The sequence below is a fragment of the Pelmatolapia mariae genome, linkage group LG4 (assembly GCF_036321145.2).
Source record: "Pelmatolapia mariae isolate MD_Pm_ZW linkage group LG4, Pm_UMD_F_2, whole genome shotgun sequence".
Taxonomy (NCBI): domain Eukaryota; kingdom Metazoa; phylum Chordata; class Actinopteri; order Cichliformes; family Cichlidae; genus Pelmatolapia; species Pelmatolapia mariae.
Genome location: NC_086230.1, coordinates 4963026 through 5035114, shown reverse-complemented (window position 1 = coordinate 5035114; position 72089 = coordinate 4963026). Strand labels below are relative to the sequence as shown.

The following is a 72089-nucleotide window of genomic DNA, read 5'->3' as shown; positions in this document are numbered from 1 at the left end:
AAGGTGTTCGAGAGGCTGCTGAAGAACTTCATCTCCTCCTCCATCCCAAGCATCACAGACCTGCTTCAGTTTGTGTCCCAACCCAGCAGATTCACAGAGGATGTGGGATCCATCTCCCACGTCCTGCACACCACTCTCAGCCACGTGGACAAGAAAAAGGGTAACTATGTGAGATTGATGTTTGCAGATTACACTTCAGCGTTCAACACAATAGTTCAACACTGCAGACTGTTCACAAAGCTGAGGGATCTAGGACTCAACAGCCAACTCTGTGCATGGGTGTTGAACTTCCTCACTGGCAGGTTTTAGGTGGTGAGGGTGGGCAGGTGTGTCTCTGACAGCATCACCACCAACACGGGAGCACCACAGGGGTGGTGTACTCTCGCCACTGCTCTACTCCCTCTATACCTCAGACTGTGTGGCCACCCATGGCTCCAACACTATCGTAAGGTTTGCTGATGACACAGTGGTGTTCGACCTCATCTCCAACAATGATGAGACGGCCTACAAGGATGAGGTGAAGAACCTGGCATCATGGTGTCAGGACAACCACCTCCAGCTGAACGTGTGAAAGACCAAGAAGCTGGTGGTGGACTTCAGAAGGCACAGAGTCTACAAGCCCATTATCATCAACGGAGCTCCAAAGAAGAGGGTGCTGTCCTTCAAGTATCTACAGTATCTGTATCTCATTATACCTGACATGGTCTTGTCACATTCATTTCCAGTCCAAAAAGGCTAGGCAGCGCCTGTACCATTGCCGACAACTGAGGAAGTTCAGGGTCTCTCCAGTGATCCTCAGGACTTTCTATTGAAGCACTGTGGAGAGCATCCTCACACAGAACATCAAATCCTGGTATGGGAAAAGGTGTGTTCAGGATCAAAAAGCTCTTTAGAGAGTCATCCGTGCAGCTGCTGCAGGTCTGTTCTCCCTTCCCTACAGGACATTTACACCAGGAGATGTTGATCCAGAGCAGCTCAGATATTAAAGGACTTGTCCCATCCCAGTAACAAAATGTTCCAACTTCTGCAATAGGCTGAAGGTTCAGCACCATTGAGGCAAAAAGAGAGAGACTCAAGAGGAACCTCTATCCTCTTTAGGATAGAACCGTTTACACTACTCTGGTCAGTCTGTTGAATTACTCTGTTTATATTACTCTGGTCACCTGTTTACTCTACTGCACTGCTCTGGCAATACATTACTGTGCCAAAATGGCACAAGACACTTTAACATTCCATTTGCACAATGTACATTTTCAGATTTTTAATTTAAAGATTTCCAGATTTTTTTTAATTTAACTTTCTTACTGCATATATTGTCTCTTTTTGCACAGTAAAAGGAGGAGTTCAGGACACACTTCATTGTGTGTTGCACTCGTATGACTATACATGTGACAAATAAACAATCTTGAATGTACTCATTTAAAATTGGGCTGCTGTTACCACAGCTGAAGCTTTGAGATTTTACAGCGTTTTTATGCTTACTAAAAGAAAACACTCTTAAATCTCTTAGTTTTTATTTTCACTTGACTCCATTACCCACAATATACATTATCTGCATTCTACTTTCATTTTTAAATGCGTTGTGGTTGGTTATATACACAGCCCTCATTATTACTTATTTTAGTAAGTTGTGATGGGTCGCTTTATTACCCAGTCTTATGGTTCTGTATTAGGTCTGCTGCCAAATTATTAAATCATTACTTGCAGATATTATGCTGAAACAAATAACAAAAATAAAATTTCAGATCTGTTAAAAATCCAGACCTATCTGTATCTACCATACACCATAAACTAGAAAATGACAAGAATGAAAATAACACAGCCTACAGCTGCTTTGAGCTAAGTTTTACAGGAGTTTTAATAGAAGAGCACCAGTGTCAGTAATGTTAATAGCAGCATAGTAAACCGGTACCTAAAGACACACGTTATCTCTTCTCTCCTCACTGTACCACTGAATGAAAAGCTTAGAGGCTTTTTAAAAACTCTTCACACCTGCATCGCCAAACTGTGGACAAAAGGGAGTTATAGTTGCTGACAGACAGCTGACAGACAGCTAGATTTATTTCTCAGTGAAAGCCTGAAGGATTATTGCCTTTTAAGATAAAAGTGTATTTTAACATAACGCCTGCTGTCAGAAAAAAGAAAGAAAGAAAGAAAAGACAAGTGGTCATTCAGTCCACACACGTAGGCAAATAAGACTTTTCAAGTTCTCTCAGTCGAAGGACCATTAGTTCCCAACATACGCGCATAAATATACACACACGCAGTCTCTAATTTGATGTGTATTTATAGTAGTCTGAGTGGCCTGGACACCACAATGAATGGAGGAAAATGTAGAGGCGTGATTACACACTACTATTCCCAGCCCTCCCCCTCCCTTCCTTTAAGTAGCACACCAAGTCTTTACTGTTCACTGCAGTTTTCATGCTGAAAGGTCAAGAAGAAAGAATCCTACTTGATCTCAACATAATTAAATTCAAATATGCAGAATAACAATAACAAGTAATGCTAGTTCTACAAGGGTAAAGTGGTGGAACAGCATAGAGATTACATGAAAATGAGGACTATCATTTTCTTTAACCATTGTATATTTGCACCACTTCTAGTTTTAGATGATTTAGGAGCTCTCCAAGAAACTTGAGCACAATTTATCATTCCAGCATGGAGTACAAACAAGGACCATAATAAAAATACCAAGCACAAAAAAGATTCAATTTACTGGCATAAACTTCTGGACAAAAGTATTAGACCACACCTTTTTTATGTAGCTGTTTTCAGTCCCTTTGCCTTGAACTTGAAGACATGGGATTCCATTGCTGATCTGCTCCTGACTCAGTACTTTGATTCATATGGTTTAGATACAGTCCTGTGAAAATGTTCAGTCTCAAAGGACTATGAACTATGAAAGTTCCCCCTATTACTGCGTCTAGGAATTAAGAGGGTAAGTAGCAGCTAAGTGTTGCTAATCAAATTCCCTTGATTAACTGGTCATCACCAACTGCGACTATTTCTATAAAGAAGGAGCTTTGGCAGTTTGAAGGTCTGGAGCGTTCAGGTGTGTATTAACACAATGCTGTCAGTGCAATATTTTCAGGAAGTCTCAGCCAGTCAGGCCGCGCAATACTCAAATATAGGCAGCAAAACACAAGAGCTACATTTCAGGCTCTACAGTCCTTCCATGTTAAATGTTAAAGGTAATGACAGTTCAGTTATAAAAACACTGAACAATTAAAGCATGTGTTTCACAGGTTACCAGAAAAAAAACGTTTACTCTCTAAACAGAAAATGATACTTATATGTGAACAAATAAAATCTTTCTAAACAATTTTCTTTTGCCAGAAGAGACAAAAACAGAGATGGTTGGCACTGCTCTATATTTAATGAAAACCAAACACAGCGTATCAGCACGGAGGTGAAGGAGTGAGGACGTCGGCTTATTTTGGAGCCATAGTATTGCACTTGACCGCAAACACCTTTGTTTATCAGAGTACCTTTTTAACAGCTAAAGCTTGGTTAAAATTGGGTCATGCAACAGAACAATGATCCCAAGCATGACATGACGAAAACAGACAATCAGCAAACAGTCACTCAATCTACTAACGTAATGACTCGACTGTTTCCATTTCAGAGACATCTCGGTTAATGTGAAACTTTGAAAGAAATGAAGCAGTGGAGAGTTTTGAGAGTTTAAAGGATATATTTGTGTTTCCATGTAGCTTTAATTTTTTTAATTTGCTTTCCACAAAGTCCCGCACTCTGTTTGGATTGAAACAGATACCGATATGAAAGATTATGCAAGGCAATATTAATCAAATTAAAAACACTAGAAGCACACCTCATAGCCTTTTTAATAGAAATAATCTACTTACTGTGTGTGTGTGTGTGTATGTGTGTGTGTGTGTGTGTGTGTGTGCGTGTGTGTGTGTGTGTGTGTGTGTGTGTGTGTGTGTGTGTGTGTGTGTGTGTGTGTGTGCAATTTGCACTCAAACACCTGCCAGGTTCTAGAAGGACACAAGGGAAGGAAGAGAAAGGGCCTTAAATTTCCAGTGGTTACGTTTACTGTGCCTGCAAAAATATCATTTCTGACAAATTCCTTTCATGTGTTCAAGTCATCACACACACACACACACACACACACATTTTAAGGTATGATCTTCAGTGAAAATGAACCAACGCCAGGTATTTTTGGCTCATTTGGAACCATTTTTCCACTTGCTGCTCCAGCACAATGTGTGTTCATGGACACTGGGACACCGGTGACAGAGAGAATTTCTGGAAAACAGCCCTCTATCATCTCCTCTTGCCAAAAGACTGAAGAGCAGATATTTTTCTCTATATTTCGTTTTTATTCTGTCACCAAAATTGAGCTTAACACAAGCTGTGCATAAATTTAGAAGTTCATCAATTTCCTGTTGCACCCTCCATTGCTGTTACTTAACCTGGCTGCAACTTGCACACCAAGCAATTTTTTTAAGATTTACTAGAACGGAAAATTAAAATATTGATGGCTGCAAAGCTTAAGTGGAGAATTAAAAACCAAGGGTCCATGTTTTATATATTTAGTATCAGGTTAAATCTACTGGAGTTGGATGGTTGAATTTATTTACTCATTTCAAATGCTGCAAACTCCCAAGTAGTGACTTTTAAAAAATGTTTCATTTTCCCCCACATTTTCACACACACATGCTCCAGGACACTGATCAGTGCGCATGCCCTCACATCAGCTCCTTTGTCCACGTGGAGAAAGTAAAAGTAGCAGGTTTTTCAATCAGGCAGTGATACACACAGACAAGCACACACTTTAAATGCATATATACTTTCTTTGTGCTACGGCACTGTATCAATTAATGCAGGAAGATCATTGCAACTGACCAATCAGGATGTTGTGATGTCAATATTATGTCAAGGAAAATTTGCAAAGGAAGGGTACCACAACAAAGTAAATATGGAAATATTATTTGCATACCATGATTAAGTTTAGAAATCTGTACACTAAAACTACCTGGTTATGTTTAAAAACGGGGTCATTAAAATAAACTCTATTAAAAAGCCCTTCTGGATTGGTGTTCTGGTAGAAGGCACTGAAGGCAAACACTGCCCACGTGAAGTCTTCTCCCCCAAGCTGTAAAGTTGAGATATCAGTAAACTGTAAGTGGTCCGATACACTGATGATCCTGATAACTGTTAATAAGGTGTAAGAAGAAAACCAAACAACAATATCACTGTGTGCTTTTGTGTTGTTTGCTCCAACACCTTTGTCATACTGTAGTTCTTTTTAGCCTTTTCATTGAGTATGATGAAAAGTGACTTACTAATATCTTCTCTTAATCTTTTAAAGTGTAAACAGTTTTATGAAGTCCCAACTGAAAAAAAGGAGAAAGAAAAACAAACTCTAGCCTGAGTTTTCATTTAGGGTGTTATCAGAGCTCTGTATCCCTCTCTCTCTTTGTCTCATTCTAAATGTTCCTTCTTAATTGTCCTTCAATAAAGGCACCACATGATAATGAGGCATGACTACTCAGCACTTTTTTGGTCACCGTTCTTGTGACCTCTTTGCATCTGTGATCTCAGACATCTCGCAGATGGACTAAACAAAAACATTTTCCCCATTCCACACGTTTAATGCTGATCTGAGATTCCTCTCCTCATCCTCACACACACACACACACACACACACACACACACATCTCTTTCATTATAGCTAAACCGCTAATCATAGGAAAATAACAGGAGTAAGAGCATGATCATAAAACCACATATTTCTCCCTCCTGCTTCCATAATGTCACATATTACAGGCATGTGAAACACCTGCTTCAGGTAGCACGATGAGAGTGTGAGATAAGAGATAAGGAGAGCGGGGTTTAGCAGGGAAAGGGGGGATCTTTAGGGGATGTGGACAAGCATGAAATTTGAAGGGTTTAAACAGGACAGAGAAGCACTAATAGAGGAATGTGTTTAAAGGTGTATAATTATTCAGCAATACAATTTCCAGCACATTGCGTTAGCTATTAACACTCAGGAGTCTTGTGAAATAAAACAGATTGTTTCTACTGCTTCAGCATATTCTCTGTTGACCTGTGGCTCTGTTCCTAAGCTCATTCACATGAGTGGCCATCTTTCAAGCCATCTTTCTGAGTAAATACACCTATTTGAAAATCCTACATGACCTCCTTCTCAAGCTATTGCATTACAAGATTTTCAGCAAACTTGACCTCTGAACTCATCAAGGTTATCAAAATTTGAACCTGTACTGAGTTTTTAGTAGATGCACCGATGTTATTACTCTGTTACTGCATTCTCAAATTATCAGATTAGTGTCCATGCTGCCCGATGCCAGCCCACACCCAGGCATTCACCATCAGTGAACAACAACTGGTAAGTAATAATATTCAGACATTTGTGTTCAGGAGCACAACAAAAATAGAAAATTTTTGTCGAGCAAACAATCAAACAGTAATGTTGTATTAGCTATTATTGTATTAGTCCACTTCAGTTGTTTCTTGCACATTCCTGCTCTGTTCGTATATAAATTTGAATGCTTGGAAGTTATTTGTAAGACATTTTCCTAACCTTGAAATTTGCTTTCCGTGCCTCTGGAATAAAACTTAAAGGTGTTTTAAATCTCTAACGTCTTGTGCTGTTGAAGAGGTTAAATCTACATCTGAACCTCAGCTATCTTGAGGATCATAGGAACCCTTCCTTTTAGTGATCAGAAGCTGCAGTGTGTAAATCCACAGATGCTAAAAGTCACTGAGTAACAGTGCAATAAATCAGTAGTCACGTAAAACTAATGCATTTTAACTGGAATAATTTAAAAAAAAAAACAAGCAGGTTATTAGGTTTTATTTCCTAAACCTAATAAAGAGGTTTTACTGCCTAAATCTTCTGCCTTTAAGGGCTGAAAAAATTCTGTTTATGTTAATGCACATGAAGCATTAGCTGTGAGACTGATGTGATAAGGAATCATGTTCGTGTAAAAATGCCCAGGAACACGGAAAAAGGGAAAGATTCATATCCAAATATTCATTTTGTGATGATTTCATGATCTGCTCCGAGTCTCATTTTTATAGGTATTTGTTTTGTTTTGTTTGTCTTTCCATAACGGACAGGTCATCAGTAAATATTTTCAATCTGAGATAAAAGACTGTAGGAAAGAGAGAAAAAGGACAAAGTGAACCTGCAGTAACAGAAGGCAAAAGGAAGAAACTAATAAAAATACAGTGAACTGCACAAAACTATGCATGTGTGTTTAATTATTTAATTGTGATTATACATAAAATACAGAAAATGATTGACTTTCAAGTAACACACACATTTTTGAATTATCTCTGAGTATCAGTTGTGTCAGAAGAGTATTTAAAGGGAACCCCGGCTATTAAGACATGTTTGCGCAAAAATATGTACTGTGCTTTCAATAACACATATGTGGTATTAAAATACGCCAAATGTTTTCCTTTTAAGCACATTCTATATAAAACCGATTTACCAGTAGGCCGCCATTGTTATTTACTTCTCAATGCACTCTGGGTAGTGACGTCACACGGTTGCACCGCATCCAGTTCATAGTTAGCAGCGCACTGGAAATGGCTTCTGTTCAACCTTTCCAGTTTGAACCAGAGCAAACCGAGAGAGAGAATGAAAATAGTCAACCAGCACTTAGTTTAGATGAAGATGAAAACAATCCGTCACACGAGGACGAGAGAGTGAGGGAAAATTACTGGTGGCTATGCGGCTACTGCTTGACAATGGCAACGGCGACTGAGAGCGTTTGTTGTAAAGAACCAAAACTTTTTGAAGCCGTATGTCTTAATCCAGATGTTCTTTGGGCAGGACTTGTTAGCCTCCATGACCGGTGTCCGGTCTTTAGATGATAACATGATGAATCCTGCTTCCAGGCCCAAAGTAGTCTGCATTTAATAAGGCTGTTGTGTTTTTAACATGTTTTAATGCTTTGTATCTTGTTCGATTTAATCTCAACAAGCCCCTAAAAACAGTCAGTGATCACTGTCGGCTTCTCACGGTTTTTATTACCGCTAATCATTTTAAAGCTCAGTTTTTAAACCTATACTATGTAACTAGCCCAGCCCATGCTGCAGTATATTAATGACTAACCTCGTATTGTGGATGGATTATCTCGGTGGTTCTCCTGACTGACGTTTGGTCCGTTTACAGCATCCTGCCATGTGATTGCTTTTTTATCGAGTGGAAAAAAAAGTCCGCCGTTCGTTAGCGTTCGTCCTCCAGCTTTACTGTTTATGTTATGCTAACATAGCTTTGTCGTGCTAGCGATCACGTAGCACATCGTTATATACCAGCTAGCCCAACTTCAGTAACCCTACAAACGTCGCTGCTGTTTACTTTCCTGTCGTCATTTATGTCAGAAGTGATAGCAGAGCTGTACGTTTTAATTTGATAATAAATCTTTCAGTCAGAACATGGTATATTATATTTAGATGGAAGCTAGCAAGCTAACTCCCTGCTAACTTCTAACTCAGTTAAATGTCATAAATTCCATTTTCATGGATGCCTGGATGTTAAACTTAACTGTTACACCTGGTAGAGCAGCCACACTGATCATTTTATTACAGATGGACAAATTTAGACAGTTTTTCAACTCTCAGTAATGCTGCAGTGATCATTTGACTTTTGCAGCGGAGTTTGGGCTCAGACATGGCTAATGATGTCAGACTCAAAGACCGGATAGTGCTGGTCTACCAAGTCGTAACCAAGTCACTAATAGGCAAGTTAATTAATACGGTTGCTACACTTTGAAAAACAAAACAGGTTAGCTGAACGAAAGCACCTATACTACCGACAACCAATACACGTCATCGTCCCAGAATGTGTGCGAAAAAACATGGCTGCTCCCACGGCTCCAAAATAGTTTTAAACAACAAAGATTTAATGAATAACAAAAAAATTGTAGCTATTATCAAGTATGTTTTTATGTAGTGGAGATAATTTGTAACATATTTAGAGTAACTTGTCATAATAGTTGGGGTTCCCTTTAAGGGTCTGAACTTACTGCTCCGTCTACCTCTGTTAATGAAAATAAACACATGGCAGCTGATTCCAGTCTAAAAAAATCCAGCTAGGAGGAAGGATTGGAGGCTTTTACACACACACACACACACACACACACACACACACACACACACACACACACACACACACATACACACACACACACAATTGCAGTGGACTCAAGTCCTCATGGTAGGGAGTGGTGAAGTGTGAGAGAAACCAGGGCAGAGAGGAGTCGTTTACAGAGAGGTTAACTCTTCATGTTCCACCCAGACTGACCACATGCACATCTATGACATCTGTTATTGTGTTTTTAGTGTAAAAAAGAAATAAAGAGTTAAATTTTGTTGTCAGTGATGTTTACATTACATTTGAACATCATTGTACATTTAAAAAGTAGATGAGGTAGGGGGGTTATATCTCTATCTATATATCTCACTGTCAGGGATAAAGAGAATTACTGAAGCCATAGCTGCATCTTCACATGTGCCTGTTGTGCTGTTGAGTATAGCACTGTTTGTGTTTGATGAGGCTGCACACATGGCTAATGTTAGCTAGCAGGCCTACTTCAGAAACTGTAACATAACTTATAACCTGCACTGACAGGTCACCAGGAGCACAGTGTTGCAACCTGGTATAACTTCTGTAGCATTTTCCTCCACTCACCACCAACTGGTCACTGCTGATGGCTGCCTCTCCCTAAGCCAGTTTCTGCAGGAGGTTTCTTCCTGTTAAAAGGTAGTTTTTCCTTCCCACTGTCACCAAGTGCTTGCTCGTAGTGGGATCATCTAATGTTGAGGTTTTCTCTGTAGGGTCTTTACCTTAAAATATAAAGCATGTTAAGTCGACTTGTTGTGATCGATAAAACTAAACTGAATTCATTTGTGTTTCTCCAGAATGGATGAATTTTAGCTTGGGTCTTCACACATCCACACTCCTCTAATGGTTTCTGTATGGTCGTATTTTTTACTTTAACTTTTGGCTGATATTTCTCATATTATTGTTTGAATTGAAGAGATACCCTAAACTGGTCTGAAACACAAAAGAACAAAGGACAGAGGATGGAGGAAAATTGAAAGTTAAAGTATGACAAAGAAAGAGGAAAGAATGAATAAAAGACACCAGAAGCAGATAGTGAGTGATGGCAAAAAGGGTAGAGAGAGAAAGCAGAGAAACTGATGTCTCTAACGAAGGGGGAAAAAAGCTGAAATCGCAGATAAAGAAGGAAGGAAGAGAGGGAAAAAGTTGGGGAAAGCCAGGGAAAGACACACAAATGTGTGGGTTAAGAGTGGAAGAGGAGTGGAAGAGGAGTAGGTGGAGATACAAGTGCCATAAAAAAATACAATGAAAAAATGAGGCTCTGAATAAAGTGAGACATTTGAGCAGGAGAGAAAAGACAGAGGGAGGAGAGGCTGAAAGGTGGAGGGAGGCAGAGGGAGGAGAAAGAAAAGGAAGGAAGTGTGAAGAGAAAATGAGCAGACTTCACACAAGCATCATTACAGCAGAAATGCTTCTGAAAATAGGAGATATTATTAAGCTGTTGTGTGAATACAAATAATTAATCAAAAATGATCTTAATTGAGAATATGAAGTGAAATTAAAGTTTTTTCTATCACTGGATTGGAATGTATTTCCACAAACTATAAAGATCAAAACACGTGGCTGTGATATCATGTTTAAAGAATGGACCGGAATTATAGGAGTAAAGTCATTGATCAGATTGATTATAGATCAATGTCAGTTTTCAAATTTCTTCAAATGAGTGCCCAGGTTATTTTGAATTGCACATGAACTGCTTTTGTGGTCACCTCACACACACACACACACACACACACACATGCACACACACACACATGCACACACACTCTGCAGGCAGTGGTCAAAGGCTCTGTAAAACACTGACATCAATGGAAAAGAATGCAAACCCTCTCTCTCTCTCTCCCTCTCAGCCTCTCCTCTTCTCTGTCTCCTCCCCCTCATGTGTCAGACACACATATTGGTTAGATTAAACTGCCACGGAGAGAAGGAACGACAGAGAAAATGTTCTTTTTCCCACATTTGATCCAGTCTCTGTTTTTCCTCTCATCTCTCTTTTGACTCTCCCCTCTCTTGCAGCTCAGCTCAGACAGTTGAATCCTTGTAAGAATTGTTTTTGATCTTATCTTTCAGGCATTTTTCTTTAAAAGCAGAGGAAACCAACAGCCCCATAATCTATCAGACCTTGTGTAAGATTTCTCAGATTTGGAGTCCAATTAAAATCCAAAATGGTGGAGAAAAATCACTGGATACTTCTGTTGTAGTTTTTAGTTTCAAACAACAGCCAGGATAAAAGTATAAATGAACTAAATTGAGTTGTACCCTGCCAATGTTCCACGTATCAAACACTGTCCATCTGTCCATCCACTATCAAGAACTGAAACCAGAAAATGATTTAGTTCATGAGCATTACAGTCATTTAGAAAAACGCAGTAATTTTTGCACAATATCTCTAAAATTACAAAAATATCCTGTCTCAGAGTGATGTTGAAAAACTAGTTCATGTATTTGTTACTTCCAGGCTGGACTACTGGAATTCATTACTATCGGGATGTCCTAAAAACTCCCTGAAAAGCCTTCAGTTAACCCAAAATGCTGCAGCAAGAGTCCTGACAGGGACTAGAAAGAGAGAGCAGATTTCTCCTGTATTGGCTTCCCTTCATTGGCTTCCTATTAAATCCAGAATTGAATTCAAAATCCTGCTCCTCACATACAAGGTCTTAAATAATCAGGCCCCATCTTATCTTACTGACCTTGTAGTACCATAGAGTGCCCGCATTAGAGCACTTCAGGATTCAGGAGACAGACGCTACCTCTATTTTTAAGATATGGCTTAAAATTTCCGTTTTGCTAAAGCATATAGTTAGGGCTGGATCAGGTGACCCTGAATCCTCCCTTAGTTTTGCTGAAATAAGTGTAGGATGCTGGAGGATTCCCATGATGCATTGAGTGTTTCCTTTTCAGTCACCTTTCTCACTCACTATGGCTATGTTCACACTGCAGGTCTTAATGCTCAATTCCGATTTTTTGATCAAATCCGATTTTTTTGTCTGCTTGTTCACACTACAAATAAAATGTGACAGCAAACGCTTTCCAGTGTGAACGCTCAAAGCGGCCCGCATGCGCAAAAGAAGATGTCACACACAACGCTCTCTGTTTAGACCCAGAGCAAACAATATTGTTTGACTGATGGCCCTTAATATAAAGACTTCGGACTTTACGTTTCCCAATTTTTGCTTTAAGTTATTTTGTTATTTACATAATAATGTAGATAACCTAATAATTATCCTTTTTGCTATTTTAGAGAGGAGCGGTGCTTCAAAGGATAGTTGCAGATTTCTGTCAGAATCTGCAGATTATACAGTACAAATAAAATGTTCACGTTTCTCCAACGTTGTCTTCCCAACAGTTTCACTAACATCTACACTAGATGATCAGGAAGCGTTCGCGATGTCTTCTCCGGCGCTGATAATTGGCGTCTGTCTTGTGTCAGTGACGTAAAAGACGGATTTAATGCGACATGACCGTTCAAACAGCAGTCGCTCTCTAAAACATCGGATATGTATCACATACGAAAGTGACCCAGGTCGGATTTGAAAATATCGGATTTGTGCCGTTCACACTGTCATACCATGATCGGATATGGGTCACATAGGGTCAAAAAAATCGGATTTGATGCGCTTTCGCCTGCAGTGTGAACGTAGCCTATGTGTTAATAGACCTCTCTGCATTGAATCACACTTGTTATTAATCTCTCTGTCTTTTATCCTGTCTTCCTTCTCTCACCCAACCGGTCGCAGCAGATGAACGCCCATCCCCAAGCCTGGTTCTGCCGGTGGTTTCTTCCTGTTAAAAGGGAGTTTTTCCTTCCCACTGTCGCCAAAGTGCTTGCTCATAGGGGCTCATATCTTCGTATGTATTAACATGGATCTACCTTCAATATAAAGCGCTTCAAGGCGACTGTTGTTGTGATTTGGCGCTGTATAAATAAAACTGAATTGAACTGAACTGTCAAATGCAAATAGGTAACAGTTAAAACCTTTAAGCTACATAACCTAAAGCTTGGGATTTATAAGTTGTATCATTAAACATGCTAGTACAGGGGCTATGGTTATGCTTTTCTTCTACTTAGAGAAATAGAAAATGCTAATGAACTAATAATTTTATCTTTGTCAGCTTCCATATAACTTACAGGTAACGTCAAAACTGAAAAAGAAGATCAGCTATGAATAATAGTCAAAATCTCTAACCCTGGCTAGTAGAGATATTTACAGGGACAACATCTCTGATTAATTAAACTGAGTTGTACAATTTAATTGTAACAACAACCGCTAGTTTTAACCCAGCTTGTTGTTTATTGACTTGCAAGAGACTAAGGCTACATCCACACGTAGAAGGGTGAGAAAAATGATTTTTCTATGCGTTTGCACCTTTCGTCCACACGTAAACGGCGTTTTCGATCACTGAAAACTGAGATTTTAAAAACTCCTGGCAGGGTGGAGATTTTCGAAAACTCTGCTTTTGCGTGTGGACGAGGAAAACGGAGAAAACGCAACGTCAAAGGTGTGCGCCTTTTTTGACGTCACACTGTGCACCATGTTATTGTTTCGGTGAAATGAATTTCTACAATGGTGGACGTAGACAAAATACATTTACTGTCAATTTTACTCTCTGCAGTGTTTAAATGCTTACATATACACACACAGTTACTGTCCCTCCACACATAGGACTCAGTTCTGCTTCTATGCGCCATCTTTGTTTACTCTTTCCTACCCAGGCTTCTAGACTTCTGATTGGCCAACATGTCTACACGATAGGAATATATCGCCATATATTGGCATGTTCCTGGCAGCGTTTTTCTTCATTTTTGGCATTTAGGTGTGGTTGGGATTTTTTTTATAAACGAAAACGGAAAATCTCCGTTTTCAAAAATACCCGTGTACGTGTGGACGTAGCCTAAATTAAGTCATAAGTCGAGTAAATTATTGAGTCTGAACTTTTAGGTAAAGCTTTTAGCTACCAAAGACATTGATGTAGTATCTGCTGTTAAGAAAAAAAGGCTTTAATTCAACTTGACATGATTGCTGATGTTAAGCTAAATAACGCTTTACTGATTTGTGCTAGCATGTTTATATCACACAACTACATGTAATTTTGTAAACTGTTGCTAGCTAGCTAGCTAGCCATTGATTTACTTCGGGTAAAGGTAATTGGTTGATGGAATAAATAACCTGCAGATACTTTTAATAGCAAAACATACAGTACACAGAGTTGCAGACAATTATTACCTTAGTGAATTCCTGTCTTTTCTTCCGTTAGAGTCACAGTAATGGTTAGAAGAGATGTAGTGATGTTAACATCACAGCTAGAGATAGAGAGGGTAACTAATTTTTAAATGGGCTACTAAGAAAAAATGTTATCATTTTCATAAATTGTCAGCTCAGTTTGCCACTATCAAATGCAAAGTCATGATTTGCTGATTTTCACTTAACAATCCAGTTTCCGCGCCTGTGGACAGAGGTGTCAGGACAGTTCACTTGCTTTGTTTCAGCAACATGTCAAATCGCAAACCGGTTTATCTGGAAAAATGAACAAAGGAAACAGGAAGTGATAAGAAGGGCTGCTGTTGAGCACTGTATGTTAGTGGTTTGTTTAAGCGAGGAGATCATTTGGAGCACGTTCTCCACTGAGACTATGATTGTTGAATAGCTTCTCTTTATGGGTTGTGCCAGCTTTGAGTTATTTGCTCCTGGGTTACACTGACTACACTTCCACATGCACTCTGTCGTAGAACTACACACATACAAGAGGTTTCCCATTAACAGGATTCACAATCAAAATGTAGAATAAATGTATGGGAAACAATCTGCCGAACAGCAGCTGATTCTTATTCTGTAGAATCCTTTGGTGGTGATCTCAAAAATACATATATGTACTGTATGTACAACTATTGTCCCAGTACCTGGATATACTAAAGCTGATGGACAGCATGCTTGCTGGATTGACATGTGTACATTATAGTACTTTTGCACAAACTCCCAGTAACTGCAAAAGCTATCCAAGGATGTATGATGTCTTTGTTTGTTTTTTATAGCTCTGTTATGGAATTGGTATTTTTCTGTTTTACCCACACTTCCTCGTATACACATCACTACAGATAAAGAAAACTACACGAACCTTCTTTTTTAAATTCTTATTCTATTATTTATGAAAAAACTTGCACTGATATTGTTAAACGTCCAGAGTCTTTAAATAAACAGTGAAGAAAATAGAAGTGCATTCTCCTGCTTTCTCTGTCTTTTCCTCACTGTATGCTTGTCTCTGATCCAGCCCCTGGATTTGTCTTCAGGTTTTGCAACGTCACCCTGCCACGTCGATGATGGGCTGCCTGCCTCTTGCTTTTTCTAACTGCCTCTCTCTCTCACACGCATGCACACACACACACACAAGGTCATGAGAGGTAATGAAGCAGGGAGGAAATGGATGAAAATGATAAAATATGGTAGACAAAGTACTGTTGGAAAAGCTGCTCTGCACGTTAAATATCATGGAGACGTGGGTAAAACGGCAGACGGCTTTAAAAGTGCATCGCTTTAATTTCTGAGAGGGAACAGAGAGTTTGAGGCACCGAAAAGGGAAGAAACAGAAAAAGTGTAACGCTAGCAGACACAAAGAGAGGGCTCCAAATACACTGAGAGCTGAGTTTACACTATGACCTGTATGGACAGGGCAGTCCTCAGCTCACACAAACTCAGAACACTGCAGGCATCCTGGGAAGAAAAAACATCCAGCAGATTACTTTTCTTAGCACCTTTTGATCAGCGCTAACCAATCTATTTGCTTCTTGACTATAGCTTGTGCCCAACACAGAACAGAAACCATTTTCTGATTAGTAAAATCAGGAAAGATTACACTTGATTCAAACTTATTAGATTATTACAACAGACTAATAAGGAGGACTGTCACTGATCTAGTCATTGCAAAATAAAATTGTATTTTCTTAAAAAAGCAAAAGCACCTGCAGGCACAAACCCTGTAAATCTGGGAAAAGTCACACATGTGGTGCTGCTGCTGCTGGCGATTGTTTGGCCCAGATTTTTACAATGCTAAATGAGAAATAATTTAGATGACTAACTGAATGTATTCTTTAATTAGAAAGCTCAGGTGGATATTCTAAAATACAGTTTAAGGACAATCGGTATCAATATGATTCACTAATATCAAGTGAATCAGCTCAGGCTTATTTTTTAGGATACTGTAACACACCTACACCAGTGGGACACAACAAGGTCAAAGTAACCTCCACATGGATGACAGGACCCGAGGTTCCCCAGGAGATCATTGCTCAAAGCATCACAATGCCTCTGCTGGCTTGCCTTCTTCTCATAGTGCACACTGGTGACAGGTGTAAGTGATGCACACACACCTGGCCACCCAGCTGAGGCAAAAGGAAATGTGATTCATTAGACCGGGCCACCTTCTTCAAATTGGTCCATGGTCCAGTTCTGATGCTCGTGAGCTGTTGGGACTTGCAGTGGTGGACAGAGGTCTAACACATCAACTTTGAGGACAAAATGTTCACCTGCTCCCTAATATAGCCCACCCACTAACAGGTGCCACAATTCAGACATAATCAGTGTTCTTCACCTGTCAGTGCTCATCGGTGTATTTAGAACTTCTGTTTGTTTGAAAGTGTCAGTGTGTTGCTTTACAAATGTCTTTGTTTGTTGCCTGACTTTAGTTTTTAATCTTAGAAGAATTTTAACATGTAGCTTTTTGTACAGTTGGAATCATCTTAGTACTCAAACACGTGTGTGTGCAGCAGAGAAGGGTACTCTGGGTAATGGAGTCCTACACCTATATTTTCCTATGCCATAAATTGAAGGCAGTAGTGAGAATTGTAGCTGTTGAGAGAATAGATACCTTTCCTCTTTAGTGTGTGTTTTTACAAGCTGTCATGTCCACTGACCTTTTTGCCACTGAAGCAGAGGGTTCAGCAGCAGTGAGAGAAAAGCACATGTGATTCCCACAAACTCCAGATGGAACTACAGAGAGCCATTCCACACCTCCACATCAGGATATTTGAGTGTCTCTCTTTTATTATGTCTCTTGGTCACATTTAGGTTCAAACCAAACAGCACAGAATGTTTGTGACAGTAAACCACAGCACTGTGTCAAGAGGTGTGGGAATGCTTGGAGCTCAGACACAATTAAAGAAGCACTAAAGATTGATCAGTCTTAGAAAACTCCTGTAAAGGGGAATGCAGAACACCTGGTGGTTCCTGTATTTACAGCCAACCTATGAACAGCCTTATGGTGCAAAGCCCCACTCACACTGGGCATGTGAGTGGGAATAGGACAAACACCACAAAATTAATTCCTGTGGCAGCTGGTGAAGCTTTTAGTGTGTCAGAGAAACTGCTCCACCCCCACCAACATTTTACCATCCCTGACCTTTGACCTCTAACAGGGGATGAGCTGTGATGTCTCTCAGACCGACCTCTGCTGTCATGTAGACGCTTATAGATGAACACACACACAAACCCCTTCATTAATTAAATGACATCCCTCAGCTGTTTTCGTTTTTCCAACCAGAACTCCCAGCCTGGAGTGCTTTCCCATTATCCTTTCCTCATCCTGAAGACACGCTGAGGTGGATTTACATCGCCGCTGTGTCCATCGTCTGGCCATAACTGCGGCAACACTGTGCTAAATGTTTCCAGATGGGCCACAAAAAACATGTTTGAAGAAAAAAAAATGAACAATAGACGTTTGCTGTGGCTAACAGAGGTCAGCAAATGAAGCACAGAATGCACACAGGAAGGGGAGAGGAAGAGACCACAGATCAGTGTTTCTGTTTCAGTACATTTTACTGTATATATGAAATAATGCACAGGGAGATGGGTCGTTTAGAGAAAGCAGGTATGCTCCCTATCTGATGATTACAACATAGTCTTTAACCAGAAGGATTCAGTACTAGTAACTAGTAGTAAAAACAATCAAAAAAGACACACAACTAGTAGTTTATATCTGAACTATTAATCCATGTTGTTAACTAAACAGGTTATCACATGGGTATGAGTGTGTAAGTTTTATCTGCTGTTTGTTTGGGTCGTTAGAATAGGTGTGTAGCCTCAGAGGTAGGATAGCCAAATGCTTCTCTGCATCTTCCTGTTCCTGGGCTGTGGTTTGGTTAGCGGCCAAGGAAAAACATTAGCTAACAGAGCTGTGGAGCGCTGGAGACTCCACAGACCAGCCTCTGACTCAGGAGGAGTTATTGGATCTGGATGTAGAGGAAGGATTAGCTCCACCCGCTCCCATTAGAGACCCATGTGCTTATTATCATGAATTGTCTCTCTTTTATACTATACAGTGTACAAGTTTTAGAACAAACTCTACATCACTCTTTGGTGTAGAGCCATGTGGTAGAAAGCACAGACTCACCATAATAGTTAGCAGCATAATTTTAGTGAGGAGTGCATAAACCCTTCTGATTATATGAAATGTAAATGATGATTATTCAGGTGTATTAGCCTACTTGAGAGGGGATTCTGCAAATACTATTTAACCCTGTGAAGCCTGAGTCATCAAGCCTGACAACCATAACCCTGACTCTAGCACTCTAAGCCTAGGCGAGGAAGGTCAAGCTCACTGACCTATGGGACATCTAAAACCTACTTAGTATCCAGCAAAACCCCTCTTTTTCTCAGTGAAAAGATCTTTGGGTACACATTTAGTCCTCCTGAATATAAAAAAGGAGTGTAATTTCAACAGTATGTGTCAGTTTTTCTACATGATAATGTGCCAGCATGAATAAATGTGTGAAATTACAGAAAAGTTCTGGTAGCTCACTGCCCAGATGCCCCTTTAATTATAGTTATAGGACGTTAATTCACCTTAATTCTTATCAATTCAAGTGTTTATCTAATATTTAATTACTTTGGTGTAATATGCATGTCTGTGGGGGGGGGGGGGGGGGGGGGGGGCTTTGGTCAGCAGGTAAAGCTGTAACACCTATGAAAATACTGTGATGTTATGTTATGTTATGTTATGTTATGTTATGCCCTTTTTACCATTTTCTAACGCTGTCCAGTGGGTCAGATTGGAGTCTTTGTCCGGTCAATTCAATAGTCAATGCTTCCCTCCTAAAAATAGGGCCAGGTCATCAGCTAGAGGCGGGGTTAGGGTTAGGTGGCATTTTATTTACATTTTAACCTAAAGTTTTTAGGGACTAACTGATATTATTTCAGTTTAAAATCCAGCTGAGCCTAAGTCATCATCCACAAGGACAAATACATAAAAGGATAGTGCTATGGTAGCTAGAGTGTCTGGACCTCAAAATGAGCAGAATGACTTTTTTAATGCATGCAAATGACACCTGATGAAGCTAGAGAAAAAAGAACACATGCACACAGGTTTGGTGGGACACTGGGGGGGATGGATTTACTGCACAGGAAATAAGGGAAAGCAGGAGGTTATGAGCACACAGAGTCAAAGTTGTTCCCTTTCCATCAAACAAAAACATTGTTAGCACTATTTTAATAGTTGTGCTGACCTAACAGATGACATTCACTGATAGTAGTATACCATGGGGAAATAAATTATACAGCATGTATGTCAACATGTATTCAAACACTTCAAACACTTTTTATTACACTGTAAACTGTTCAGAGTTTGATGAAATGAACAAATACATGGATCAGCTTTGTCTTGCAGCCATCACATGAATTTACATGCACACTGTAAAAAAAATGAATTGACATTCATGCTCAACTGGAAAGTAGAGTTTAGCTATGCTGCATGGGCCTGTTATAGGTGAACCACCAGCAGATTCCAACCCTAGCCTTATCCTATGTTTGGATGATAGAAAACATGCTTTCTGGAAAAAAATTTTGAATAGTGTTTGAAGCCATTAAAAATTAATGTTTTCTTTGACATGATGTCATTGGACGTTAATATTCTAATTGCCCAGGGTTAGGGTTTGGGTTAGTGAGGTTGTATCTTTTCCACTGACAACTTAGACCTCAGAGGGTTAAAGGGATTAAGGATATACAGGTACAATTTGCTGGTGCGAACAAAAAGTGAAAGTGACTGCTGAAATATTTTCAACCCTGTTGGAACTGTACTTTTCCCCTCCCAGTGTGATTAATACTACTATAATCCTACTTTAGCTCTTTGAGGTCATCATTAATTGCACGTTTTTTCTTATTATATTTTCTAAATTGTTCTCCCAAGTCTTGGCACATAGAACAAATAAAATGATCATTCAAGAATAACTGATGTGTAACCATGGGGGTTTAACTGTGATGTGTTTAAATAGCATTTAACCTTTTGCGTTATGTTTGATTGCATGCTCTGTGTCTGCAAGGGCCAACAACAAAACAAAAAATTGAAAATGTTGGGCAAATTGGGACATTTTATTTTAAATGGTGAATTCTCTTGAAAATGCAGTGGTTATGTTCCAATCATGAGTTCGTTTCATGTTTTTTTAAACATAGCCTGTCTAATTTTTCATCCATCCACACTGATGAAACATTGCTTTACATTCCTGCAGAGACAGTGGCAAAAGAGGGCATGAGCCCAAATCGGGTAGACTCTGTAATGCTACTGTACAGTATGTTAGGAAAAAACTGTACATGCAAAAAACTTTTTCTTTTAAACCGTGTCATCAACATTAGACAGTGGTATATTTGATAGCAGCCGTGTGTTTGGCAGTGTGTTTTTGAAGCAGAAGCAGCAGCTCTTCATTTTGAATGGAGAAAATTGGATAGCATGCTAGTATTTCATGCTAATTAACACCACTGTATCATTATCATTACACCCTGCCCTAGCTATAGCGTCTGTGCCTGGGGGTGGGGCGCTGTGTGTATGTAGTCATATTTGTCTGGGCATGTGCTGGATGCATAACCACGTATCTTACGTATAAATGCAACATGAGGAGCGTGACTTCAAACTCCAAACCAGCCTCCTACACTTTCATATCAAAATGATTCTGTAGGCTGATTATGTCAGTTTCTTTTTTAAGTCATACGCAATGTACACAAGCAACATGATATGTAATATCTATCATAATAAAAACATGTTGAGAATAACAGTGAAAAGTAAAAATACTGATACTGTATCAGTAATGAACATACAGTAATATCATCAACAACTGTGTAACTGCTCTTTGTGGATGCTTTGGTAGAGTTATTTTTACAGACACTTAAAGTACGCATGAATGTGACTGATTGTGAAATTTGTTTCTCCACATTTAGTACAGATTGCAATAGCATCATCAGATTTTTTTATCCACCATAATTGCAAAGTAAAACTCTATTATTCCAAAAGCTAGAATGAGATATCAGTGACATTTTACTCTCTTGTCAACATCAGTGTACATTTGTAAACTATATTTCAAGCTACAACTAGCAGCAGGTTTGCTTAGCTTAGCGCAGAGGCTGGAAATACCCTACCTTTATCCAAAGCTGGCATGAGTACTTCCAGTTGTCTTCTGTTGGTTTCATTTGTGCAAAAACAAGAAGAGGGAACTTTTAAGTTAGAACTTTGCACTGTTTTGTCTTTGACGATAGCCAGGCTAGCTGTGTAGCCATTGCTAATAATTATGCTAGGCTAGGTTCCTGAAAATGTCAAACTAGTCCTTTGATTTCTAACTTTATTACAAGGATATTAGCAAACAAATGTCAAAAGCTTTGAAAATTCCAATGCTAATATACCATCCACTTGTATTATCTCACTCTAAATTAAACTTCATTCAAATTTTAACACAGGCTAAGTGCAATCTATATCAGTATAGGTAGACAATAGACCAGAACAGCCTGAGTCACAACAGTGGATATTTTCCTTCTGTTGATCATTTCTCTCTCTGCAGTCTGGCAGCAGTGCAATGCTCATACTTTCCATCCTCAGCCTGTCTGTGCTGAGTGTGTGTGTGTGTCAGGAGGAGGGGGGATGGGTTTGATATTCCTTGCAAGTTGGGAAGCAGAGAAAGTAAGTGGGACAGAGAGACATAAAGTGTGTTAAACATTCCTCTCTCTCTCTGGCTGCACTGAGTCACTCCTTGGTCTGCTTTTCCATTCCTTCACTCTCAGCTGGTCTTGTTCTCAACTCATTTTCATCCAACCCATCCTTTACCCATTTAAAAAAATCTGCATACTTTTTATCCTTTTCTTTATATTCTCCTCTCCTCCTATTTTCAGCACATGGACACTTTAACTGCATGACTGTCAAAACTCGCCAACACATTATTGTTCAGTCCTCAGCATGCTGTGCTTCACAGTCGAGCCAACCAACTCTACAAATGCCTAAACCTTCTAAACATTTACTGCAAGCGTGTGATTGGCTCCTGATGAGTGATGTCACTTGTACCCGAGGGTCTCCCTCTGCTGACAGAAAGCCTGTGAGGAAGACGTGTCCCGCCTGTCCGTCCGTCTGTCTGTCTTTGGTTTGCTGTTGAGTAGAGCCAGACCTTACAGCATCTCTCAGTGAAACTCACAACCAAAAACACGAGCTGCATGCTGTAAGTCAGCATTCTTGATTTGTAGATTTGTTTTTTTCATGTTGTCCAGTCTAACACAGGAAACAAAGCAACTCTTTGCCTCGATGTCAGAAGGTCTGCATTCGGTTTTCTAGTACATGAACGTGAACACCGCTGACTGCAGTCTGCAGCTGTTTGCTGACACCAACATGGAAACAGTGAATAGTCCTTAAAAGTGCAGCCACTTTTGTCCAGCTGTTCTTCAGCGAATAAAGACCTGATATGTTTTTTATTGTATTTTAATGATGTTGATTGTCTGATTGTCCAAGATTTGGACATCACTTCCGAGTCAAACAAAGGCAGCTTCTTTAAGTGCTTTTCATTTCATTTTGCATACATGCTCGTGTGATTTTGGCCTCTTTGATTTTTATGTCACCGGTTTAGGTTTCAGTTATTTCTTGTGGTTAGCAGAGGAGCATGAAACATTTAGCACAAACACACACGTATATATTTAGATGCCAGACATGCTCCTCAAGTCTGTCTGAGTTTACCTTGGCAACAGATCAAAAGCAGGCAAAGTTGTATGCGCGTGTATAGTTTGTCTTCACAGAGCTGTCTTATTGGCACGGTGCACCAATGATGGTTTACTGCTTGTATTGCGACTGCTACTACCACTCATATTGCTGATACAGGTACCGTGACTCAGGTGAAATAAATAGTACCAGTGGTGCTATATTTTGGGCAAATTGCTGCTCTGAGTTCGGTTTGACCTCGCTAACAGTGAGAGTGGGATAGTGACATAGAGGAAGAGTTACAGAGCAGCAGGAGGGAGAGAGAGTGAGTCATACATGTGGACGTGGCTTCCCTCTCTCTTATTCTCTCTCCCTGTCTCTCCCCTCTTTGGCCTCGATCGCTGCGTCTCCTTTCCTTCTCTGCCCTCCTTTTGCTTCCCGAGTCCAAGTGAGGCCTTCAATTATCTGCTTTTGGCAAAGAAAGACAGAGAAGGAGAATTTCTTCATCTCCACTTTGCCTTCTTCTTCTTTTTCTCTCTATGACTCTTTGTGTTGCTGTCTCTCTCACCCCAGTAAATATCTTTATAATGTTCTTATAAAGGTACAGTTCAGTTCCAGGAGACGGTTTTAATGACAGGTGGCAACAGAGCCGAGTTACCTGCACCTTTCTTTCTTTCGCACACACACACACACTGAATATGAATCTTCCTATAGTGCTGTAATGTCTGGCACTGTTCTGGTTCAATGAGCAGATACGCCTCCATTTCCATGTTAATGCCCAGACATCTGTATAATAATATGTGACTTAGTCGCCTCTGTTTCCTTTCTTCCCCCTAAGTAAATCTTTCTAGTTGCATCTAAAACTTAAGCAGAGTGCGGCATTTCTGCTTTCCATTTACCTTTGATATTAAAAGTTGTTACTCCAACATTGCAGCCAAGTTGAAAGGCTTGCTACTAAAAAGACAGCTCATAAGATCCCTTCAGTGTGGAGTGTCACCTACGCTGCGTTCAAACATATGGACACAAAGCAGGAACATACTTAGTTTCAGGTTATTTAAAGGCCTATATATGTGATCATTTAGATGTGTCATAGTTTCAATGGGATTTTTTTTCCATAAAAGTAAAGTTGTATAACACTGATTTGGAACTGGCTCACACGCTACCTCGTCCACTTAACCCTTGCACGTTCAAATCACATGACCAATGTGATGACGAAGCAGCAAGCAGCACCACTGATGACTCTCCAGTCATGTTGAAGGTGCGCACTTCAAACCATCAGAGAAAATACCCGTTTTTAATCCTAACAGTGCAGTTATGCAGATTTTGCCCTCCAGCACAAAAATTAATAAAAAACCATGCTTATGTTGTCTGTGATGTGGAGACATCTAACTGTAAATAATAAATTAAAGCTTTTTAAGATGTCTTATGATGTGATAATAATAATATTGTTAAACCGTTGAGTAATGGAGAACCAGCTTCAGCAAAATAACGTTGGTGAAGTCTGGAGAGGCCTCAGAACCATCTCGGGCCACAAACATCAGAACTCTCTGCCTGGGAGGGATGTGAGGTGGGCAAATGAACTGAATCATTTCTTCAACAGATTTGATTCAGCCATGAGGCAGTCTCCAACATCGGCTGCAGACTCAACCACCCCCACTGCTGCTGTTCCACCTCTGACACCTCAGACACTTCACACCTCCTCTATTCACCCTGCTCACTCCTCCCCACCCCCAACAACAGCATCCAATACACAATCAACACAAGGCTCCAGACTGTCTCTCTCAACCACCCAGGTTAGGAGGGAACTGAGGAGGATTAATGGCAAGAAGGCAGCGGGTCCAGATGGCATCAGCTCGAGGGTCGTCAGGTCCTGCGCGGACCAACTGTGTGGGGTGATGGAGCACCTCTTCAACCTGAGCCTGAGGCTGGGAAGAGTCCCACAGCTCTGGAAAACCTCCTGTGTCGTACCAGTGCCAAAGACTTCACGCCCCAAGGACCTCAACAGCTACAGGCCGGTGGCTCTGACATCCCACCTGATGAAGACCCTGGAGCGGCTGGTCCTGGCTCAGCTTCGGCGCCTTGTGAGCTCATCACTGGACCCACTTCAGTTTGCCTACCAACCTGGCATTGGAGCGGATGATGCCGTCATTCACCTCCTACATCGTTCCCTCACTCACCTGGAGACCGCTGGGAGCACTGTGAGAATCATGTTCTTTGATTTCTCCAGTGCCTTCAACACTATTCTTCCCTCGGTTCTGAAGGACAAGCTGGAGAACTCTGGAGTGGACCATCACCTCACTACCTGGATTTTGGACTACCTCACCGACCGACCACAGTATGTGAGGACTCAGGGCTGTGTGTCGGACAGGGTCGTCTGCAGTACGGGGGCCCCACAGGGAACGGTTCTGGCTCCGTTCCTCTTCACCATCTACACTGCAGACTTCTCCCACAACTCCACCCAGTGCTTCCTGCAGAAGTTCTCTGATGACTCTGCTATAGTCGGCCTCATCACTGATGGGGACGACAAGGAGTACAGAGGACTGACTCAGGACTTTGTGGACTGGTGCCAGCTGAACTACCTCCAGATCAATGCCAGTAAAACCAAGGAGCTGGTGGTAGACTTCCGCAGGCACAAACATCCTCCACTGCAACCACTGAACATCCAAGGTATGGACATTGAGACTGTGGACAGCTACAGGTACCTTGGTGTTCATCTGAACAACAAACTGGACTGGACTCATAACTCAGACGCCCTCTACAGGAAAGGGCAGAGCAGGCTGTACCTGCTGCGGAGACTCAGGTCGTTTGGAGTGGAGGGCCCACTCCTGAAGACCTTCTATGACTCTGTGGTGGCCTCAGCCATCTTTTATGGTGTGGTCTGCTGGGGTGGCAGCATCTCTGCTGGGGACAGGAAGAGATTGAACAGGCTGATCCGAAGGGCCAGCTCTGTTCTAGGATGCCCTCTGGACCCAGTGGAGGTGGTGGGTGACAGGAGAATGGTGGCTAAGCTGTCATCCCTGCTGGACAACATCTCCCACCCCATGCATGAGACTGTGACAGCACTGAGCAGCTCCTTCAGTGGGAGACTGCGGCACCCACGGTGTGGGACGGAGAGATTTCGCAGGTCTTTCCTCCCCACTGCTGTCAGACTCCACAACAAAGACTTTAACTGATCATACACACACATCCACAAATGTGCAATAACACAAATGTGCAATAATCTTTCTGGCACCGTTGTATTTTTCACTCTGTTGTATATAGCATTTGTATTCTATTTTTATCCTATTGTATATTTTATTCTATTTTATTCTACTGTATATAGTATTCTATTTTTATTCTATTCTGTACAGTTGTGTACTGTATTTATTCTTATTTTATTTTATTCTAATTGTCCTTCATAACTTTTGCACTGTCCACTTCCTGCTGTGACAAAACAAATTTCCCACGTGTGGGACTAATAAAGGTCATCTTATCTTATCTTATCTTAATACATTCAGATTTCTGGCATTCCAGAGAATTTGAATTGAAGATGTAATGATTTCCTATGATTATTGAGAATATTATATATTATTATTTGTTTAGCCTATACAGTATGCCCATATGGGCTACTGAATAGCTTTTTTAGTATTGTTTAGCGCCTGTTTGTATCTACAAAAGAGCATCTTTTAATTACTACAAGTCCTTTTGATGAGACACACAATGCACTCCCAGCATTTTAGCCTGTAGGAAAGGCCTATTAAACTCATCAAACGAGCTTAACATAAGCTAACCAGCCGCTGGATGTTATATTTTATTACTTTCATTTTCATTTTTGAACACTGAATACCAAACTCAGTTGGCGAGATTCTGTGCGACCTATGCCGGAGGACCAGGAGTGGCCAGGTAACAGCCGCAGTCCAGTTCCTGACACCCAAGCTGAAACACATGATTATTAGGTGTAAACCTTACGTCCTTACCATTCCTTGCCTTACACACACTTTCAGTAAATCATTAGCCTGAGGCGCCGTCACACAAATACACACACACACATATACAGAGGCACAGTCTACATAAAACCCTGTTATCTGATTTTTGCCAGTAGTGTAAACTTCAAACAACCAATGGCTTCCGTTCGTAAAGAGCCCATTACACACACAACACACACACACACACACACACACACACACACACACACACACACACACACACACATTTTTAACCATTATTTAGACTCCCAAAAGCAATAATGAGAAAGCAGCAGGTAGACTAACCTTTTCATCCTCTCTCTCTCTCTCTCTCTCTCACACACACACACACAGACACACACACACACAGACAGGCTGTCTTGCTGTGTGTGTGATGACAGACAGCTGTGTATTCAGGTTTTTACAGCCTGAGAGGAAGTGTAAAGTCGACAGCAGAGCAACATCAAAGCTGCTGCTACTGTATAGCGACATGCACATTAGTCCAATACACCAGCACTGCACTCACTTCTGCTGTACTTCTTCACTTTAAAGCAAGCAGCGATGACAAATTTAGTCCAAGTTCAGCTCACCACAGCTGTTTGAAACTATTCTTACTGTTCAGGGCCCACGTAATTACACATTGCTGGCACTTTTTTTGCCATTCTGCCCTCACGTAAGCTGTACATATTAGTGTGGAAGTTATTTAGCTATACACAATATATACATACACGCATGCACATAAACAATCAGAAAACACAGTCATTCAAAATAAACATGTATTTTTCAAAATACAAATGTGTTCATACAAATCTTTATTGGAACTCCTGAAGTGGACAGACGGACGTAACCTCAGTGGAGAAGAGACTGAAATGCTAAATGCTCTCAGTTCTGTGCTCTGTGGAGACTAACTTGAGTTAGTAACCGTGTCGACTAAATGTTAAACCTCAGACTAGAGGAGAAATGTGGTTGGTTTCTATTCTTTTTTTTTTGCTTCTTTTGTCATTGACCTTTTTATCTGCTGCCTAATTACTTTGGTGTGGTCGAGTTAGAGGTGTTAGGGAAGCAGCTGTTGTTGAGGGAGTGGTCCACATCCAGCCACAGATTGCGATCACTGCACTGCACTCAGGCACACCTCTTCTACCTGTGCCCGGGCATGGGATGCAGTGATCCCACTAGATAACCAAGCTAGGCTTGGAGTCAAATACTTTTGGGCACAATACAGAGGCTTTAGTGTGAGTACACACGTAGTATCTTGAGATCCTCTTAAGTGATGAATGTAGAGCATGAGACGTTGTTGTGGCATTAGCAGTAATGTGGGACACTTGACCTTCATGATGAACATGGAGCATTCTGCCAATGCGACGTGTTGAGTGGTCATGCTAGGAGTTGATTGTTGCAGCATCCAAGGTTCACTGTGACTGCAGCTGCCAACAGACCAGATCAAGAGGGATTCACATCTGTGTGTTTGTGTGTGTGTGTGGTTACAGTGAAGGCAGCTCCACCCTGCAGTCTGTCTCTCTGCTAACTGACCACAGTACATTATGAACACAGCACAGTCAGACAGGGAGTGAGAGAGGGAGACAGTCACAGCAATACACGGAGTAATAACTGCTTCTATTTCAGTCTGTTCCCTTCCAGCCACTGACACACACACACACACACCCTTTTCTTACTTTGTCTTGCTTTCCATCTTCTTTCTTCTCTTTTTTTCTCGTCAAAAGCTCTCATTTTGTTTTCTGCATCTTCTTCTATGTCCTTATCTTTGCTTCCCTCATTCTCACTCTCCTCCTTCCTGCATCACTTCCCATTCCCCTCCTCATCAAACCTACTATTTTTATGCACTCTGCTTTTCTTTTATGAGTTTTTATTAAAATGCTATTAAATCCATCTCACAACAATAACATTACACTTTCTGCTCTCTGTGTAGCTCAGTGTTTTTTCACATTTAGTTGTGTCCAGCACAAAGCAAAAGATTTTTGGCATGAGATCAGTATTTTCTAAATATGTACTTTAACATCTTTCAACACATAATTTTAGACTGTATTTGAATCACTTGCCAAAGAAGCAAACAAGTTTTTAAAACCAAAAGATGCTACCTTCCAGATTACCTGTCTTACATTTACATTGCCCAGTCTGAGCATTCCTTTAAGCACTGCACACACAAACATGCTCAAATGCCGGTATGCAGTGTGCTTTATTATTTTCAAAGTCTTGGATCCAAATTACAGAGGTAAAAATACATTTGCAGGAGTTTAAAATGTCTGGAAGGACTAGCTGCTTGAAATTCTTCTCAAGTCAGGCCAGTAAGGACTCAGAGCCAAGCAGGAACTAATTTGAGAGTGTTAATTGTGTTGTTTTGTTGATTTGAGGGTTTTTGAGGTACATTAACTTCTTTAGTCAACCTATACTAAATGTAGCAGATTTTAGGAAATGTTCCACATAAAATGAACATATGAAGGATTTCACAGCTGATAATTTCAATAAACCAATCAGACATTTGGTGGAGGGCATTCTCATGATACCACAAATATACAGGGTGGGCCATTTATATGGATACACCGTAATAAAATGGGAATGGTTGGTGATATTAAAGTCCATGTTTGTGGCACATTAGTATATGTGAGGGGGCAAACTCCTCAAGATGGGTGGTGACCATGGTGGCCATTTAGAAGTCGGCCATCTTGGATACAACTTTTGTTTTTTCAATAGGAAGAGGGCCATGTGACACATCAAACTTATTGTAATGTCACAAGAAAAACAATGGTGTGCTTGGTTTCAACGTACTTCTAAATGGCCACCATGGTCACCACCCATCTTGAGGAGTTTGCCCCCTCACATATACTAATGTGCCAAACAGGTCTTTAATATCACCAGCCATTCCCATTTTATTACGGTGTATCCATATAAATGGCCCACCCTGTATATAGCTGACTGTGTCTTGCTCGAACAGTGGATTTATTTTGAACATTATTATCTCTTTCTGCCTTTCCATCCATCTGGCATCCTGCTGTTATCCCTCCATTCCTCCTGCATTTTTCCACCTGCTTCTGCGCCTGTTTTTTTTTTTTTTAACAGTATAGCTTTAAGCAAAAGGGGAATGCCTCACTCCCAGGGGTAAAATAGATGGATCAACACAAAATGATGGTTTAAGAATCCCCCAAACGACCACCATCACCCCTCCCTGTTACCTGCCTCTGCTGAAAGATGAGCATCAAGAGTCCAAACACCTGGCCTGGGACCCACCTATCAGTTAAGTTTGTTTTTTAGTGTTTAGTGATGAGATATGGATTCACCTTTTACCTTACAATTATACAAACTATTATCAGTAATGTCAAAACTTTCATTTTGAAGATTAATAAGTACATATATAATAATGAAATATAACAAAACAAAGTTATTAATGAAAATTATCATTATCAAAAGTATTGATAATCAAGTCATTATCTATCTATTGTATATTACTTTAAAGAATAAAGGCTCATTAGTCCAACATTAGAGTGATTAAGAAAATAACATGAAGTAGGAACTAAGTAGACAAAGCAGACAAAAATATAAGAAATACTTTTTGAAAACAAAATATAATGTTGGAAACTAAAGACTATATGACATTATCACAGCCTGCAGCAGGTTTTGACAGGGCAGGTATTTTGAGTCCAAGAATAAATATGTAGAATATAAAAGAATATAAAATGTCCTGTAATATTTGATGATAGTTATGATAGTGACATTTAAAGTGAACATGAAAGGGTCAGACTGTCTCCTTTTTACATTCACACAGCCACTAGTTCTTGCAGGGTAGCATGCGTCTTAGCTTTGCAAAAGCTCAATTTTCCCCACACACCCTGAAACACCAAACTAGTGTTTTACAAATTATACACTCTGAAGGCAGAGAAGAAGAAAAAGTCATGGAGAGAACTCTAACTGGAAGAAAAGGCTAACGCAGCAGGCATAGTATGAAAGTACACTATAACTTTTAAAGTCACTAAACTGTGAACAGTGGCAGTGATGTATCAGTGGGGTATAGAAAGAGAAGTATCTTAAATTTGAACTTAAACAGAAACTTCAAAAGAAAACTTCTATTTCTATTTCTATTACTTTAAAAAATGGTCAGTATGGATATGTGGCCAGACATTCAAAGTGAAACAGATACAAATGGTCAAGTTTTCTTCAGTCACAGTATCTTTTGCATCGCTCCTTTTGGTGAGCTCTCCTGATGACATGTTCAAGCTTTCCACTTTATACAATTAACCTTGCCAAATTTACAGAACCAGTCAAATGCTTGTGCAAAAACCAGTGGGTGAGTGTGTCCAAAACTTTGACTTGTACTGCTCTGGGGTGGTTGTAGCTCAGGAGGTACAGCAGGTCATCTGCTAATGGGATGGTCTGTAGTTCAGGTCATGGTTCAGGTAATGAACCCCAAGTTGCTCTCCAATGTGTAAAGTTTGAATGTGTATGATAGAAAGCAGTTAGGTGTCAAAAAACTGACTGTATGTGTGAATGTGATTGTGTAAAGTCTGTTACATATTCTTACATCCTTAGAGATTGTTTTTAGACATTCCAACACGCTCTCATTCTCAACGCATAAAATACCAACAACTTGTCACAATCATCGGTATTTTACGCATTGGGAATGAGAGCGGGTTGGAATCAGTCTATAAATGTGTTTTACTTTTGAAGTGAAAATAATAAACCTAAAAAAGCATTATGTACATTAAATCTGTTCACTTTCAGATCCTGAATCACTTTGGAAAACAATATATGATGGCCACAACATGAAGCTATTTTATAGTTGAATTATCAGATACTTTGATGTGTTTGTGTATATCTTTCCGCCCCAAGGGGGTTTATATTGGAGTCAACCCAGAGCGTTTAATAAGGATGTGGAAATGTACCTTTTGCTTCGCTATGAGATGCCTAGGGACGTGGTATTTTACGCACTGGAAATGATAATGCTCTGGACATTTTGTGAGACATTCTTAGATTCTTTTTGAGACCTTAATATTTTTTAAATCTTTTTTAATCTTGATTACTTATTTATTTACTGCATATAGTATTACTGTGACTATTCTCTTTCAGCAAATACCCTAAATAGCTAATCATGTACTCAGTGGAATTGTTAAGCACAATCTGTATTTCCTTAAATTATGTAATAAACTTTGGTGATGATTAATGACAAAGCCCCACTGATTATGTTAGGTATGTCATAATTTGGAGTTTAGACTTTGAAAATTTATTTTCTTTCCCTGCCAAATAGGAAGCTCTGCAAGTTTTCTCATTTACTGTTACCAAGAAGCAGATGGCACTGACACAGCCACACTCAAAATCGGGTAGTGATAGCATCATTGAGCTACCAATGTATAGTGCACATACAAATTGCTGTTTTGCTGTTAATAACAAAGGAATAATGTAGGAAACAAGGAAATTATGTAACTTCACAGACCTTCCTGATTGGCGGAGCTAACTTGAAATTTCGAGTTATGGATGCCTTTTTTTTTCAGCTTCCATACTTTGTCATTTTCTCCAAAAAACAAAGACAACATTCTTTCAGGTATCTGAGAAACTAAAACTTGGAGCCAAAACATCAAAACAATTGCAAAATCCTTGGCCAATGTGGCTAACATTTGCGCAAGCTTTGATCATCAAGCTAATTTTATGTTAAAATTCCAACGCTAAGGGACAGTCACAACCAAGATGTCATTCCTGTTCTACTTCTCTGAAGTCTGCATGACGTGGTGAAGTCTCCGCGTATTAGTCCACATGGTCACAGAGGTATGCGGATGTCAGCTCAGAGCTTCACACCTCATTGAAGTAATTTAGGAAATAGCAACGCTATCACATAAATCATTGTCCAACGACAATGACTTCTGCAAGGTCTTTCCTTTTTTGGGATCTGAATTTGATTCAAACATTCTTAGCTAAAATCCAGGGTTTTTTGAAGAGCTGCATCTTATTTTGAGAGTTTGAGTGAGGGAGAGAATCCTTAAAGGGCGCCTTTCAGATAGAGAATGAAAAGATTGGTGTAACCAGTATAATATACTTGCATTTATATAAAGCTTTATTCTAATATCACTGACAACTCAAAATGCTTAAGACTGTAAGTCACATTAACCATTATTACTACTATAATACTATATTACTATTAACCATTTCATAGAGCACTTTACTTCACAACTTTGACAAATTTAGAATTCCCAATCAGACTAACATCTACATCTTGTCTGCCAAAGGAACCATCTGGAGAAGACCAACATGGGGGATGAAAATGTACAAAAAGGGTAAGCCAGATGGTGGATTTAAACCCAGAAGCTCAGTGTGGTAGGAGATGATGCTGGCCACTAAACCACCATGCAGCACCAAATGTATGGTGTGACATTTTGGGGAAAGCTGTGGGTTTTAATCTTTTAAGCATTAAAGTCTTGTATAAAATAAGAATTTGAATTTGGTTTATCATCAGTTCTTGAAAACTTTTAATTGAATTAAAACAGCAAGAACTTTACATCAATATAGTTGCACCATTTAGGCTTTAGTTCCTCCTAAGCCGTGTGATGCATCAAGCATTTAATGCTTTCCATCACTGGCAATCAGCAACAATTGCTTCGGCTTCATCCCAGTTAATGCCGGCATGCTCCAGATCATCTATTATGGTCCGGCGCCAGGTGGTCTTGGGTCGTCCGTCTTTGTGTTTCCCTCTACCATGTCATGGCATCGTTGGCTGGCCGGTGGAGCGGTAGGTGGAGGATGTGTTCTGCGAACCGAAATTGACGTTGAGCAACAATATCGGCTAGGGGAAGAACGTTTGCTCTTCGTAGCACCTCTTCATTGGTTATCCGGTCCTGATAGGAGATTTTCAATATTTCCTGGAGGACCTGTTGTTGGAGCATGTTCAACCAATAGTTGCACCATAATATTGGAAAAAAAAGAACCTAACAAAAAAAATTTTTATTTTTTTAATGTTAGTAGGGAAATTTTTTTTTTAAATTGTACCATATTCAGAAAAAAAAGGGTTTTCCTGTAAACATAAAATAATCTGGATAATATATTATAACATATCAACCCTGCTTCTGGATCCAACTTTTACTCCGTTCATTAAGGCTGTTGTAATGCTTTGTATCTTGTATTATTTACTATGTACAGGCCCTTTAAAAAATCATTGGTCATTGTTGGTTTCTCTGGCTTTTTATTAGCACTATTCATGCCCATCATGTCTTTCATAACAGTTTTTAAGACCTTTACAATGTATCCAGAGCCCATGGCCTCACACTTAGCCAGACACAAAATGTCTGAATGCTTCAGCAAACACTCACTCTAAGGCTAACTAAGATTTCAGTGGGTTATTGAAGCTTAGAATCATTTAAACCATTTAAAATGTTTTTACTGAATCTCTATCTTATCTGTTTTCACTGATGCCTGCTCTGTTCTGTGCTGGTGTCTTCCCTCTGCTTTCCCTGCCTGTATCTTTCCATATATTCCTGCTGAGATTTTTTCTGAATGATTTTCCATTAAAAAGAATTTGACTCTTCATTCCTTCAACGACATCTAGCCAAAAATTCCTTTAGTCTCTTCAGTCTATGCCAGTTCACAGCATGTGGATAGTTCCTTCATTTCAAATAAACACCTTTAGTTGATAACTATAAAATTCAATTTAGGGATTTTTTAGAACAATATGTTTGCTCATCTACTTATGAGTGCTCCAACCAAACCAAAAAAGCTGACATAACTAAGTCACACCATAAGTGTTTAACTAAATCAGCTTTTTAAGCATTTTTTTCACAGTTAATATATCCAAATCCATGAAGCTGAAATGAAGCTAACACTTTAGTCCACAAATTTATATTAATGTGCTAGCTTTTTTGTTTAACAAATAGCTGTTGGTGCTTTTTTCTTTCTCACAAATATTGTCATGGTTTTCTGCATTGCACAAGCATACAAGAGCATACAAGACCTTTGATACTTCAATCAATCAATGAAAATTTAAATTCTGGTATTTCTTTAGTTATTTTAGTGTCTCTGTAGGTCCTCACTGAACCTTGGGGGATTATTGATATGATTTCAATCTCTTCTTCTCCCCCGCCCGTTCCCTCCAGATATTTCCAGGGTTTCTATCCAGCTCTGCTCTTCCGGTGATATTTCAGAAATTACAGATTTGGATTTTTTTGCACCACTGATCTCCAAGCCTTTATTACTATATAGCTTCATAATGTTCTTTAATTACATTGCACTCATATGTATGGGCTTTTCATGTGTAGTTTTGTCTCTGGGGTCAAACCTACTATTGTACTGACCTGACACTCGAAAGATGGTAAACATAGACTTTTTGAAACCAGCCAATCAACTTACAACTAATTACCAGAGTTCTGTGCATGCAATGTCTGCAAGGAATGACTATTTGGGAATCAAAGCCTTTATGTACATTCTTAAGGGGGGGAAATGTACATGATCATGCACTCTATAATTTAGGTCACATTACTTTTTGGCTGAGAAAACAACAGGAAAAACACGCACGTTTTGATGGTTTATTGTGTTGCATTTTGACCAGCATGACCCTGTTGGTAGGGGACAAGGGCGTGCATGAAGGAGCTGTTAAAAGAAGTCCCATTCCATATCTTTAATTCGGACTGCTTTAAACTGCAAAACCTTCAATTATATCTTTTTCTAAATTCAGTTTTACTGAATGTTTCAGATGCGTATGCTGCCATTTCATTCCAAACATCACAGAAGGTTTTTTCATTTCTTATTGCTGTGTTTAGCAACAAGATCTTGTGCTTTTTTTGGGGGGGATGTTTCTTTAATTCATGTTTGGCAGATTCAGGGTGTTTACTAGTGTACTGGCTTGTGCATGTTCAAGAATTTATATGCCGGATAAGAAAAGTAAAATTGTAAGAAATAATGCGAATCTGTATCTTAAGACTTCACCTCTGTTATCTACATAGAGAATATATTTTTATTCAACTTCTAAAGAGTTATTTTGCTACGGCTAATCAACTATGCTATAGCTTGGTTAGTCATCAGTGTTTCTTGGCTTTCCACAAATTTTTGATGCTGGTTAAAACTGTTCACATTTAAGAGAAGTGCTCTGTTCATTTCTCATAGTCAGTAAATAAATCAACCAAAGCTATCTAAACTAGAGACCCTGCACACCGTGTGGTACAATAATATTGTAAAGTAAGTAGCAGTCTCATTTTTAGACTTTTTATTGAAACAAAACAACATAGACCATTTTGAGAAAAAAAAAACTTATGTTTTACCCTTCTAAAATCCCTACTGTCTTTGCAACCTAGTTTTTAGTTTGGGTTTTTTTGTTTATTTTGTTTTGTTTTTTGCAGCCACAGAAATTGTGTAAAATAAATGGGGGGCTGTCCGGGATCCTTTTTGTTTCCATGGGTGAGTGTTTAATTAAGAAAATGCTCTTCAGCAAGAGTATTTTAGCTGTGTTGCTATGCTGTCCTCCCATCTAAGCATGTGTTCGTTACTTTGCTTTGGTACATTACTAGACTTTGATAGTTAAGTGTATTTCTGGTCTGCTTCTGACTTTAGAGTTTATCGTTAAAGGGCCAGACTGATATACACTGAAGAGATATGATACAGTATCAGTATAAGACAATACAACAATAGTTTTTATTCATTTTTTTCTAATTTTTTAGTTCATTTTTATTTCTTAAGATGAGATTTTTTGAAATATTCCACGTTCTTGCTACCAGTAGAAAGGTGACACCACTTTCAAGTTGGTACAGTAAATATGAAGCTACCAGCAGCATATCAGCAGACTGGCTTCTTGGCTTGTGCTAAAGTCACCTATTCACATAGGCTCACATAGGATGCTATTTTAAATTTGTTCTATTAATTAAAACACATTTTCCATTTATACTTGAGAAGGCTTTGAGGATTGTAATCAGCAAGACAGTAAAGCATATTACCATAGTTTAAAGAAGGAATGGCATTATTACTATTAGTAACATAAAGCATATTGCTGCAGTACATATCATATCAAGTGTGTTTGAAAGGTGCGTCAAAGGTGTCATTATAAATCTGTGATACTTTTATACTAAACTCTTGATATACAAATACCTGAAATCATGTCTAAACTTGAACTTAGTAAAATTGATACCCTTATGACAAAAAGTACTTACTGAGGCAGTGACTTTGCTAAGAGTTGGCCAAAAATACATATTCTCAAAATCTAAACTTAAGCTTTCAATGTGTAACCTCAAGTCAAACTTTGAGGTGTGCTGCTGAAAGGAGGGTGATGGGGTTTTTTTCCATCAGAGACGGGAGCAAATGCAAACTCTTGCAAATGTGTGTATGTGTGAGTTTGTGACACTCTGAGGATTCAGTCAGAGCTGGAGGTCGAGCTGGGGAATGATGAGGTGGCGCTTTCCTCCCTTTTATTCTTTTCTCCCTCTCTGTTCTTCCTGAAAGACAGATTGCATTCCATCCTCCTCCCTGTAAAAAAAAAAACACAAAAAAAAAACCGAACAGGCAGACACATGGATAATATGAAGGTATCTGCAGTGTGTGTGTGTGTGTGTGTGTGTGTGAGAGAGAGAGAGAGAGAGAGAGAGAGAAGAGGAGGAGTGAATTAGAGGCTTGCTTGGCCAGCTTCAGACTGTGCAACGTGTCTGATGCTGGTGGATCAGATGGCAGAAAGCTGCTGTGTGTCTCCCCACAGCTCATCTGCTCCATAATGTCTGCTTTCTGCTTAATTACAGCTCACCTGCAGTCGGGCCGGCGCTGCACACAGAATACTGTTGGGGGGTGGGGGGGGCAGAGAACCTTCTATATAAACCTGTATTTGGACTGGGGGGGGAATTCAACAGTAAAAAAAGGGCTCTTATTATTTAGAGCCGATAACAATCATAATCTGTGCAAACCCCACAATTGTGCAGGTATTTCTAAACAGAGGCAGTTTTAGCCCACTGCAGCTGCTCACTCCAAAAATGCTAACATCTGGTTCAGTCATATGCTATTTTTTTTTCTTACAGTCATCTTCTACAGTCATCTGTTATTTAATCTGTCATTTGATTGTTCCATCCTTATGGAACACGAGTTAAAATATCAAATACATAGTATGATGATTCAAGTAGATCTTAGTACTCTTTCCAACACTTTCAGACATAATTAGAATGTTTGGGTTTTTTGTTGTTTTTTTCAAGTTTGCAGGTAAATTGTCTCTTTAAGGGTTCTGTTCTTATCAAGTCCCAAATTTCCAACTTCAGAGCATCTCAAAATGGCTTATGTATTTGTTTTTCTCAAAACCTGTGGGGTTTTTTGGTCTTTTTTTTGTTTTTTGTTTTTTACATTGACCATGGTGATATGATTTAACACATTTCTAAGCGTAAATGTTACACAAGATTACTATTATCTCATAAAGTGACAATTATTACACATGGTACCCTTTTTATGTACTGAGGCTCCAGTTCATCCAGAACTGAAGGGGACAGCATGAGTGGTCTAGTCTATCCGTACATGTTGAAGAAGAATAAGAACACTCACAGTTACAGAAAAAATTATTGTGTATTTGTTTACAAAAGTGTTGTTCAGCGTTTCTGTTTCTACTGTGGTGATGAAGGACCCACCAGAATTCTAAGGTGAATAAAACTGCACAATCAATCTTGTTAAAGCAGGTTTTTAAAATAACCTTCCCCAAAGTAAATAATTTTCTGTCTTCCCAGAACAGGTGTAAAAGAGGCTCTAATAGTTCATGCAGTCGGCGCATACACAAAGTTTAGACTATAACGACCACCAGAGAGTTTCTGCTCTGGACATATGTCCCATGGTTTCATGTTTTTTGACACAAAAGTAAAAAGTAATCACAGGACTGATTGATGGACCTACAGTATCTACTTTTTAAAATGGAAAATCAGAGTGTGTTGAGTTATGATGACGTATACTGAACCAAACTCTGCAGCCCTTTATCTCTGCTTTGGGCCTCATAAGCTACCATTAACATACGAAACTGCACAATCATAGCTAGCAATTTATGATTTTGGCCACCCTTAAGCTCATCTACCTTTATTGTCCTTTTTACTATAATCGGGCTCGTAATTTACAAAACAAACATTTTGTTGTACTCAGCGAGATTTAACAATAGCTATCAGAATTAAAAACTCCCGAGGAAACAGTTTACTAGGGTCTGAGCTTTTATATAGTCGAATTTCTGTTTTTTTAGTCAGAGGAGTCACCCTCTGCTGGCTATTAGAAATAATGCATGTTTAGGACATTTCCACTGTTAATTCCCTTTACAAACCCAGAAGCTACCTCTCTCTTTTACATGTGTTCTGTGAATTTGATAAGGAAAAAGACCAAAAAAAAGTGTGAAATAAACAGGATGACATGTGAAGTGTTTGAAATTAACAATCTCTTTACTAAAGTTTCCTGGTCTTACTAAAGTAGGCATGTATTTCAAAGTTAGGAGAAACCAAACATGCAAACCCCATATAGAACAGATCTACCTACCCGAGTGTGAATCCAGGAGGCGACAGTTTTAACATATTAGCCACTATGCTCGGTAATGTTCTGAATGTATTTCCATCAGACCTGAATCAGGTGATCAAAAACAATGACACAGTTCTACAAATGCTAACTTTTCTTGTGTCACTTATAATCCTATAACAGAAAACAAATCCCTTCCGTCATCGACTTTCAGCAGATTCTTTTGGTTATTTATTGATTGTGATCCATGGACTGTCACAAGTGAGCTTTACTGGGACACTCCAGCTTTTTAGTTCTGCAGTATAGTTTGTGGACTTGTGAAAGGCAGATTTCTCTTTTTACACACATGCATACTGTATTAAAATAAGTCATTAGGTGGACTTTGTCAGTGTGATGATCTATGTTCCAGTGTAAATGTCTTCCTCCCCCTCACCCCAACTGGTCACAGCAGATATCTGGCCCTCTCTGATTCTTCTGGAGGTTTCTTCCTGTAAAAAGAGCTTTTCTTTCCGCTGTCACCAAGTTCTTGCTCATAGGAGGTTGTCTGATTGTTGGCATTTTCTATGTTACTGTAGAGTATAAAGCATATTGAGGCCACTGTTGTGGTGATTCGGCACTGTATAAACTGAAATTGAATTAAATTAAATGGAATCTAATAGAATCAAACTGAACTGAACTGAAATAGTTCTAAACATGGAGCATGTTATTATAAAGTTCTTTGAACAAGGTTAATGAGATTTTTCCAAACCTGACATGAAACCTGCACACTGATCACAACAAAATTTAGAAACTAAAGCAGAAGATACACATACAGCCTGAGGCAAGTGTCTGTGAGGCTGCAGCCATGTTCAGGACATGTTAACACTCAAACAGATAAAACTATAAAAACACTCTGTAAGCTAAAACAACTACCTCAAATCTACTACCAAAACCCCAACTCAAACCAGAACTACAAGATATAAAACTGGACTAAAACTGATAGATTCTGAGACATCAGATTGTGAAAAAACCCAAAAAACTGAATCTAAACAGTCTTAGCTTTAACTCAAATCAAAGCGAATCAGGAAGTGGACCACAACCAGGAATAAATTCTGGATTAAACCCGTGCCTGTTGCAGGAGATCCTCCTCCAACCGTCCGATGCTCTTATGGATCAGGTTTCCTCCTGCTCAGCCCCCCTCCCCTCCTGCTCCTTCCTCTTCTGATCCAAACTATAACCCTTCTGGTGTGGAGGCATGGAAGGAGGGACCTTCTGTTTTTCCCTTCTTCTTTCTCGCTGTTTTTTTTTTTTCCTTTGAAGGAGGCGTCCATTCTTGTCTTCCCTAAACGTGAGCAACGGGGTAATGAGGGTGCGTCCCTACAGTCGGTCCAGTCTCCGGTACCTCCCAGTTCTTGAGGCTCCCATATAAAAACCCTTGTGGAAAGTCAGTGTAGGCAGTAGGGAGTTTTCTGCTGGGGTCAGGAGGATTGTGAACAGACGAGTGGATCCTGCCCCAAACACCCGTGTATGAGTGGAGTGTAGCAGAAAGAAACATCCCCAACTTTTTTTCCTCTCTTGCCTCAAAGAGTCTACATGTCTAGTGGCATCTAGACATGTTCAGCTTTGTGGATTTGCGGCTGGCGCTGCTGCTCAGCGCAGCAGTGCTTCTGGTCAGAGCGCAGGGCGAGGACGACCGTAAGTTTCATCACTGTTTACTGGAGCTTCTCAGACTTTTTCCCCTTTTATTTTATTGCATTTTTTTCTTTACTGGGTTTGGAAAGTGGATTTTCTCTACGTGGCTGGACGGCTTCTGAGATCTTAGAGAAGAGGAGAAAGGAAAAGTTTTAAGTAGAATTAAGTTTGCTTTGTTGTGCTCTATTGTCTCCAGACAGATAGACAGATAATGCAGGGTGTGTGTAATGCATTGGGCATCTCAAGAAGGCCCCTGTCTCTCCCTCTCCTTGTGTTTGTCTAAGTCTCTCCAACCCCCACCTCCTCACCATGCATGCAGAGCGAGTTGCTGCAAGTTTTCCATTCTCTCCTCCAGGCGAGGGTTATCCAGCTGCATAGGTTTGAACCTCCCTTTACCCCAAAATTGGAGCATTCAAATGCCTAACCCTAACCCTGTGGCATTTTATCAGTTTGACACGACTACCTGCGTCACCTGTACCCATTCAAAAAATGGTTTCCACGAGATATGAGCCAGAAGGCGAAGCCTCTCACAGGCCTGATTGATGTGACAGGGAATTTGCAGCCTGAGGCCAAGTGCTGAGTTGGACAGGTGACTGAGAGGGAGAGTAGGAAGAAAACAGGGAGGAGGAGAGGAGCAGGCGTAGTCTTGTCTGCCGGAGTATTTGACCTCCACAGCCTGAGCCAGCTTTCAGCTTTAGAGCCCACAAAAGCTCAGGTGGACTTTTGAGGAGATCATTTTGCACAGAAAGAGAGGTCAGAGGGAAGCGGATGCCTCTGCTGGTGCTTAGAACAACCAGTATTCTCCTCTGAGCAGACAAAGGAAAAGCAGTTCAGCTCTGGAAACAAGAGCCCAGGAGGCGAAACTCAGTTTTTCCAGATGTTCCTCTTCTTTTGGAAAGGACTCAGCTGTGCATAAAAAGCAGATGTTTTCTGGCCCTCTGAGCGATCTCACAACGCCACCCAGAGGCTGCTCTCAGCACTGCCAGACACATCTGGCCGCCACGTCCCCCGTGCCATCCCCTCCCCCCCTCTTTTCTTTCCACTCTTTTTTTTTTCTTCTCTAATTGCATCCACATGTGGAGTGTTTCCACCAGTCACTGCCAAACCTACAGTCTGCAGTTCTCCAGCCGCTTCTGCTTTTCCCCTCTGAGCTCAGCACTTTGGTACGCTGGAAGATTTAACAGCACTCAGCGGAGTCCCAGTTTGAGTTTTGCTGAGAATCAAATGCAGCCGCCACAGTGTCAGGGTGGGAAATATGATACAGGGAGATTAAATCCCATTTTACTGCGGGGTTAATCAGTGTCTGTGTGTGCAATGATGGCGTGACCTGCAGACAGACAGGGCACACTGGTGCCCTCTCTGTCACCTCTGACCTGTTCCGGTCTGATTCCGAAGCCCCCCAGTTTCTGTCCACGTCTTTATCACCGCTAAGCTTTGTGTATTTATGTTGGTGCTGTCATTATTTCCTGTGTTTCGTCGTAGATTTTACACCAGTTTAGCAATCTATCTTTTTCTAACATTTTTCTCCGATAAGTGTTTTATTGAAACTATTCTTTCACTGTAATTCAAAACTCTCATCTCAGTTAATCAGTCTGAATAAATTTGAGAACAAATCAAATTTTTTAATTTGAGAAAATGATCCACATATTCAGGGTTTTTTCACAATTTATTTTTAGCTTCATAGTTAAAGCACTTTAGTTTCCTGCCCTAGTTTTAAACTTTACCTGGACTCCCACCAGTGTAGATACTTCTGTGGGTGCGTGTGAGTCTGCATGTGCATTCAGGTAGCTCACCTGTCTCTTACCGTCCCTCTCGCTCTGTGTCGCCCCCCTCAGGCACGGGCAAAAGCTGCACTCTGGACGGCCAGGTGTTTGCAGACCGGGATGTGTGGAAGCCGGAGCCATGTCAGATCTGTGTGTGCGACAGTGGCACGGTGATGTGCGATGAGGTCATCTGCGAGGATACAACGGACTGCCCCAACCCCATCATCCCCCACGATGAGTGCTGCCCCATCTGCCCCGATGACGGTATAATAACTTCATCTCTCTCTGGACAAAGCACAGATACACAAAACGGTTTTTGCACATCACATGTTCTCATTTAAACTGCCCCCATGACATGAATCCATCATCTGTCCTCAATGACATGCCAAGAGTTACTGGTGTGAGTGAGACACTGTCTTTGAAAAATTATTTTTTAGGCTCTGTTTGAACACTTAAAGCATTATTATGAGCTTTTCTGGGTACTTTCATCTGTTAATGCCAAACCTGTTTGCTCTCTGCAGGCTTCCAGGAGCCTCAGACTGAGGTAAATATACATTTTCCACTGACACTTGTAAATAGTTTGTACAACTCCCATGAGATCAGATACACATTGGACACACTGTTTTCTTCTTTTCACCACAGGGAACCGTGGGAGCTCGTGGACCCAAGGGAGACAGGGTAGGTTCACACCCTCTTCTTTCCTTGTTTTACTTGTGGAGTAACTTTTGGTTGTGTGGTGAGCTCAAGATCTGTCACTCTAATTCCTGTGTTTTTGCTGGAGCTGATCAGTTGCACTGATAGAGTAGCGGAATGTAGCTCCATGTGTTTTAAATCAGGCAGATGTGGAAACGTGACTCAGATGACTTTGAAATGCAGTGAAACTGCAAACTGCTTTTAGCTTTCATTAACACATCATACTTAATCTTAAACCATTTACCCATCTTCATGCAGTGAGGTGGGAGAAAACAGAATCTTACATGTAAAGTTTCTGTAAACTGTAGCTTTTGATTTGTGTTTTTAAATGTCACCCTAGGGCACTGGTTGTCCTTTGTTACATCCAATTTTGATAGTTTAAGTCTGTTTTTTTTACCTCACACAAAACACGATGAGGTCTGGTTAAATCCTGCAGAGCAGCGTGACTTGGCTTACATTTCAAAATCAAACCAAATATTATCATGGATAAATTTTATTACTATTATATAAGTATAAGGATTTGGTTTTTATCAATGAAAAAACAACTTCTTTATCCATGATTTTCAACAGTGGAGCTACTTTCATTTAAATTGGTGCAATCTTAGGAGGAAATTATGACTTCTGATTATTTATTTGGATTGGATTTGATTGAACCTTCATTGTTCACTTTACAAGATGAATCTTTGGCTGTAAAAGAGGCTCTGTGGATCAGCTGTGTTGTTTTTAAGAGTGCATTTAATAGTGTAATACTGATTCTGATGTATTTCGTGGTGCTATTTTGGCTACCGAGCATGATGGTGACAAACAGGTAGCTTTCTAAGTCAATGGCACTCTTACCTGTGTCCTGATATCATATGACTAGACTGTTCCTGGTTAGTCTCATAGTCAGCCTCAAAGTAAACTGCACCTTTAATGATTTAAAAGCCTTTGAAGACACAAACATGGAATCAAATATTAACCAAACACATGTCTTCAATGATAAGGCCAGACCACAGGAAATACACGTGATTAATGGTTTAACAAATCAGTTTTCTGTCTTAGAGTATTGGACTGTGGACATCAGAACTTTTAATCCAAGCGACCTTCTTGAGTATGACCCTGATTTCCTCTATCTACAGGGTCCTCCTGGTCCCGCTGGTAGAGATGGTATGCCTGGCCAGCCTGGACTGCCTGGACCTCCTGGCCCACCTGGACCCCCTGGCCTTGGTGGAGTAAGTTGTTGAATTTTAGTTATTCTGTATTTCACTCATTAAAGGTTTACGGTGGCCGGTCAGTTAGTAACGTAACTATGTCGTTTAATGTATGCAAATGATTGACAGCATGTTAATCGTGCTGCAGCTAGAGCGGAAAAAGTCAACTATCAAAGCTGAAGCCCAAATGTGATGTGATATTAGTGTGATGAGCTGTGTCTGGAGTTTGGCACAGTGTCTGTGATCAGAAGGTCAAGAAGTCATTACTAAGGATGGAACGACGCCTCATTTCCTTTTGAACGGAAAGAAGAATATTCTGGAAGTTGACAAACTTTAGAAAGTTAGAGTTTGCTAAGATACGATTTTTAATTTTAGAGGTTTATTTACATTCTAATATACCCACTGACTCCAGGTCTGATTTAGAAATCTGATCTGACATCTCCAAAGACTGAATTCTGCTACAGGATCATTGTTCCACATGCTAGGCTAGCACTGCATATCTTCATGCCTCTGTGCAGCCTGTTGTTGACATGACTGCTAATATACCAAAAATATTGATTGAAAATATTTTAAATAGTAACAAAATATAATTTTATTATTTGCTAATTCATTTTACCATTTGCCTCTGTGCTAAAATGTTAAAAGAACACACTGTCACACTGTCAATGAGATACTTAGTTAACATTCAAAAGCTAATTTGCATTTCTGTATCTTGCTTAAACATGAGTCCATACTTTTGTAGAATCAACTTCTAATTAAATATTCTATGTTTCAGTTTGCCAATAACTTCGACTATATATGTGTATGCTAAAGTAATAACTATAGCGTGGATAACATGTATAACTTTACCGAGGGTTAGCATGATGCTGTTTTAGATATGGCTAAATATCAACGTCAAATTTTCCATGATTTAGGACATTAACATCTATTAACATACTTCAGCATTTACTCCATGTAACCACAGTTCAGTAAACTCCTACAGTCTTCCCTGTGTATACATTATCAGTGACATACTTCTATGCTAATGGTCCACATTAAGCTGGACAATTAGAGACTTGACAGTCAGCATTAACATATGTTTGACTTCAGACAGAATGTTCCCTATCTACATTATACAGTATGTATCCTCCAGAGACACCTTTAATACTACTGTTGAGGTCAAAGGTCAACAACTTGATACACACTGCTCATTTTAGAACTGGATTGTTGTGAGTGGCATTAGCATTGAGATTCCATATCATCTAATCTGCTGCTGCAGTTTTGTTATTGTGTTTGCTTTTATTTGGAAATATGAAAAAATTATGCAATGGGGAAGTGCATGGTTAAATGAAACAACAGACAACTATACTTGATGGAACATGATACAACTATGCATGATTTAGATATTTAATTTGGACTATGGCTCAGATGATCCAGAATCAGTGATTCTATTCAACTGGAAAAATTACATTTAGTGTTGAGATTTGAAATGTATTGCTTTACTCATAGCTAACATGTAGCCTATGTCATGTCACAACACAGATGGAATTTAATATTTTTTCATGATAAAAACAATCATTTTGGTATTTTTGTGAGATTAACATGTCTGTGTTTATTTTTTTCCAGAACTTCTCCCCTCAGATGTCCGGTGGCTACGATGAGAAATCTCCTGCCATGCCTGTGCCTGGACCCATGGTAGGTTACATATGTATTTAAATACACTATATTCAAAATATTTCCATGCGCAGCATCTGAGCTTTTCTCTGTTGGATTGATAGGGCCCAATGGGACCCCGTGGACCTCCTGGACCTCCTGGATCTAGCGTGAGTATATGATGAGGTTTTTTATGCTTAGGTTAAAAACTGAAACCCGGCATGCTAGCTGGCATGAATCCAGTCCTTCCTTTTTCTACTGCAAATAACACAAAGACAGTGTTTTTTTCTGATTGATTACTATTAGGCAGTAGTATTGATATTGATTACTGTTAGGCAGCAAAAACATATTTTATTTTCTTGAAATACATTTTGAAAAAACTATACAAATTAACAAACTGCTCCTTACAGTGTGTTGAAAAAGTGAGTAGCATCAACATATTTGGTGTAGTGATGGTGTTTCTGTTTGTTACCAACTATAGGGACCTCAGGGATTCACTGGCCCCCCTGGTGAGGCTGGAGAGCCCGGATCTCCTGTGAGTATTCAGGACAGGGAAACAAATGCACGTTGCACTTTGCTGTGATGTTAGCACTCTCACCTTATGTTTGATTTTTGCTTCAGGGTGCCATGGGTCCCCGTGGAGCTGCTGGCCCCCCTGGAAAGAACGGCGAGGATGTAAGTGCACTGGATTGATATCATATCAGTTCATCCACCTACATATATCATACATATGTATATATGATATATATACATATACATATCCATATACATATATATCTGAGGAATGTCTTGAGCCATCATTTCATCCCCATCTCCCCAACTCTCTTTCTCTCAGGGTGAGTCTGGCAAACCCGGTCGCTCCGGTGAGCGTGGACCTCCTGGCCCTCAGGTAAGTTGCTGATTCTTACCACCGATATGTAAAACAAAAACAGAGCTGAGATAATAACTTTTGTCACCTCCTTGTTTTTTGGGGGTTTTTTTTCCCAGGGAGCTCGTGGTTTCCCAGGAACCCCAGGTCTGCCTGGCATCAAGGGACATAGAGTGAGTCAGAACTTGTGCCACCCCATTCAACTCATATTCAACTCAAAATAAAAAATGTTGAAACTCGTGGCTGGAAACTTCATCTTTGCATGTCTCTTATTCTGTGTAGGGATTCAGTGGCCTGGATGGTGCCAAGGGAGACTCTGGCCCCGCTGGACCCAAGGTGACTGCCCCCCCCCCCCCCCCCCTTTGTTATAACACTCGTTCTCACCACATAAGTTGTAGAAAAAAGTCACCCACAGGTGGCCTACTTCAGTTATAGTGCAGTGGTGAGTAGCTGGAATCGTAGCAGTGCTATAAATAACAGTAGTAATTGAAAAAGTAGTTGTAATAGTGGCACTGATACCTAACTCATAGTGGTCCTGGTGGTAGGAGCACTAGTGCCAGAATTTGAAGTACAATAAAATCAATCGCATTTAATTGTTATTATAGACAGCACCATATCACAACTCCCTTTTAACAGGAAGACATCTCTGGCAGAACTATCAATATGGTTCTCAAATGAGTACCGTTTAGTGTTTAAAGACACACTGAAAAAATTAACCTATAAATGCAGAAAAATCATTAAAAATGTCTAAAACAGTTTCAGCATTTCCTCCATTATAACCAGTGTATTTTCTTCACCTACCACTCCACCGACAAGTTGGTCATATACAACATATTTTAACCTAAAGCTAAATACTACTAGTATTAACAGCTAACAGTTTGAGTATCAATGTGGACAGTAAAAGCTGTGGCTACAATAATGCTACAACAAGCAGTAGTATCAACCATTTAAACACTAGCAAATTACATTAGCATTCACTGGCTACTTTTTAGTTATAGCAGCTTGATTGGCTAAATGCTGCATTGACGAGCATAATTTCTAAAAGTTTGATAAAGTTTCTAGAGTTTAATTAATTTTGACAAATGATTCTAATCTTCTCGCTGGCCCGTGTGTTTCTGTACATTTAGGGAGAGGCTGGCACCCCTGGTGAGAATGGAACCCCTGGTGCTATGGTGAGTAAAACAAGCACCCCGTCTCTGCTACATAATTGCCACCTTAGATAGTTTCTTCTCTTCCACAACTGATTTTGGCTAACTGACGCTGTCTTTGTCTATCTCAGGGACCTCGTGGTCTGCCTGGTGAGAGAGGCCGTGCTGGTGCTACTGGAGCTGCTGTGAGTCCATACATTACATAGTCGCAACTAGTGAAATCAATGAATTAGTGAATTGAGAAACCAATCAACCACTCACGTTTGTCTTTGACCTGCAGGGAGCTCGTGGTAACGATGGCGCTGCTGGTGCTGCTGGACCTCCTGTAAGTCTTTCATTGTCCAAAGCTTCAGTTCTTAAAATCTCAGCCTTGTTAGCACTGACCCAAAAAGATGCACTATGTATATCTGAGTATCTGTGTTTTTGTTCTTCTCAGGGTCCCACTGGCCCCGCTGGACCCCCTGGATTCCCCGGTGGCCCTGGAGCCAAGGTATAAACTGCTCCTGACCCGCTCCAGTAATCTTCAGTGCTATCCATTTTTCTTCTGAAAAGCAGTATAATCTATTTCCTCTCCTCTCTTGGTTGTGTTTTTACTGTGCCGACTTTAAAGAATTTATTTTCTGAAGCATGTAGGTAGCCAACACGTACTCTGACCTGACATGTAGAATGCAGGTCAAAAAAAAACCTATCTGAGCTCCCACTACTGTTTGAGTATGAACAGTAACTATTAAGAAATTAGATGGATGGGCGCTATTTTTTTTCTTTTTTTTTCTTTTTTTTTTTTTGCAGAGTTCTCAGTATATTTTAAAGCTTATGACAGAAATTCACAGTAATTGTCTGTGAATGTGGGACTGGGTCATAGCTGAAGCTGTGGGGTTCTTTTTGGCTAAAACAAATCTTCTGTTTATGCCGACAATTTTATCTTTTTCTTTATTGTCTTCCACCACCAAGCTGTTTGTATTACTAAATAATCTTTTCTTTCTCCCCAGGGTGATGCTGGAGCTCAGGGTGCTCGTGGACCCGAGGGCCCTGGTGGAGCTCGTGGTGAGCCCGGAAACCCCGGACCTGCTGGCCCAGCTGGACCTGCTGTAAGTATGAGTGACTGTAATAAAGATCCTCGATGAAAACAACAACAAATGGGCCACTAGAATCTGATTCATGGCGAAATAAAAAAATTTACATTATCATTTAAATTGTTAAAAGAAATTTAAAAAAAATTCTGCCTTCTGAGACAATAAATAAACTTTCTTCCTTCTCCTCTCAGGGAAACCCTGGAGCTGATGGAGCCGCTGGAGCTAAGGGAGCACCTGTGAGTATCTTTAAACAAATTTACTCTATTTTTAATACTTTCTTATTTTTACTAAAGCTACAGATAGTCATCACTATTTCTACAGCATGACATTAAATGACTGTATTGTTGTGTGCTGCCCCCTACAGGGTGCTGCTGGAGTTGCTGGAGCTCCTGGTTTCCCCGGACCCCGTGGACCCCCAGGACCTCAGGGTGCTGCTGGTGCCCCCGGACCCAAGGGTAACACTGTAAGTAAAGATCTCTTAGATCCAACAAAAAAAGCAAAATCACCCAAAATTTAAACTTGTATGTTTGAGTGAATACTTTGACACTGAAAACCTACAGAGATAAAAACAAAAGTTAGAGATTTGTTTTGGGCATTTGTTGTTTACTGAAATTATTTTTCTTTTAGATTTATCCAAATAATAGTAATTTCTCCCTAGTTTGTAGTTTGTTTAATTTTATGTTTTCTTGTTTGTTTGTGTCCCATAGGGTGAGGCTGGTGCCCCAGGATCCAAGGGAGAGGCTGGTGCCAAGGGAGAGGCTGTGAGTTCACCATAGATCATGACAGAGCACACTGCACTAAAATTATGTGTGTATCAGCCTCTTATGCGACATTACATGTTACATTGCTCTTCTACAGGGTGCTCCAGGAGTTCAGGGACCCCCTGGACCTCCCGGTGAGGAGGGCAAGAGAGGATCCAGAGGAGAGCCTGGTGCTGCAGGAGCCCGTGGCGGCCCTGGAGAGAGAGTATGCATCTCACTGGATTTCCACTTTACGTACCCTAGTCTGTAAAATGATGGCAGAGGGACCTCTAGTGGTGTTTCAACACAAAGGACAAAAGACTGAAATCTTTATACTGACGGTCAAATCTAAATGATTGAGATTACTTGTGTGCAGCTGTAAACATTACAAAGGTTACTTTGACTGAAAAAGCAGATTAATCTCTGCTTGGAATGAAAACATAATACACACCATTGGGCTCATAATCATGATGTAAACAAACACTCTAATGAGTGAGGTTCAAAATGTTCCCAAAACATTTGGCCAAGACTATTACAGATATGGACATACTGAATGGTGCTAGTACTAAGATAGAAACATTCATTTCTGTTCCTAGAGACAAGGTTAATACAAGCAATTTGTCAATGGCTGGCAGATCCAGTCCACAGATTCTATCTGCCATCATTTTCTTCTCATTGAGTTCTCTCAGGGCTCTAAAACATGATTAAATCTATAACTATGTTCATAAGGCACTGAAGCAGAAGGAATTCAGCACAAGCACTTGGTTAAAAGCATTAAGCCTTTTGGATGTTAATTTAAGTTAAAAATGATGCCAGAGACCTGAGGCCCAGGTCTCTCTGATGGAATTCGACTGTATGCATGATACAGAGTGTTAAATTTTAAACCTACAGTTTGGACACATTTCTGTTTAAACACTTTTTACTGTTCAGAGCTAAGCAGGACATGTCTTTACAGGGTGCCCCTGGTGGTCGTGGTTTCCCTGGTTCTGATGGCCCTGCTGGACCCAAAGTAAGGAAAATGCACACATACATACAACAGATATAAACCTTAATTTCGCCCGCAGGCTTCCATAATTTTGGTTTAACTAATTTTTGAATCTCACCATTCTTATTTTCTTCTTAGGGTGCCCCTGGTGAGCGTGGTGCCCCCGGTCTTGTTGGGCCTAAAGGTGCCACTGGTGAGTCTGGCCGCACTGGTGAGCCTGGTCTGCCCGGAGCTAAGGTGGGATAGCATACTGTCTGTCAAATAATTTTCTGCAGCATCATTTATTTATTATACCCAGTCCCTCCTCTGACCTCTGACCTCTGCTTTGTAGGGAATGACTGGCAGCCCCGGCAACCCTGGACCTGATGGCAAGATGGGACCTTCTGTAAGTTTGTATGCAGTACAGTTAACCCTAGTTCTTATAATTTATGTCAAGAAATAGCAAAACCCTTAACATGCTTAATCTTCCTTAACAGGGAGCCCCCGGACAAGATGGCCGCCCTGGGCCTCCTGGCCCTGGTGGAAATAGAGGCCAGCCTGGAGTCATGGGATTCCCCGGACCCAAGGGTGCTGCTGTGAGTAGCGTTACAACATCTATACATTATATTTAATCATGCTTAGTAATAGTGGGCATCTAAAATATGGTCTCCGTGTTTTTTTGTCTATAGGGTGAGGCTGGAAAGCCCGGTGAGAGAGGAACCATGGGACCTACTGGACCTGCTGTGAGTGCTCAATATTCTGCTGTTTTCTTTCTTGTTATCTATCATCAATGGTAGGATTGTGTGTGTAAAAGCCTTCTATCTCTCTACCCAGGGTGCACCTGGAAAGGATGGTGATGTTGGCGCACAGGGCCCTTCTGGACCTGCTGTAAGTAAACAACACTAACTGGCCACACTTCGATATTAACACCCAAGTTTGTGTTGATGTCTCTCTACAAAGTACTGAAAGCTACATAGCTGCAAGAATAAGTCACATCTACTCAATGCATTACTGCCACCATTGCTGACCCTCCCTCTCTGCTCATCTTAAGGGTCCTGCTGGTGAGAGAGGAGAGCAGGGACCTGCTGGATCTCCTGGATTCCAGGGTCTCCCAGGACCCCAGGGAGCTGTTGGTGAGACTGGCAAGCCCGGAGAGCAGGTACTGATTGAAGCGTAACTATGACTGGAACAGCATCATTTCCAGTGAATAAAAGTGCTTATTCCTGTATTTCTGCTTTTCCTTTTAGGGTGTACCCGGCGAAGCTGGAGCCCCAGGACCTGCTGGAGCTAGAGTAAGTCACATATCCTCATAATTTTCACAGTTAGATAAGACTCTAATTGTGGTTTAAATATAATTAAATATATTCATTAGTCCTTTGTCCAAAATCCTACGTGGTGTAGAAAACAACTTCCTGAATTGCTAACTAGCTTGTTCAAACACATTAAAGTTATTACTAGCAGGCTATTGTAAGCTTATAACTGCTTTTTTATTCTTTAAAGCGGATTCTTGTCCAAAATGCTCGATGTTAGACCTGGAAAACAACTTTTAGCCTGCTAACTAGCCAGCTACTTTCAATATTAGGATAGCTAACAAGCTACTGTATCATTAATAGTGATAGCAACTATGCAGATGCTATCACTAGCTTCAACTCACATTACCTGTAAACAAAACAAAGGTACCATAACAGTGTCGATATGGTCACAGGAGGAAAACCCTTGCACTGCCATTTACAAAGTAGCTCTTCGTGTTGATCAGAAATTCTGTTTTACACTGTCATTCATAAATAAACAGATAAATTAGGATGAAAGCTTCACCTCACATATGAACCTCCCTTTGGGGAATATCATCCAACTAGAACTGATCTAGCAGATCTAGTTCTCATGGTTTCAACAAACCGTCCAATAACCTCATTTCAACCTACTCTTCTCCTCAGGGCGATAGAGGATTCCCTGGTGAGCGTGGTGCACCTGGGGCAATTGGACCTGCTGGTGCCCGTGGATCCCCCGGAGCCTCTGGAAATGATGGTGCTAAGGTGAACTCACCTTATATAAAAACTAAGAAGTTCTCAGTTGTGAGCAGATTGACTAAATTGCAAATATTACACTATTCTGAACGCCTCTTCCTCAGGGAGATGCTGGAGCCCCTGGTACTCCTGGTGCTCAGGGTCCTCCTGGACTGCAGGGAATGCCTGGTGAGCGCGGTGCCGCTGGTCTTCCAGGACTGAGAGGAAACAGAGTGAGTCGCCTTCTGTAGTCCTATTACTCTTAGTATTCAGAGTAGCCAGGATAGTACATTGGCTGTCACTGCCATTGTAGACCGCTATCCTAGGTGAGATTTACTTTAGCAATCCAACAAACACTGATCAGTGTTTCTACTATATGTCCATCCATTTTATTGTCATTACGACACAGTTGGGGTGCAAATGCCCAGTGTAATCACTGATGGGCTTTACGGTGACTTAGCAAATGACCCCAGCATTGTAAGAGCTGATATACTATGTGAATGTTCGTCTTATTACCAACATCTTTTTTCCTTTCAAACACACAGGGTGACCAAGGACCTAAGGGTGCTGATGGAACTCCTGGTAAGGATGGTCCTCGTGGTTTGACTGGACCAATTGGACTTCCTGGACCTGCTGGATCCCCAGGAGACAAGGGAGAGTCTGGTGCCCAAGGACCTGTTGGACCTTCTGGAGCCCGTGGACCCCCTGTAAGCACTGCTTTGTCTGCAACAGATAATGTTTAATTCAAAGTTCTCAAGTGTGTTAATCTTTGAATGTTTGAATTCATTCTGATTCGTCTACTTCCATCTTAGGGCGAGCGTGGTGAGGCTGGACCACCTGGACCTGCTGGATTCGCTGGACCTCCTGTAAGTAAATTCTACAATAGTGTCCACGCTATTTTTCTTACTCTAACACAGAAGTTACTAAAAAACTATTTGGCTTTTTCTTCACAACCACCAATCCACTCTAGGGTGCTGATGGACAGCCTGGTGCTAAGGGAGAGCCTGGAGATAATGGTGCTAAGGGAGATTCTGGTCCTCCCGGACCTGCTGGACCCACTGGTGCTCCAGGACCTCAGGTTTACACAATAACATACTCCCAGCATATCCCAGTTCATAAATTACAGCTATTTAGACATATATGTGACCATATTGTGTGCTACTGTTTCTTTGACACTATGCTGTTGCCTTTCAGGGTCCCGTTGGAAACACTGGCCCTAAGGGAGCCCGTGGACCTGCTGGACCTCCTGTAAGTCACTCTTCCTACTTTCCCAAGCGACTTACATTTCTGACATTAGCTTAGAGGTGACAGTACCTCTAGCCAAACTGGCAGTACTTCATAAAACTGGGCAAAGAAAATTAAAAAAAGGAAAGCAAGTAGTGAGACATTTTATTTATTTTCCAAACACGTACCACCATCAAATCCATCATTTGATACATCTCTGTTTTTTGTTTGTTTGTTTTTTACTGACTTGATGCAGTATTTTTGCAGCCTGAGTTAGCTAATTGGCCTCTATCTCCCTAGGGTGCTACTGGCTTCCCTGGTGCTGCTGGCAGAGTTGGACCTCCCGGCCCCGCTGTAAGTTTTTCTTAGGTGTTTCTGACACAGTGCGCAAATTCTATGCGTTTTCCTAGAATTATTTTCAAATCTCCCTGTCCTCCCCACAGGGTAACTCTGGACCTCCCGGAGCTCCTGGACCAGCTGGCAAGGAGGGACCCAAAGGAAACCGTGGTGAGACTGGACCTGCTGGTCGCCCTGGTGAGTTGGGTGCTGCTGGACCCCCAGGACCTCCTGGAGAGAAGGGTAGCCCTGGTGCTGATGGTGCTCCCGTAAGTTATATCAACTTTCAGTACATTCTAAAATGTTGTGACACAATTTATAATAAACCATAGCCTTCAATAATCTTCTTTCAGCAATATCATTAAATTTAATTTCCATCCTTTCACTGACTGCACAGTTTCTGCTACCTGTGTCTCAGTGTCTAACTACTTTCTGTCTGTCTTTCACAGGGTAGTGCTGGTATTCCTGGACCTCAGGGTATTGCTGGACAGCGTGGTATTGTTGGTCTGCCTGGACAGAGAGGCGAGAGAGGTTTCCCTGGACTTCCCGGACCTGTTGTAAGTTCCCATTGGTATTCTAAAACCCAGAATTTCAAAAATTTCAAAATGTTCAGTGGATCTGATAAATCCAGAACATCAAATTACATGATTCTAAATCAAGAGAAAAGTCTATCTACTTCTAAAAGACACAAAACAATAACATTTAATTCTCATTTAGCTAAGCAAAAAATAAGACAGACCAGTCTCAGTCAGTTAGAAATATGAATGAGGTTAATATAACTGGACTGACTGCAATTGTTGCACTAATAGGGAGAGCCTGGAAAGCAAGGATCTGGTGGTCCAAACGGTGAGCGTGGACCTCCCGGACCCATGGGACCCCCTGGCCTGGCCGGAGCCCCTGGAGAGCCTGGACGTGAGGTATAAAGTCCCACCAGAGCAAGTGGAGAGCCAAGGGGTGGCTCTCCCTTTGGTTACCCTACCCAACCAACTGTGAAGCCCATTAAAGGGCCAATTATATGCTCATGGAAATGTAGTTGCATCTAGTGACTGCTATATTCCTAATAGAACTTTTTTTGTGACAGTATTTTGCTATAAACACTATTTCTGACACATCTCGTTATGCATTCAGCCATATAAATTGTAATGACTTTAAAATTGACCATTTTAGCAAACTTTCAGTGAAGTCAGTTCTGAAGGTTTTTGTTAAGCTTAATTTGCTCTGTGCCTGTGTTTAAGGGAACCCCTGGTAACGAGGGCGCAGCTGGTCGTGATGGAGCCCCTGGACCCAAGGTAAGATAAGCTGACCTCACCAACACCACACAGCTATCTTATTTTTTGTTCCATAGCGCCAAGTATGTTGGCAGCCTACAAGTTAGCATGCTAACATGTTAACATGCAACTAAATAATTTGTGTAGCATCACAAGTTATCTAGCCTAAAGCTTACCTATTAGCCATCATCCACAACTTCTAAAATGGCAACCAGAGGAAGAAGTCACACTTTCTGTGAGTACTGCCATGATTTGTGAATCCCACCCTGGAGGATATATATGTGTGTTCAGCATGTTCATACATATTCATACACTACTAGAATTTTTAACATAAAGCTTAACGGGCAAATGTAGTCAGATACACTGTTTGAAGCTAGGGATAACCTAGTTTTTATTTGTCCTTTAGGGAGACCGTGGAGAGAGTGGCCCGTCCGGAACCCCTGGTGCTCCTGGACCCCCTGGCGCCCCTGGACCTGTCGGCCCTGCTGGAAAGACTGGTGACCGTGGAGAGACTGTGAGTGACAAATCTGCTTCATTAATGTTTCAGCTTGGTATGTCATGCCAGTCAAAGACAAAGGCTGTAAGTTACTGCAACCCTGTCTCCACGTAAAACTATATATTTTTTTCAATTTTCCAGGGACCTGCTGGCCCTGCCGGCGCTGCTGGCCCTGCTGGACCTCGTGGCCCTGCTGTAAGTAACAATATTAGTTGCAAAACTACACTGGATGGAAGAGTATGCGAGGAAGGTTAAACCAAATGATGTCTGTCATTTTTCCTTATGACAGGGGGCTACAGGACTTCGTGGTGACAAGGGAGAGTCAGGAGAGGCTGGAGAGAGAGGCATGAAGGGACACAGAGGATTCACTGGCATGCAGGGACCTCCCGGACCTCCTGTATGATAGTTTATGCTTGAGTCTGCATATACTACAGTCAAAGAAAGTAATACCATACACCAGCAAACTTAGCTTTAAACGGATTGTCTTCTTTTGTGCACCCATAGGGACCTTCTGGAGAGTCTGGACCCGCTGGTGCTGCTGGACCCGCTGGACCTAGAGTAAGTTAACTTAGTCTGGAGCAGTTGTGTAGTTTCAGCTTTACCTAGTTTATTTTCAGATGCTGACATTTGAAATTTCCTGGTATTTGTAGGGTCCTTCAGGAGCTGCTGGTGCTGCTGGTAAGGATGGTATGAGCGGTCTGCCTGGACCCACTGGACCTCCTGGACCTCGTGGACGTTCTGGAGAGATGGGACCTGCTGTAAGTCTAACAAGCTAACCTTCTTTACATTCAGCTGTTTACTTAAGTTGTGCCAAGTTGTACCTTTAAACCTAGGGTTTTTGAGGGTTACATTTTGCTAAAAGCAGCACATTACTAATGAACTAACCAACCCACGCTTTTTCTTTACCCTTCTCCTTCTGCAGGGCCCTCCTGGACCTCCTGGACCTCCTGGAGCACCTGGTGCCCCTGGTGGTGGATTTGACCTTGGCTTCATGGTCCAGCCTCAGGAGAAGGCCCCTGATCCCTTCCGCATGTACCGTGCTGATGACGCTAACGTTCTCCGTGACCGTGATCTGGAGGTTGATAGCACCCTGAAGAGCCTGAGCCAGCAGATTGAGCAGATCCGCAGCCCTGACGGAACCCGCAAGAACCCAGCAAGAACCTGCAGGGACCTCAAGATGTGCCATCCTGACTGGAAGAGCGGTGAGCAGTTCAATACAGGAGAGCTAGTCCGAGGGCAGTCAGATGTAGGCCTAGCGGAATAGAGTTTTGAAGTTGTTTGTGTTTTGCAGGTGAGTACTGGATTGACCCTGATCAGGGCTGCACTCAGGACGCCATCAAGGTCTACTGCAACATGGAGACCGGCGAGACCTGTGTACCCCCAACTCAGCGTGAGGTTGCCAAGAAGAACTGGTACATCAGCAAGAACATCAAGGAGAAGAAGCACGTCTGGTTCGGAGAGGCTATGAATGAAGGCTTCCAGGTAAGCATCCTAATTTATAGAACCTACCTGTTATCTCTTCTTCTATTCTTCTTTATAGTTTCTTCTTCTGTCTCTTTCCATATTTCTCTTATCTGCAGTTCCATTGTGATTTTCTGCAGCTTGAGTTCATTTCTCTTACCCACTTTCCTAAATGTCTGCTTAGGTTCCTCTTCTACTCCTCTCTACCCGTCTCCACTTCTTCCCACTTTGTCTTTACCCAGTCTTTTTCAACACCATCACACCTTTGCCCATCACAGTCAGTAATCTATCCCCTATTCTCTGTCTTGTGCAGTTCGAGTATGGCAGCGAGGGCTCTCTGCCAGAGGATGTCAACATCCAGATGACCTTCCTGCGTCTCATGTCCACTGAGGCATCCCAGAACATTACCTACCACTGCAAGAACAGCGTCGCCTACATGGATGCCGCCGCTGGCAACCTCAAGAAGGCCCTCCTCCTCCAGGGCTCCAACGAGATTGAGATCAGAGCCGAGGGCAACAGCCGCTTCACCTACAGCGTCCTTGAGGATGGATGCACGGTGAGGAAACCTTTTACATTAAACACAATATGTTAATTATTCAAAGCTAACAGAGATTGAGAAGGGTTAGAGGCTAGAGGTGCTAATCAGCACTGTTCTGAATATGAACCCTAATTCTGATTTTCGTTGTCTCTCCTTCCAGTCACACACCGGTACATGGGGCAAGACAGTCATTGACTACAAGACATCGAAAACATCTCGCCTGCCCATCATTGATATCGCTCCTATGGACGTTGGTGCTCCAGACCAAGAGTTTGGCTTTGAAGTTGGACCTGTCTGTTTCTTGTAAAAAGAGAAATCTGGACTTGAAATTGTTGTTGTGTGCGTGTGTGTGTTTAATTTTTTTCTAGCAGTCATCTCTCTCTAAAGCAAAAGCAAAAAAAATGCCCCCAACAAATCATTCTCCCGATGCCATTTTTCTGAAAAATCTGACCCTTCGTTCTTGATTCTACAAGTTTCCATTTGGCCGTTGCTCCGATGGTCCGCTTTGCCTAAAACCTGCACTTCAATGAGAACAAGATGGCGGTGGTGCAGAGGCATCTGCATCGTCGCGTTTGGGACCACTACTTTTTTTTTTTGTTTCTGACTTTTTTTTGTTTGTTTTTGCCATCACCAACACCAAGGATCCTGTAGAGAAGACATTTTGTTTCACTGGCAACAAGAAAATAATATATGCCTCTGTAAAGTGTAAAAAAAAATTGACTTCCCCTCATCATGCGGCCAAACCCGGCCTCTCTGGAGTTTACAGAAACAGACACAGGTGACTTTTGTATTTTTATACACCTCTGCGGTGAGAGGAATGAAAGGACAGTCCCAACAGACAGAACCCAATTGCTTTGTACCACGTTTCAGGTGTTGATGAATAAACGGTGAAACTGACAGCCATGTTTGTCTCTGTTGTTCTGCCCTTCCCCTTTTCCACCTGCCCCTAGACAACGCCTCCTCAAGAGTTGTCCTTTCCTCACCTGCTGATGTTGTAGCTGTTGTGATTTGTTTGTTGTTGTGGTCTCTTTCATGTTTATTCCTCTCTATGTCTCCCTTTTTTTCCTAAAGAAAAGCCACATTAAAACCACCAGCAGAGAAACATGGGTTTAAACCTCTTTTTTGGGGAAAAAAAACAAAAAAATCCTTATGCCTACCTCAGAAGTGAAAGGAATTCCAGCTCTAAAAAAAGGGCCCAGTGTTTTTTAAAGTGAAGCCTGCAGTAGAGTTGTGGTGGTCAGTGGGGGTAGTTGAGGTTTGCAGACACTTTAACAGAAGCAGAGAGGGCAAAAGCCTAAAGGTGCTATTCTTTCTTTCTCAGAGGTCTGCTGGCTGCTCAGTATGACTATACTGTTGTGTAGTAGTGTAGCTACGGTCACTCTGGCATGGCAGGGTCCTCCTCATGGTGCTAAAATAAAACCACAGTTTTTTTTTCTTGGTGTCCAGAATGAGACAGAGTTCTTCTATTTCCAGCTTTGGTAATGTTGGCAACCAGCGTAGCGCCTCTTTAAGCCTCTTTTTTTATGTTTTGAACTTCCCCCTTCACTTTTAACTGTCATCCAGATTCTAGTCCACCAACTATCTGTTGTGGTCTGTTTCTTGTTTTTCTTTTCTTGAAGTTTCTCAACAACAACAAAATTCGAGCTGTGATAAAATGCGCAGAAAGAGAACCATCAGTGAGAGTTTGTGAGAGAAGGCAGACAGACACACCCATGGGGGAAAACACCACAAGGATCTGTACCTATTTTGTATATGTATAATAAATTGAGATGTTTTTAATTATTTTGAATGCTGAAATAAAGCATGTTAAGTGGTCGAACAATGAATCCTGCCTAATTGCCTGACTGACCCCCTGCACTTCTCTCCCCCTCCAAAAAAAAAGAAGAGACTTGAAGTAAAGCACCTTTTGCTTTACAACTTGTACAGTAACAGAAAGAGACAAGATTAAAGAAACATGACAGAAAGATTTCTGCCTCTTGTTTAATATTTTGCTAATATGTTCCTCTGTAGATGAAAGATGTTAGCAGATTTTGAAACATTTTTGAAGGTAGCACCTTGACTTGTGTCTCTTGATCATGTAAGCCTTTGCTTCTCTTTGCAGTTTTGAGTGCTGCCACGTAAAATAAGCAGGTGAATAACGCGGCTTCTAATTGTGAAACCTGTCCAACTTACTGGGGGTCAGAAAAAATGAGGAGAGCAGCCTACCTTTCAGTCAGATTCCACATTGTGACTTCTTCCGTGCCATTAAATCCATTTAGAAAATGCACATCCATAATCCGCCAAGAAAGTGTCAGCCTGATAGTCTATTTACGAGTAATTCTGTCCATCTTGACAAGTCCCTACAACAATCTTTTACCCCACTGTTTCCACAGCTGGTCAGCCCGTCTGCTCAACTCAGACTGCAGAACTGAGGGGCTTGTTGGTGCTGGGGGGGACCTGCTCTGCTCTCAGACTGTTGGCATCAACTTGGCTTCACAAAGACACTGATTGTCCACCTTGAGGGAGCCAGGGAAGAGAGGGTAGGTTTGCACTCCCAGCGGGAATCTGGATTATTTCCGCAAGAATTTAGGCCTTTATTTGAGGCCTGGGCAGAGGAATGTTAACCTCTCCGGTTTCGGACAACAGAGGAGGTTCTGTTTGCAGAGAGGAAGCTTCTCTTCAGGCTTGTGTGACTTTATACCAAGGGTAAACATCAGAAGGGTGCGATGAGGCCAGAAAAAAGGAGATAACAGATACAGCTAGAGGATGACTTTTAAGGAAGATCTTTGAAGGGACTGTTTCTGTTTATTCTTTTAGGCACCAGCTACAAAATATATGAGCACATAAAATGAAAAGAAGCTTTGTAACAGATTTAGCTACTGTACCACCTAAATTCCATCTTCAGTGTTCTATCATCTAAAGATGGTATTGACATGAAATTCTCACCGATCCAATCCACACATGCAAAGAAAGCAAACCACAGATGACCATAAATTATGTGTAATAATGCGGAACACACAGGGAAAAGTATTCAGGGTGGTAACTGAAATTTATTTAATACTTTCTACTCAAGCCTTTGTTGGTGAGAACCGCTTCAAAGATCCTCCTGTGTGGAGAAACTAGTCCTGTGCATTGCTCCGGTGTGACTTTGGCCCATGTGTGTTTGGGATCGTTGTCTTGCTGAAACCTATACCCTCATTTAATCTTCATCTGTCATCTGTCTTTCCTTCAATTATGTGAAGCATGCCAGTACTGTATGCTGAAAAACAGCCCCACACTATAACGTTCCCACCTCCAAACTTTACTGTTGATATGGTGTGTTCGGGTCATATGCAATGTTCCCTCTAAGCTGCGCACGTGCGCAATTGCGCACTGCTGGCACGGTCTCTGCGCACAGAAAATCTGCGTTGTGCACAAAAAAAACTAACCTGAATTGAAATTAAAATTAAAACTTCAACAATTCTGTTTTGCAGTGTTAGTCAGTAAGTGACTGGCTGCTCCCGAATTGGATTAGAATGATGCCACCTTATCCCATAGTCCAGCCAATAATGCGATTCACATTCGTATATACGCAGCTAATCAACTCGTTGACAGGCTATGACAGCGTCCTTATGTGCCGACACCGGTGTTTTAGCTAGCAAAGCGGCGTGGGCGTGGCTGATGTGGAGTTAAGCCACGTTAATGACAACGTGTACAACCATTGGAGATGTGAGCAGGACAGACGGAACAATTGACGGGAAAAGTGTGGACTTTATACCAGTTTTGATTTTGTGTTGATAGGCCACGTAAAACCAGAGTTATGATAAAAATATCTGCAATGTTTGGTTTTCTCCCTGAATGCTATCGTTGTTTATATTTACTGCGGGAAGAAACGGTAAAAACAGCATTTTATAAGGAAAAACGCTCGAAAGCACTCTCCACCTGTGAGTACAAACAAAACCAAACAACCCCCCACCCTTTCCTATTGGTCGAAAAAAGTACCATGTCGACCAATCAAAAAATGATATGGCAACGTGGCATCTAGTTGTTAAGACACGGGGGAAGTTTTAGGAGTGACGGCGGTGTTTTGAGATGTGAGAGATTTGAGACGTTTAGCGCAAATCTTGTGTAGTTAGTGTGTAGTGTAGTCAATAGTTTTGTTGTGTGTGTCAGAACAATGAGGCGACTGCTGAATGTTACAGGTGTTACAGCAGTGATACATCTCCTGTTGTCAGGCCTGCAGGTATCAGGCTGTTGTTCTCCTTTATCTCATAGTGGACAGAAATTATTTTTTGGAGTGGCACAAATAATTTGTGTGGCATCAGATTTGATGCAGAACAGCTGATTGTTCTGTAAATAGTTTGAAATGTTTGTTTAAAAACGCATTGGCTGCATTTAAAAAAAAAAAAAATAACTGCAGAAATCAATGTTGCTCAACATTGGTCGTTATATACTGTATTTTGCAGACAGAGAGTTAAAAAGTTGTGTTTTCAAAATTGGAGTTCAAGTTATTTTTACTTCCAATAGTGTTAACATACTGCACAGGTCAATGACTAGATTTTTTTACATTTTCATTATAAGTGGGCTTTAGCAGTTAATTAAAAGTAGTCTAACATAAGTGTAAATGCTGTAATTTGATTATTTTAATAAACCATGTAACTTGGATGGATTAGATGCTGGCGTGACCACAGTGCACACGTCTGATGTCGCTCACAGTGGTCCAAGGGATCGCTCAGGGAGTTTGTGTGTTCGCTCAGACACATTAAAAATTAGAGGGAACATTGGTCATGTGCAGTCACTTTTGACCTCCAAGCATGGTGTGTATCCAAAAAGTTTAATGTTGGTCTCATCTGACCAGACTATATTCCTACAGTATTTCTCAGGTTCGTCTAAATGTTGTTCAGCAAACATTAAAATCACTTCAGCATGCTTTTCCTTCAACAAGTGAAGGAGTGTGCTTACAGGCCATGGTGGCTGAGTGCATCAGAAACAAAAAAAAAATAAAAAAAAATACCACCCAGGACTCTTGAGGAGCTGCAATCCTCTATCACACAGGAATGGGACAACATTCCTCTCTCAAAAGTCCACCACCTCAGTTTCCAAATATTTATGGAACATTAACAGAAGATGGGATCCTGCATAGTGGTAAATATGGTTTTCCCCCAGTTTCTTTCTTTCTTTCCTTCTTTTCATTTTTGGAATTTCTACAAAACTTTTTCATTGCTCACAGTTAACTCAGGATTACTCAGAGTTGGCTGGCTGTTGTTTGAGCTCAGTGTGTCACCTTTTGCTATCTTTTCTATTTTATTTACCATTAATTTAATACTTAAGTTAAATTTCAACCTCCAGAAACCCAACCTTATCAGTTCATTTTCATTTATATAGCACCAAATCACAACAGTTGCCTCTTTTTAGACATTTTTTATTGAAAGGTAAAGACTCTACAATAATACAAAAAGTACTGTTGTGCTGCACACTCTACGTTTATTTATATTCATAGTATCAAGGGTTCAGTACCCTACTAATGCCAAGAAGAGGCGCTAAATAATCACAATTGTGTAAATCCATGCCACCACATGGAAACACCTCTGGGGCTGTCTCTGTATTACACAGTGTCAACAGCAGTTACACAAGTACTCTTTGTGATTCTCTGGCTTTCACCTGCACAATAATGATGCTCAGACTACTCCTTCAATTAGCTGCTCTTCCACTATGTCTAGCAGGTAAATTCCTGAGTTCTGTAAGTACTGATTTAAATATTAATGCTTCTAATAACTCCAACTGTGTGCTTCAATTGTGTTTTCTGTAGGGCTCTCGTCAAAAACTGTCCATCAGAGTCCTGCTCAGATGTTCAAAGTGGCTGGAAAACAAGTCCTGATTAACTGCAATCACAGTAACAGTGATTTTTACATGATCCAGTGGTACAAGCAGACTACAAGGAGGAATGAAATGACTCTCATTGGGTTTGCACGATATGACAGTCAGGCTGTTGAAGGCCCATTCCAAACACTTTATAACGTGAGCGGAGACGGCAGAAGTGCTTCGTCTCTTCACTTTTTAGCTGAGAATGAAGCCCACGGCAGTGTGATATATTTTTGTGCCGCAAGTGAAGCACCCTGCTGCATCACCCGAGCAGTCTGTAACAAAAACCCTCACCACACTCATCTGCTGTAACCACACATTCTGCAAACACTTTGTCAATATCTGATGTCAGACAGCCGATTACTCGGGATTAAAACAAAACTTTGAATGGTGGGGCATGGCATTACCAAAGACAGTTAGACACGTTTGCTCCATGAAAAATCTTCACTCTTCCCCAAACCCCTGCGACTCTGAGCCTGACCAGCCCCTGGTGTTCTTCAGATGTTCAAACAATGCCAGTCTTTAATTTTTCACCTTTTTGCCATTCCCTGTTAGTATCATCACAACCTCACTTCTTAACAGTTAGCAGAACTTCATCAGGTTCTTGACATCATACTAAACCCCTTGTCTTGTAGCTACATTTTGAGTGCGTGCATGTGGGTGCAGAACATGGCCAAACAGTTCAATTTAACCTATTAGGTGAATAAAGATAGAAATAACATTGATCTGTAGCTCATCACACCTTCAAAAGTAGAAACGTTTTTTAACAGACCTGCAATTTCAAGCCATCAGTTCAATTCAGTTTTATTTATATACCACCAAATGACAGCGAGTCATATTGCAAAGGCCCTACAATAATAGCAAGCACTTGGTGACAGTGCAAAGGGAAAAAAAAAATTTTTACAGGAGAAACCTGGCTCCATCTGCCACACCTGTTTGGCGGTGTCAGAAAGTAAGTAATACCACTCCCTCCAACTCTGACTCAGTTTTCTCATGAACTGGCAGCATATCTTCACAAACGCACTGAACTAATGGTGTAGGGCTGATGGGAGGAGGTTCCCGCCCACCTTGTGATTTTCTGTGCGTTAAGGATGTGGATGAACAGTATGACTCCAGAGCCACTGAGAGAAACAGCAACTGAAGGCAACAGCACAGATACACCTAAACTAGTTTAGTTGAAATAAAGAAGATGTTGATCTTATTCCTGATTCTGATTCATAATATTAATCTGGTTTCAGGTAATGGCATGAAAGAGGGATATTTTTGGAATAACCGCTGCCTAAAGCGCGCACCTTCTTCTTATTGCTGTGTGTAAGGTATTTCATGGTGTTCTTTGCTGTTTCTTTCACAGGTGTCTCACTCAGTGACCAGGTCCACCAGACTCCAGCTGATATGTACAAAAACCCAAATGAGACAGCCACACTCAGATGTTTACACACCATTTCCACCTACAACAGGATCCTCTGGTACAAGCAGTCACAGGGTGGACAGTTACAGCTGCTGGGATACATGTGGGGAAGCCGTCCCACTCTAGAGGCCAATGTGTCTGCGACCTTGGATGGTAGTGCAGATGAGAATAAAAACTGCACCTTAACAATTGAGAAACTCCAGCAGGACAGCAATGCGGTGTACTTCTGTGCAGCTAGTTTACACAGTGTTATCTATGGCTGCTTCTCAGCACAAAAACCTCACCACCACATAAAATATCATCTGTGTATTACTGTTCACACCCCCTTAGTTCTTACTGTGCAGGCAGAAATGTTCCTGGGCAACCCGTTCTCACTCCCGACGCGTAAAATACTGACGATTTGTCACGTCCCTTAACTTCTCATGCTGACGCTGAAGGTACCCTTCCACGTTTTTATGCGACGCTCTGGGTTGTCAATTCATTCCAATATGAACCCGCTCTCGGCGATCAGAGACGCTTCGAGCAGAGGCTCCAGCCATCCATTTACTCCAATAATAACCCCGTCACGGCGAAACGTGACGCCTTGAAGTACAATCTAACTGGAAAACCGGGGACCCTCTCCGCGAACGGGTTTTTCTCCCTAATTTAATGCTTTCTTTTAATGACATCCTTAACATTTCTTAACAAAAACACATGAAAGTAACACTGATAATTCAACAATAAAATCGCTTCATTTTCCAAAGTGATTCACGATCTGAAAGTTCTCAGATTTAACGTACATAATCCTTGGTTGGGTTTATTATTTTTATTTCACACGTAAAACACATTTATAGTTTTATTCACCACTCCTGTTAGTTTTGGATGCGCTCGGCTCCAACCAATCAGACGTAACCGGTGTAAGCAAAGGATGATGGGAGAACGGAGAGACCCGTTTATAAGAATAAGAAAAGGAGGCGGAATTGATTGATTCAAATGCAGGTATGTAAAAAATACATATATTTAGAGTAACAGCTTGATGTGTGTTTCAAAGGGTTTTTTTTCACAAAAGCTTCAAACAAACAGGGGTGACTGATCTCGGAAACGATTTAATGCATTTAAAAATGGCTACAGCTACCGTCAGCATGCTTGCTAGGTAGAGTACGGTAACGACTACACGTGGCTAGTGCAGCATTAGCCATTTAATCCAATGATGATCATTAAATCTATTATAAACATTTAAGGACTTGTGTGTTGTAAAAGAGCCTCACATGGTGTGTAAAGCAGTTTTTGCGCTAATAGTTCTGCTAGCTCTTTACAAACCTATGATGCTAACGTTAATTGCTAACGTTAACCAGAGCGCTAAGCTTCAAGCTGCTGACGAACTCCGTCAAGACATGTCCTGCACAACAGAGAGGCAGTAACAGGAGGGTTTTTGCAGCCTTCATCAGAGTTTCACAAGCCAGTAGGTACGGTTTTTAATCCTATGCATTTCTTGCTATGTACTATGAGTGGGTGGTGTTATTGTATCATGTATTGTGTATCATTTAATTTCAAATTCTTTTTATATATATTGTGTGTTTTCAATGTTAGTTCGGCTGTTGCCTGTGCAAAGGCCAGACCATGTGTGTGACTGCCCAGCAGGTAACGTTGAGGTTTCACCCGGCGCAGTTGTGGCTCTTGTAACCATAAATGGTAAGTTGCCCTTTTGTCACACACTACATACACAATAGATGTGTTTGCAGGTTTTAGTGCAAATTGTACATTGCTATCATCATTGTTTATTTATATAGCACTTTAAAAACACACAAGGCTGACCAAAGTGCTGAACAATAGAAACATAATAGATACACCTATAAGAATTGCTATCTTGTTTTGAATTACCCTCGGCCGCAGTATATGTGGGCACCTGTCAAAGGTCATTTGGATTTACCAGACCGCTTTGAAAACAACATGAAATCTTCACAACATGAAAAAAATGAATGCTTTGACCCACGACTGAATTTATCTTTATCCTTCCTAAAGGCTGTTATAACCTTGCACTGCCAGTGGTGAGCTGCACCAGCTGTGACCTAATGTGGTCCCCCTCAGTTAAGGACATCCTGGGTAGTGGATATTGGCCTGGCACCTTAAATTTCTGCACCCTGTTTTCAATGGATGTCTTTCAGTCTTTCTATGACATTAAGAAGGCTGCACCAGGGATGTCACTTAAGGCATTTGTCAAAATGCTGGATGAAAGAACAGCCCATTTCGGAAGGGTGAGTTTCTAAATTTGTCACGTTTAAGGAAATTGTGCAAATCAATGTTTATGATGACTGTCCATGAATATTCTGTTGTTTGTCCTCTACTCAAAAGACTGGCCGAATATCAGCTGATGCCTTCAGTAAAAGCTTTGTGGAGTGGAGTGCTGTTTGAGATGGACAGGATGTGCAAGGAGCCATGCGTTAGCTGCCCTGCCTGCACTCCAGACGTGCTTGCCGTCTCAGTTGATGGAAACCGTAAGCTTTATCGCTTTCAATCTAATGCAAGGTACGTTATGCATTGTGTACATAAATCAAATATGGCTTTGTAGAAAAAAAGTATTTTAATGTTTCTTTTCAAACAACTGTCACTGTGTCCGTTCAGCACTTCAGAGCAGGCGAACTTTGAAGGTGTCTTCATTGAAAAAGATGAGGAAGTTGCTGAGTTTATGAAATACATCCAGAGACACACAAATGATGTAAGAGACTCATATATATATGTGTGTATATATATATATGTGTGTGTGTGTGTGTGTGTGTGTGTGTGTGTGTTTGTGTTATAAATACATATGGATGGATGGATATTTATTTTATTTTTCTCTTGGTGTTGTTATAATACTATTTACTTTATTTTTTCTTAATGTATACTCAATTTTAGCGTCCCAGGACATATTACGTTCCTTTGCTCCGATCTGTCCTGTAAATATTTCCCATATTTAATCAAGGTGGCTCAGCTGAGGACTCTTGTCAATGCGTCCTTTTCTCTCCGTCATGCATGCAAAGGCTCTCATTTGGAAATGCGAGGTATACTGCAGCTTGTAGTTTTTGATTAGTTTGAGACATTTTGTTATAAGGTTGAATGAATTCAGCAGTCATGTATTGTGACCTCCTTTCTATAGATCAAATGGGGAGGTGCGTTTCAGGATGGGGCCGGTTCTACAGTTGGAAAAGAGGTGGGACAAGTAAACAGTTTCCTGTCTAGGGCGGCCATTGAAGTACAAAAGCAGGTATGTGTCTGTGTGTGAGATTCCACTCAGTCTCCTGCTCATTAATTCTTATTTTTATACGAACTGAAATGCAGGGCGAACAGACATGCTGACCCTCCTGGCTTTGGGGTGGACCAAAAGGAAAGTGGAACAACTGGGCCGCAGTTTGAGCCAGAGATATCTCAAGGTGATTTTTTTTTTTTTTTTCAACACCCATTTTAATGTGTGTGGTAATGGGGGGAAAAACACCTGTACTCTAAAAACATCAATGTGAATGACATTTATTATTGTATTCTTAGATCATAAGGATCCTTAGAGAACAAGTGGAGAGCCTGAATGCGACCAAAAATGAGCTGGGTGTGGATGACGACACACTGCAGCAATGGGTGGCCGATGTGCAGAAATGGGCTGAAGGTGAGTCTCAATATAATGCACCATAGGACCCACCATGGCCTCATTAAAGAACTTAAGGTAGAGTTAATATCTTTCTGACAGTGTCAACAAACAATGAAAAATAAGCCTTGTAAAAGTGGAATTTATGGCAGAGTTTTTGCGTTTCATCAAATTGGATTGAACCTGGGTTGAAATGATGTTGTACTAGTTGGTTTTATAAACCTGAACACCGACATACTTGTTATCTCATGGTAATGCAGCACATGAAGGCTACAGATGTCTTATAATGAATGTCATCAAGTCAGTGATTACAGAGTCCACTGCAGTTTGGTGACTGTTACTCATCCTGTATTCTGATTAATATTCCTCTCACTTAGAAAGTGATCAAACTGATGGCAGCCTTGGAGCGTTGCAGGCACGAATAGAAGAGCTTGTCGTCATCATCAGAGTGCGAACACAAAGTCTTTACAGACAAAATGGTACGTCCCAGTTTCTTTAAAATGGACCATTTGATACTTAGTTTGTACAGCTACTTTGCAAACAGAATAAAATCAGATCCAGGTTTGTTTAATCTGGATGTGATGTGTGTTCTAGCAAACAAATTGATGAGTGTAGATTAAAATGTAAATATATACATTATGTGAAGGTGTGAATTTTTTATCATTATTTACAGATAGCAACAAGAGGCGACACAGAATTCGCAAGGTCATCTTAGATGAGAAGAAACGCTTGGCGGCTGCTGTTGACGACTACAACAAGCTTGCTGAACCAACAAAGCAAATCGTATCCAGTGATGCCCTCATGCAGACCGACATTTGGCCCTGGCAGAGCACAAGTGAACGTAAGCTCTTGATTTATAAATACCCTTTTTAAACAAACTCCCAGTATCTGAGCAGTAGTTGAATGTTTAATTTAATTTAATTATTTGATGAATCGATTGAAAATAAGAGCAGATGTTAAAGTCATACTGGATCTTTTAACTATATCTAGATTGCTAGCTAACACTGCCTTCTCCCTTTAAAAAAAAGTTTAATTACAGGATCTTAATTCCTTGTGTTTATGAGGTGAGGGTTTTTTTTGTTTGTTTTTTTTACTTCACTCATATTTATTTGTTTTGTTCTTTTTACAGCCTCCCTTGTTGGCATGTCGGAGGATGCACAGAAGGGACTCCGTAGCCTGGTTTTAAAAAAACAAAGTGAACTGAAAGTTGAAATGCTCAAAGTAAAGGACATGTACAAGAGAATCCTCAGCTACCAACCACTCCTGGAAATGGACTCGGAGGAGGAGGAGGACATTCCAGACAATGCCACTGAGAGTGATTTGAGCACTTCTGATGAAGACTGATTGTGTCACCATTGATGTTATTTTTGGTAAAATAAAGAGTTAATCACATCTCTGTTTAATGTGATTTTTCAACAGACATTTTACATTTTGAGAAGAAAAATGGAATTACCTTAGTGCAGTTGTTTACCCATAATCATGCTTTCCCATGTAATTTAATGACTAGTGTAAATGTTCAGATAGACTAATATAATTTAATTCATGGAATGTTTTCTGTGCTGCTCAAATTACCACAGAATTTAAAAGCACCAGGCAGCAAACTCACAAGGAAATTTTTGTTCAGTGTTTTGTCGAAGAACAAGTACAATTGAAATGTTTGCTATAGTGATGTGTTTGTTAAGAAGCATGCCAGCACACTGGTGAACTGACAGACCCAGAATGCACCTGACTCGCACAAGAGCAAATGAAATTGCTTATCTAGAAAGACAACCGTCATCAAAGAATAAGTGAAAGAATAGGAAACTAACGGTAAGGGAAGGTACTGTGCAGTAGGAAAGAAAGGCCAGAGCTGTGCAAAATGACCTCCAGCAGGCCACAAATGTGCACGTCTGCTCAAACGGTCAGGAACAGACTCCATGAGGGCCCGACATCCACAGGTGAGGGTTGTGCTTGTAGCCCAACACCGTGCAGGATGTTTGGCATTTGCCAGAGAACACAAAGATTGGCAACTTTGCCTCTGGTGCCCTGTGCTCCTCACAGATGAAAGCAGGCTCACACTGAGCACTTGTGACAGAGTCTGGAGACGCCGTGGAGAACCTTCTGCTGCCTGCAACATCCTACAGCATGCCGGTTTGGCAGTGGGTCAGTTTTGGTGTGGCTGCCATTAGGTACTGAGATGAGGTCTTCAGGCCCCTTGTGAGACCATATGCTGGTGCAGTTGGACCCGGGTTCCTCCTAATGCAAGACAATGCTAGACCTCATGTGGCTGGAGTGTGTCAGCAGTTCCTGCAAGACGAAGGCATTGATGCTGTGGACTGGCCCACCCGTTCCCCAGACCTGAATGCAATTGAGGACATCTGGGACATCATGTCTCGCTCCATCCACCAACTGCAGCACAAAATGTCCAGGAGTCTGGGAGGAGATCCCTCAGGAGAGCATCTGCCACTTCATCAGGAGCATGCCCAGGTGTTGTAGGGAGGTCATACAGGCATGTGGAGGCCACACAGACTAGTAAGCCTCATTTTGACGTGTTTTAATGACATTACATAAAACCAGATTAATGATTCTGTATTGCATTGATCAAGGAACCAACCCAATAGGAGCTAAAGGAATCCTCTTGACATTACTTCACTCAGTAAGTTTATATTATGTTTAATGTGCATTTTCCACATCAGTTTAGAACATAACATGTTAGCACTCCCTGGTCCTTTTTGGAGACGGATCCTGAGACAGCAGGCAGCTATGGAGAACTCGTGTCAGCTGTGGTAATTAAGT

The 72089-nt window shown here is 40.9% G+C and overlaps 2 protein-coding genes across 2 annotated transcripts; both read left to right on the top strand.

The window, feature by feature from the left end:
• Positions 1-40852: 40852 nt before the first annotated feature.
• On the top strand, positions 40853-59388 carry col1a1a (collagen, type I, alpha 1a). Its single transcript, XM_063471176.1, has 49 exons — positions 40853-41097; positions 42930-43121; positions 43379-43401; positions 43500-43535; positions 44669-44761; positions 46346-46414; positions 46498-46542; positions 46854-46907; positions 46994-47047; positions 47208-47261; positions 47360-47413; positions 47523-47576; positions 48368-48412; positions 48520-48573; positions 48669-48713; positions 48825-48878; positions 49378-49476; positions 49653-49697; positions 49826-49924; positions 50169-50222; positions 50320-50427; positions 51157-51210; positions 51325-51423; positions 51518-51571; positions 51663-51761; positions 51855-51908; positions 52000-52053; positions 52217-52324; positions 52413-52457; positions 53100-53198; positions 53294-53401; positions 53714-53875; positions 53981-54034; positions 54139-54246; positions 54363-54416; positions 54693-54746; positions 54836-54997; positions 55178-55285; positions 55538-55645; positions 55964-56017; positions 56403-56510; positions 56634-56687; positions 56782-56889; positions 56997-57050; positions 57143-57250; positions 57415-57694; positions 57784-57974; positions 58267-58509; positions 58652-59388. Exons 1-49 carry the CDS (start codon positions 41016-41018, stop codon positions 58796-58798), a joined length of 4344 nt encoding a protein of 1447 aa, XP_063327246.1. The 5' UTR covers positions 40853-41015; the 3' UTR covers positions 58799-59388.
• A 7244-nt stretch (positions 59389-66632) lies between these two features.
• Positions 66633-70658, top strand: LOC134625697 (uncharacterized). Its single transcript, XM_063470952.1, has 13 exons — positions 66633-66697; positions 67054-67164; positions 67289-67390; positions 67721-67953; positions 68051-68224; positions 68321-68414; positions 68719-68739; positions 68835-68942; positions 69017-69108; positions 69221-69335; positions 69692-69793; positions 69988-70155; positions 70444-70658. The coding sequence occupies exons 9-13, from the start codon at positions 69028-69030 to the stop codon at positions 70656-70658; spliced, it is 681 nt and encodes a 226-aa protein (XP_063327022.1). The 5' UTR covers positions 66633-66697; positions 67054-67164; positions 67289-67390; positions 67721-67953; positions 68051-68224; positions 68321-68414; positions 68719-68739; positions 68835-68942; positions 69017-69027.
• The last annotated feature ends 1431 nt before the right edge of the window (positions 70659-72089 follow it).

Excerpts from the sequence above, each read along its gene's own strand:
- col1a1a (XM_063471176.1), top strand. The coding sequence starts at position 41,016 with ATGTTCAGCTTTGTGGATTTGCGGCTGGCGCTGCTGCTCAGCGCAGCA. Across the intron at positions 43,536-44,668 it reads GTGGACCCAAGGGAGACAGG|GGTCCTCCTGGTCCCGCTGG; the intron begins GTAGGTTCACAC and ends CTCTATCTACAG. Across the intron at positions 52,458-53,099 it reads CAGGACCTGCTGGAGCTAGA|GGCGATAGAGGATTCCCTGG; the intron begins GTAAGTCACATA and ends TCTTCTCCTCAG.
- LOC134625697 (XM_063470952.1), top strand. The coding sequence starts at position 69,028 with ATGCTGACCCTCCTGGCTTTGGGGTGGACCAAAAGGAAAGTGGAACAA. Across the intron at positions 69,336-69,691 it reads TGTGCAGAAATGGGCTGAAG|AAAGTGATCAAACTGATGGC; the intron begins GTGAGTCTCAAT and ends CCTCTCACTTAG. Across the intron at positions 69,794-69,987 it reads AAGTCTTTACAGACAAAATG|ATAGCAACAAGAGGCGACAC; the intron begins GTACGTCCCAGT and ends CATTATTTACAG.